The following is a 70,644-nucleotide window of genomic DNA, read 5'->3' as shown; positions in this document are numbered from 1 at the left end:
CCTACCTGGCCAAATTGTATCGGTTCGCCAGGTGGGTGAGGGAGAGGGGTTCTTCCCCCTCCGCGTCTATGCAGCTCATCTTCCATTATCTCCTGTCCCTTAGGACCCAAGGGCTGGCTCCCTCCTCAGTCAGGGTGCACCTGGCGGCCATTTCGGCTTTCCACCCCCCGATGTAGGGCCACTCAGTGTTTTCGCACCACATGACCTCCTGGTTCCTCAAAGGGCTGGATTGGGCATTCCTTTACGCTAGACCCCAGTCCCTCTCTGGGACCTGAACCTGGTGCTCTCTCGCCTCACAGGCCCTCCATTTGAGCCCATGGTCCCACTTATCGTACAAGGTGGCGTTCCTGGTAGCTTTCACCTCAACCTGCCGGGTCTTGGAGCTTAGGGCCCTGACCTCCGAGCCCCCATATACGGTCTTCCATAGGGGTAAGGTCCAGCTCCGCCCGCACCCAGCTTTTCTGCCGAAGGTAGTCTCGTCTTTTCACATGGATCAGGACATCTTCCTCCAAGTTCTCTGTCCTAAGCCCCATGCCTACAATGAGGAATGATGCCTGCACATGTTAGATGTCCGCAGAGTGCTGGCTTTTTACTTAGACCAAACCAGCCCGTTCCGTAAATCCCCTCAGCTTTTCGTTGCTTATGCCGAACACATGAGGGGGTGGCCGGTATCCTCCCAGCGGATCTCCCGCTGGATCACCTCGTGCATACACACTTGTTACAACCTGGCAGGTGTTCCCTCGCCTCCTATAGTGAAGGCCCACTCGACAAGAGCTCAGGCCTTGTCCGCTGCCTACGTGGCTCATGTCCCTATTCAGGACATCTGCAGGGCTGCTACATGGTCCTCTGTCCATACCTCCTCATTGCACTATGCGATCGTCTCCCAAACGCAGGATGACACTGGGTTTGGTAGGGCAGTGCTCTGCCCCGGTAACCCTTAACCTCCTACCCGCCTCCAACCTGTTTAGCTTGGAGTCACCTACTGTGGAATACACATGAGCAAGCACTGGAAGAAGAAAAGACAGTTACCTTTTCCGTAACTGGTGTTCTTCGAGATGTGTTGCTCAGGTGTATTCCACATCCCACCCTCCTTCACCTCTGCCGGAGTTGTCTGACGAGAAGGAACTGAGAGTGAGGGGATCCCGTGGCTCCCCTTATAGCGCAATATACAGGCTCCACTCTAGGGGTCGCCACGGGGCTCCCCCACTACGGGTACTGCTAAAGGAAAAACTTCCGGCACCGGTGCACGTGGCGAGCACGCACACCTACTGTGGAATAGACAGGAGCAACACATCTGGAAGAACACCAGTTATGGAACAGGTAACTGTCCTTTACTTGTCCTTACTCCCTTGCATGGGCACAGTCCAAGTCCTATCTAGTCCAGTGTAGCCCTGAACCATCAGTGGCATGATTTTCTACAGTTACTATCACTATTATATATAAAAAAAAACATTCCTTCTTCCTCAAACACTTTTTAATGGGCTAAATCCTTCTTGCCTCAGTGTTCCCTCAGGTGCAACTCCCACAGAAGTCAATGGGCTAAATCCTGCACTCTTTGATTTTTAACAGGAATTTTAGCTGGATAAGGACAGAAGAAACCCAAGTAGGGACATTTTGTTTAGTTTTTATTTTTTTCTAAATGCAGTTGGGATAAAAAAGACTTTTCACCAAACTGCAGAGCACAGGTCAGCAAAATCACAGCGTTCTAATCCGGGGTATTATGACAGAGATAATTGAGGCTATGAGGAAAATGTAGGGTAGGTCTGCACTGCAGCTGGGAGCTGCGACTCCCAGGATGGGTAGACAGACCTGCACTATGTCAGCTCAAGTGAGCATGCTAAAAACAGCAATGTGGCAGAACGGGTGGTGGCTCCAGCCAGCTGCCCACCCCCTGGGTCTGAACTCGAGCAGTTAGTCCGAGCCACCACCAGCACCACAAGGGCCACACTGCTGTTTTTAGCATCCAAGCTCGAGCTGAGCTAGCACCAATCTGTCGACCTGGGCTGGGAATCACACCTCCCAGCTGCCATGCAGACATACCCTTAGAGGAATTCCAGTTGGATGCACTACTTTAAAAAAGCAGATGCATCATTGCTATTATTGTAAGGGAAATGTCCAAAGACATGCAGCCACAACAGGAAACCACCTAAGGTTAACCTAGACAGTCATGAAACTTGGTTCTTATCACAGTCACCTTCCTTGGGGCCTCTGGTTCCTTTCCATGCTAAAATCGGGAAACATGCCAGTGATCACTTTGCTCGACTGAAAGCAACCTGGGATTTAAGAGTTAAAGTTTCTTTGGCACTTTGAAGGTGTAAAGGGCCCTGTGAGAGTTAAGAATTATCAATAATGGTTATTATTGTGTTTGAGTCTAGCATTTCAGGTCTCAAGTTGGTGAGTTTGTGGATTCACTCAAGTACAAAAAAGGCAGAGATATTTCACAGGAAATACCCTGGAGCAAAACAGAATACATACATAGCTGCTGAAAAATAATCAGTCAAATGATGGCTGACAAAAGCTACCAAGCTTAGTGGTTTGGGATGAAACTTGTCAGCTATTACTCAGAGACATTACTTGACTGACCTTGCTGTTCTTCATTGATTAAGTTATTCAATGACTCAGTTGTTGAGATATTTGACCAGCTCTCTGCTGGCCACTTGCTCTGTTATTTCACTCCTATTCCTGGGCCTTTTCTTTCCTTCCTTGAGATGCAGCAGCTCTAGTCCTCTCATTTGATTGTCTCAATCACATTCTCTTCTCACCTTGTGCCATTTTCCAGCCCATCGCTCTATTTCTTTTTCCTCTAGGTATTCCACTTGTCTTTCATTCCCTCCCTCCCACCCACTCCTCTTCTCTTCTCGCAACTGCCACCTTCTTGTCTAACCCCCATCCCTACCTCCATTCCCAAGGTGCCCAGCTCTCTCTCTTTTTTCTTATGCATCCTCTTTCACCGTCTTGGAACCTTCCTTCTCCCTGCCCCAACCTATCCCTTACCTCATTCCCTCTCTGCCTCCCTCCCCCAATCTCTTCTGCTCTCCCCTTGCAATTCCTCTTGGCCAGCACAGCCTGGACTTTGCAAGGCTCTAAAGCCAGAGCACAGGAGTTTGTGCTGGGCTCATGCCTGCCTTTTCAGCCTGTGCTCTGGTCCAAAATGCAGCAGAAATGCCACAATTAGACTTTGTGGGAGGGGAACGGGCAGTGGAGGGACTGTTGTGGTCCATGGTACAGAGTACCATGGTGTTCCTCACTGAGTGTGGAGGCAGGGTTGCAATCTGGACAGCTAAGGGTTGATAGCTCCAGGGACGGATTCTACAGGGACTGGCTTTCACTTTTGCATAGTAGGGAAGTAGCTGGAAGTATACATCTGCGCATACCCAGGAGTAACAGCTGCCGCCCACCTGAGTAGGTGCCTCAGATCTCATTGGCTGAGGGCAGGCTTCCATCCCCTTTTTTCCAGGTTGTTAAAGCCCCCCTGCTTTGGTTTTGTTTCTCAGAACAGGCTTTGGCTCCTCTTGAGGAGCCAACATCAGGAGAGAGAAGCAAGAAGTAAAAGAAATAGCAAAGTTAATTCTGTGAGACAGGCTCAGAGACTGTTGTGACCTGCATGTAATAAGCAGGCTTAGCCGATTCAGCAAGACGTGTTTGGCTTTTGCACTGTGGTTTGTGCTTAATCAAGCCCTGCATTTTTTTTTTTTTAAGTAAAATTTCTGGACCAGCTTATTTACATTTTAAATACCAAAGTGCATTATATATGGTACGGGATAAAGTGCCAGCAACCTTTAAACACAATTGATCCATACACCAATAAAACTCTTAGATTGTGCATAGGCCAAGTCTCACGCTCTTTACGTAAGGCCCAGTGCTGCTACTACTATAATCCATGACAGTTTTGTCTAAGTAGCCGGCAGGATCAGCCTTATGTTATTATTAACCTGTTCTCTGACACACACTGGCCAAGTGCCAGTCCTGTTAGAGGTCAAACACTGGAAACAAGAGAAAGCAACATCCAACTCGAGATTCAGTTGTTACGTGGAGGGTGCAATCCACCCCAGCACAGAGTGCAAGCATGTAGTCCGTGCATCATTAACGTCTACGTTTAGCTCTCTGCACAGGGATGAATTTTCCCCCAAAAGGATCTAGTGCATTGATCCACCAGAGACACAGCAGCTGTTAAGCTGATGCTGGATTGCACAGGCCAGCCTGAGAAAAGTGCTGGAGGCCCAGGCTGCGTAAGCCACTTAGGCTAAAGTCAGTCTAATTTCAAGTGTGAACTCTTCCCCACTGGCTTAACTCATTCCTAGCCAAAGAGCAGTAAAATCCCCTGTTTATTAGCACTTATAGTGGATTGTTGCTTTCTAGTCACTTTTTCCCTTGGCTGTTTCTCTGCAGACAGACAAATAAAATGAAGTTCCAGCAGCACAGAGGCAACTGCTGTTTCACAGACACCCACCCACACACTTACTATGTTACAATGAGCAGCAAAGTACATCCCAGAATAACTGGCTTCAAATAACTTCAAGATCTCCTAAAACAGACAATAGCTGTGACTTTCCCCATCTCTATTGAACTGGGATCACCTAAAAATGCAAACCTGCACACATCAGAGAGGTCGCTGCGGTAGCCTGGATCTGTAAAAGCGGCAGAGAGTCCTGAGGCACCTTACAGACTAACAAACCTGCATACGGTATTTGCCCAGCACTGACAGCTCACGCTAAGAACATTTGTGAAAACACTTGTCTTCTAAACCTCAAACATTTTAATACGCTTCTAACAGCTCACAATGGACGCCACTAAGCTTTTCACCTTACAAAAACCTCGAGTGACATTCAGAATTAGGTGCATCTACATACAAACAACATTTAGGTGGCAGCAAATTAGTTTCATTTGAAACTTTCCTCTATGTACATTTATTCCTTCAACTCATTCAGCTAGAGCAGTGTTTTATTCACAATCAGCCGAGACAGCCTCATTGGCCATGAGGGCAGTTCCATCACTACTTTTGATGGGTTTGCTCCTGAACTCTTTATAGGAGCAAGACTCTGACTCAGGACTAGGCTCCGCACAATTTCTTATTGTACCGATGCCTGCATCTCAGTGATCCCCAGCGCATGTCAGTGTTTGAACAGTATCATTTGATATTTCTCTGACAACACTCCCACTCCCATGAATGGTTTGCTAAGACTTTCAGAAGCAGAGCATTTGCTTTATATAAGGCTCTCAAAGGCACGGCTGGTCTCTGCAAAAGGTGTTGGAAATCAGCTATAATCAAAGCTGCCTGGTCTGAATGATTTATAAATACCCCCCTGATTTCCTCAGAATATTACCACATCCCCAAGTATTAATGGTATCTAAATATACTGGGGGCGGGGGACACCAGAAACTCCAAGGGAGCTCCTGCAGACTGACTTACCTGTCTTTGCTGGAGGAGTTTCTGGCACTGAGATATAAAACGAAGGGTGAGGAAGGTTCGTTCCAGGGATCTGTCTTACGGAGCAGCTTCTAGACTGGGAGATCAGCCTGTTGAGGGAGCTGGGGAGAAAAGAGACAGTGTCAGCGCTAGCGCAATGAGGCCGCTTTCACTCTGCTATTAAAGCAACTGTGTGTGAATTACCTGCCTTAAGTCAGATCCCTCGAAATACTGCCTGGGTTACGGAAACCCCAGCAGCAACTAACAACATGAGACACTCTGGAGCACAGAAGAAAGGGTTTCCTACAGGAGATGCCTGAGCCAGAAACCCCATTTGTAAGGCGGTAACTGCTCCCTCTGCACTCACCCGCGGTTTCTTTGGATAACAACGATCAGCCTAGCCAATGAGTCCAGTATGAGCTATCTTGCTTCCAACTGTCCACAGAGAATGCAGAGGACGGAATGGCAAATGCTCTGAACTTCTTGTTGTACGTATCCGGGTTTGTTTTTTTTAATTTCTATTTCATATTCCATACGATTTAGCCCTTGATCCAAGGTCATTGTCCTCCTTATTCTATCCATGAGCCATCTTCTGGAAAGCCACTTGGCAGTCTGCTGAAAACCAATCTGATCATCTACAGAGTCTTGCCTCTTGTGCAACTGTGCATCGGTAACTAGTATTTATTTCCTGGGGATTTCCAGCTGGAACTCCTCCACAAACTAGTTCAAATCCAGGGGCTGTATACACCAAGGCCTACTTTAACACACATCCCTTTGAGAGTGAGGGTTCACTTGCTCCCCTTGCAAAAACCACCTCTCATAAGATCACTGATTTCTTATTATCTTGCAACAGGCTCTTGCATATTATTACTGCACTTTATTAACCCCTCGGTGCTGCCTCTCCACTTCTACTTGTTCAGCCTTATGCCAGCCTGAAAAGTTGCTCTGTTAGTTAAGGGCAATCCTTGAAGATGGTGGGAGTTTTGCCTGAGGAAGGAATGCAGGACTTTAAGACCTGAGGTTACAGTCACAAGTTTCCCACACTTTTAACTCCACTGCTGTCAGTGGGATCAGAATCACACCCAAGTCTGTAGATACTTGGATAATAATCCAAGGCAGGACCCAGCAGCTGTTGTCAGAAGATGTGCTCTGGAAATTGCCTGCTGCATCGTCCCTTTACAATTTTTTTATTTTTATAACAACTCAGTGCTGGCGTGTAAACAATGCCAGGAAATAATTTTCTTTATAAATATTTGTAATTGAAAAAAGCTTTCCTAAATCAATGCAAATTGTATGCAGAAGAGTCGCTTCAGGGTCATTAACAAAGGTTTCTTTGGGCCTAAATTAGAAATGTAGAAAGTGTGCTTCTTTGTTCTTTTCCTGATTTCTTCAAATTAAACTGTTAACAGAACACACATTTTTTCTATTAAGCCAAAGACAGTGTTGCCAACTTTCACAATTGTATCAGAAGTGTCATGATATTTGGGTTGGTTTTTTTAAAGTCCTAGCTGCTGGAATCATGTGGTTATACGACAATCTCAGCTATCATTTTAAAAAGTTTGTAGTTCTCAGGGTGATAGAGAGAACCTGGAAAATGTGAACCCTATGGGCTCAAACACCTGAAGGCAAATGAAAAGATCCAAAATCCTTTTTTTTTTTTTAGATCTCATGAGTTTTTGGGTCCTGACTTGCAATTTTTGGGTGCTTGAGTAGGTGCTGTTGACATTAGCCTCTCTAAGGGCTTGTCCAAAAAGCACTTTATGGAACTTGAGGTGCACGGTAGCGGGTAGAGTGCTTTGACCTACTGCTGTTGGACAAAGCCCTCAGTGCACAGCAGGCTAGTGTACTGGACATTCACATCCTAAGTCTCCGTGAGGGCAATCCCTTCCATTGCATCTGTATGTAAAACTAATGAAAGGCAAAAAGCTAGGGCCTAACTGTCTTCCTACTGCAACAAATGGGAGTTTTTCCATCACCGTCAATGCAAATGGGATCACTCCCTACCGGGTTAACACTCTTGGAATCAATGGTTCAATCCTGTTTCACTGAAGTCAATTCCAAAATCTCTCCCAGAACACCCCTGGGAATTGGTAGGGGAAATAGCAGTGGGTGGCAACTTGGGCAGCAGTGACCATGGGATGGTCGAGTTAAGGATCCTGAAAAAAGGAAAAAAGGAGAGCAGCAGAATATGGACCCTGGACTTCAGAAAAGCAGACTTTGACTCCCTCAGGGAACTGATGGGCAGGATCCCCTGGGAGAATAACATGAGGGGCAAAGGAGTCCAGGAGAGCTGGCTGTATTTTAAAGAAGCCTCATTGAGGGTGCAGGAACAAACCATCCCGATGTGCAGAAAGAATAGCAAATATGGCAGGTGACCAGCTTGGCTTAACAGAGAAATCTTCAGTGAGCTTTAACACAAAAAGGAAGCGTACAAGAAGTGGAAACTTGGACAGATGACTAGAGAGGAGTATAAAAATATTGCTCGAGCATGCAGGGGTGTAATCAGGAAGGCCAAAGCCCAATTGGAGTTGCAGCTAGCAAGGGATGTGAAGGGTAACAAGAAGAGTTTCTACAGGTATGTTAGCAACAAGAAGGTTGGGGAAAGTGTGGGCCGCTTACTGAATGGGGGAGGCAACCTAATGACAGATGATGTGGAAAAAGCTGAAGTACTCAATGCTTTTTTTGCCTCTGTCTTCACAGACAAGGTCAGCTCCCAGACTGCTGCATTGGGTAGCACAGTATGCGGAGGAGGTAAGCAGCCCTCAGTAGAGAAAGAACAGGTTAAGGACTATTTAGAAAAACTGGACATGAGGGAGCAGTCAGCATGGATTCACCAAGGGCAAGTCAGGCCTGACCAACCTGATTGCCTTCTGTGAGATAACTGGCTCTATGGTATGGTGGACATGATATACCTTGACGTTAGCAAAGCTTCTGATATGGTCTCCCACAGTATTCTTGCCAGCAAGTTAAGGAAGTATGGATTGGATGAGTGGACTATAAGGTGGACAGAAAGCTAGATCATCAGGCTCAACGGGTAGTGATCAACGGCTCCATGTCTAGTTGGCAGCCGGCAGCAAGCAGAGTGCCCTGGGGGTTGGTCCTGGGGCCAGTTTTGTTCAATATCTTTATTAATGATCTGGATGATGGGATGGCTTGCACCCTCTGCAAGTTTGCAGATAACACTAAGCTGGGGGAAGAGGTAGATACGCTGGAGGGTAGGGACAGAGTCCTGAGCGACCTAGACAAATTAGAGGATTGGGCTAAAAGAAATCTGAGGAGGTTCAACAAAGACAAGTGCAAAGTCCTGCACTTAGCACAGATGAATGCCATGCACTGCTACAAACTGGGGACCGACTGGCTAAGCGACAGCTCTGAAGAGAAGGACCTGGGGATTACAGTGGATGAGAAGCTGGATATGAGTCAGCAGTGTGCCCTTGTTGCCAAGAAGGCTATCAGCATATTGGGTTGCATAGTAGGAGCATTGCCAGCAGATCGAGGGAAGTGATTGTTCCCCTCTATTCGGCCACATATGGAGTATTGCGTCCAGTTTTGGGCCTCCCACTACAGAAAGGATGTGGACAAACTGGAGAGAGTCCAGTGGAGAGCAAGGAAAATGATTAGGGGGCTGGGGCACATGACTTATGAGGAGAGGCTGAAGGAACGGGGCTTATTTAGTATGCAAAAGAGAAGAGTGAGGGGGGATTTGATAGCAGCCTTCAGTTACCTGAAGGGGGGATTCCAAAGAGGATGGAGCTCAGCTGTTCTCAGTGGTAGCAGATGACAGAACAAGGAGCTGTGGTCAGAACAAGGAGCTGTGGGGGAGTTCTACGTTGGATATTAAGAGAAACTATTTCACTAGGAGGGTGGTGAAGCACTGGAATGGGTTACTTAGGGAGGTGGTGGAATCTCCATCATTAGAGGTTTTTAAGGCCCGGCTTGACAAAGTCCTGGCTGGGATGATTTAGTTGGGGATTGATCCTGCTTTGAGCAGGGGATTGGACTAGATGACCTCCTGAGGTCTCTTCCAACCCTAATCTTCTACACTCCCATGGGGGAAGTACACCCACCTAACTGAACCCCCTTTAGATTGGCGTGGTGCCTCTTCAAGCTTCTTATGATCAGATTTGAGGCTACTGCATTGTCCCATCTTCTCTGTGGCCCTCTCTGTCCTGTGTGCACCCCGCTGGAGTACCAGGAGTGCAACTGTGCCTGGACCTTCTGCAGGGAGATTCAAGGGAATGCCATTGCTTACCTATGCAAGGACAAAGTACATTCTAGCTTCCCATAGCAACAATTTTTAAAACACCAAAAATAAGACATGTCTGCACATTTTGTAAAACTATATATTAAAAGTAAACCACTGTAACTTAATAGAAAAGAATCCATGGAATGCAATGAGCTTGATCCACCACTTCTTGATTTCTGAGCATATTCCTGGCTTATGTGAATACAGGTGAGTCTCATCTTACGCAGGGGTTCAATTCTGCGGTTAGTGCGTGAAGTGAAAACTGCGTATAGTCAAAATTACATTGAGTTGAATGGTGGGCGGAATCACCTGCACTACAGGTACACTATTAAAATTGTTGTTTTTCCTCTTTTTTGTTTTTGCCGACTGTGTAAACCTGAAATCACACATGTTAAATGTGCGTAAGATGTGACAGACCTGTAGTCCCCTTTTGAAAGTAACAAAACTGCTCAGATGATTAATAGTATCAGAGGGGTAGCCGTGTTAGTCTGGATCTGTAAAAGCAGCAAAGAGCCCTGTGGCACATCTGTTAGTATATAAGGTGCTACAGTACTCTTTAATGCTTTTACAGATGATTAATGTCCACTAGCAGCATTTGCAGAATGGCAAAAAACATAAGGTCCATTCTCGAATTAAAAGATTGATGCTTCTGACCAACCAGGCAAAATATTCAGGATTAATAAATGTTCATTAAGTTATTTAACATTTTATAATGGTCATAAAGACATTTTGCGTAGCAGGTAAAAAGTGAAAACATTAAAAATGTAAGTAGCACAGACATTTCAAAGGATTTTGAATCCAACAGAATGTATGAAATCATATAAAAGACACTGCCTGTACACATTCATCGCTAAAGTAATTGACATTAACATGACTGATTGTGTACTGAAAGAAAAACAGCTGCTTCCTTCTTGTGTAAGATGAGGCTATTGCAAGCTGTATTGACCAAACCTAGAACTGAACTATTTCATCACTCATTTGTGCTGTTGGTGAGAGCCCATGATGGTGTGATGGACCTTAAAGTACTTTTATCTGCATGATTTGGCTAGGACCGCACTACTTATGAATGGCAATATCTTCTTTACACATTGTGGACTTAAGTTGTAGCCAGAGAGCTCTTGGTCCTTCAGTTCCTAAAGAAGACCAGGATATGTTGTGTGGGACGCTTGTGTGTTACTTTAATTAAAGATGTTTACACCTGCTATACATCTCCCTATTTTTCTGTGCGTCTTATTTTCTGCCTGTACCACCACAGTGCAGACATTATCCTAGTGGAAAAGAAAATGAGATACTTGGTTGCCAAATTAATTGGAGTTGGCCAGATGTGGAAATTTGATTCTCAACTCCAGAGAGCTCAGATGTGACAGGGCTGGAGTTCCAAAAATAATGCACTAGCTGTATTCTTCCAGTAAGGCAGCTACTACAGTACTAATGAATTACGAGAAAATACCTACGACTAGACCGGACTGGAAAAATTTCAACAAAACGCTTTTGTTGGAATTGGCTGGTTTATCGAAAGCAAAATGTTTCACGGGATCATGTCAATTTCAGCAAAATTCCACCAGAAACCAGAGAGGTTTTTGATGGAACCCTGCCTGGTTTCCTGCCAGCTCACCCACCTGGTGGGCAGATTGGGAGCTGGGAGCCCCAGGAGCCCAGATTTGTATGTACTGAACAGCATGTCTGTTGGGTGGATGGTGAGACAGGAAGTCCTGGGCGCTCCAAGCTTCACAGGCTTGCAGCACCTTCACAGAGTGGGCTCCTAGGGTCTCTGGCTCTGGGGAAGTTCATCATGCAGACCACCCTGAACCTGGGGCTCCCAGTAGAGCTGGGGTCGAGAATGGTGATTCAGTTTCACAGAGCATTTAGAAATTTGTGGTTTTCTTTCTGAATTCGAATAAAGCCAGACTTTAAAATCTTAAAGTCCTACATGAAATGGTATTATCGTTCTCCACCCAGCCCTCCCCCCTGCCCAGTATTGCCAAATCTTGCAATTTTCTCATGAATCTTGCAATATTGGGGGGGGGTTGAGGCCTCATGTGATTACATGAGCGTCTCAGAAAGCAAGTTTCTCGCTTTCCTGATTGCAGGGAAGAAACTTGAAAATGTGACATAATAGCACAGAAATCAATGAATAAAAACAGCCCAAAATATGAGGTTAAAAAAAATCTCATGATTTTAGGCCAAACTCATTATTTGTTTTGTGGGGGCAGGGGGGTCTGATTTTTGACAGCTTGGGTTTGGCAATACTGCATACAAACATAATTCAGCTCAAGTGACTGATAAGTCTCCAATTTAGCACTGGATAAAGAAAATGACAGCATGAAGTTAGGAATTGTTTTTTGTTCTATTCTGTGCAATAAAACCTGTCACTGACTTACGCAAAACATATGCCTTTAAAACTGGTTATACAAGTCAGGATTTACACAGCTTACCCAGGTATATAAAAGGTTTTGACCCTAGGGTTGAGGAGAAATGATCTCTTTAGGGGAGAGAGAAAAAGTTAAATCTTAACTCCTTAGCCAGCCTACTTGTCTCAGCCACAGAACACAGGAAGAGACAGGCAGGATCCTTCTACAGCCCTTACCCACGAAAGGCTGACTGGATCTGCACATTTCTTTAATATTCTGTAATGTGTAGAATTGTAGCCTACAGGGAATTTAACGATTTCATCTTATACCTTAGTTACTATTAGTTATCACAAAACAACCACACAATTTATAGTCTCTGCTAGTCCCCTCCACAGCCAGCGGTGGCTCCAGCCACCACCGCAGCAAGCGCGTTACTGGGGCGGCAAGCCATGGGGGGTGGCCCTGCCGGTCCTTGCAAGGGCGGCAGGCAGGCTGCCTTTGGCTGCACCCCTGCGGTAGGTCCACCAGTCCCGCGGATTCGGCGGCAATTCGGCAGCGGGTGCGCCAAAGCCGTGGGACAGACAGACCTCCCGCAGGCAAAGGCGACGAAACACCATGAGAAGATTTGCTGCATCGAAGCTCATCTCTCCCTGGTAGATTGTGTTGTGCTGTGAAGTACATGACCTACTTTGTTTACTTCACTTTACCTGCTCATGTCACACTAGGATAAATGGGCTATTGTCAGAACTCTGATTTACGCTGGCCTGGCTTGCATGGTAAAGATGAAAGCGCTTCTTCAAGGCTCCCAGGCACAGCTGCCTTCAGGGAGGAGACCTGGCAATTCAATATGGGGCACCTGAGCAGCTCTGCAGAGCACTGCTTCAGGCCACTAGCTCAGCCCTGGTTCATAAGGTGACAGAAATAATACTTAGTGACACTGCAAATACATGGCATATAACGATGCTAACTGCTGTTCATGATCTGCCCAGGGATTGATTAAATTAATGGAATGTTTATTTTAGCCTCTCTGTGTCCTGGTTTCAGCCCACGTGGAAGAAGATGATATTCGGGAAAGCTGCAAGAAATTGGCTGTTATCACTCCTTCCCCAAGCATACCGTGACTCTTATAAGGAAGCCTGCTCTCTTGATTTGTCCAGTCTAATTTCCATAGCAAAAGAGATTCATGTAAGTATCCATTCCAAAGTGAGAACATAAGAACAGCCAAAGGTCCATCTAGCCCAGTATCCTGTCTTCCAACAGTGGCCAGTGCCAGGTGCCCCAGAGGGAATGAACAGAGCAGGGAATCATCTGGTGATCCATCCCCTGAGGCATTCCCAGCTTCTGGCAAACAGGCCAGGGACGCCAACCCTGTCCATCCTGGCTAATGGCCCTTGATGGACCTATCATCCATGAACTTATCTAGTTCATTCTTTAACCCAGTTATAGTCTTGGCCTTCACAACATCCTCTGGCAAAGAGTTCCACAGGTTGACTGTGCGTTGTGTGAAGAAATACTTCCTTTTGTTTGTTTTAAACCTGCTGCCGAGTAATTTCATTTGGTGACCCCCTAGCTCTTGTGTTGAGAAGGAGTAAATTCCACACATTTCATCATGTTATAGACGTCTATAATATCCTCCCCCCTTAGTGACCTCTTTTCCAAGTGAAAAGTCTCAATTTGATTAATCTCTCCCCATACAGAAGCTATTCCATACCCCCATGTCAAAACCCTACAGAGATTTATACAATGGAGCAGAAAGAGAAGCTGGGTGGGAGGGAGCAGAATCCAGTGTACTGGCTGGCATAAGGACACCGGGAATCAATGAGGGTGAGGTGAGCCAGGTAAAGGGCCAACATCTCAATGGCTTATTTGAGAACAAAAAGGGCTAATTCCCCCGGGCTGCTCAGAAGGTTGGGGACAAGCAAGAGGCAGCGGCAGTGAAATGGTCTCAGGGAATTTTCTCCCGATTTCGCGCCTACTGCTAGCCATGAACAAGATACGGCAGCCAGTGGCTGGAAATCAATTCCACCCAGGCTCCCCCATTTCTCATTTGTACCTTCTTGCTCAGAGTGATACATATTGGTTCAGAGGTGGTCTCCCCAGCAGTCACGTCAGTGGGATCGTCCAGTTTGAAGGATCCTTCAGAATCTCGTTTGGTCCTCAGGATGGTCCTAGGAGTGAAGACCAGATATGCACATTAGCCTAGTCCTATGCTGCCCCACCAATCAATCTTCTTCAGGAAACAGACTTATGGATCCTAGTATTTTACCTGCCCTTGCTGTGAACAGCAACTCTAGAGAAAGCGGCATGGGCACTAGAAGGCACATGTCACAAGGCAACTGGTTCTTCAAGGTGACAAGGGATCAAAGATCAGCTTAAACAAACCTGCTCTGCTAACTTTAGCTTAAGAGTAACAAGGTGCATGACCAACTTCTGCCAGTGAGAGAAAAGAGCAGCTCTGTGTAGCTCAAAAGCTTGTCTCTCCACCACCAGCAGTTGGTCTAAGACAAGATGTTACCTTAGTTACCCTGAGACCCAATACAGCTACACCCCTGCACACAGCTTAAGAGTAAGCAGTTGCACCGTGTAGCAATGTGGCGCCTCCTGCTGGTCTCTTCTGGGAATTAGCTCTCCAGCCATTGGAGCACCCTCTGCAGGTCTGTATCCCGCTGCCTCTTTGCCCCCTGTGTCCTGCCCGGACCCAGTGCCCTGTTATCTGGGGCGCTTCCCCCGGCAATAACCCCTCAGTCTTAGGGTCTCCCCTGCCCAGGGAACCCCCACCCACTATCCCCTCCTCGCCTCAGTATACGGCTACTGCCAGTCATTGTCTAGCCCCCACGCCATGGGGCAGGCTGCAGTATCAGCCGCTCATCACTGGCAAGGTTGGGTTTGGACCTGCTGCCTTGGCCTACCCCTGGGCTGCCCTCTGCAACCCCCAGGACCTGTTGGCCTTATGCTGGGCCGCAGCCTGGGGCTTTCCAGGCTGGAGCTCCCCAATTCCTCAGCCTTTCCCCAGTCCCGTTCCACTCAGGTACCCTGTCTCTAGCTCCCCGTAGCCAGGCCCTTTTCCCTCGACAGACAGACAGAGACTGCTGAGCTCCTGGCTCACTGCCTCTTATATAGGGCCAGCTGAGGCCTGACTGGGGCATGGCCCAGCTGCGGCTGTTTCCCCAATCAGCCTAGTAGCTGCTTTCCCTGCCACAGCCCTCTCCCAGGGCTGTTTGAAGCCCTTCAGGGCACGAGCGGGGTGACCACCCTGCTACACACAGGAACAGGAAAAAGGGGATCATTTCTCTGAAATACTACCTCCTCTTTGCATGAAATGGTACAATCCAACCGTTTTTCAATGGCTACAGTGAATAGTTTTCAAAGAAAGTTAATACTGACATGACACATAATAAAACTATTTGCTCATCTCTTTTAAAGCAGAGGCTAAATTTGTTAGTCTCACTCTTATCCCTACGTACATCAGGATCCTGTGAACAGCAGCAAAGTAGGTAGTTAAAAATCAAAGCCACTGACATTAGGTACTTCCCTCCTCCCCCTTTTCACCCCCCGCCCATGATGTTCGAAATTCTTTGTATCAACTCAATCTAAAATCAGCTAATTTTGCGTTCTAGGTTACCAGGGTGGGAGGTTTGGAGCAGAGGCCTCCCAGTACCCGACTGCTAGTCAAACTCAGTTGCAAAAAAGGCAGATAAGGCTACTATTTGGAGTCCGAAATGATCAGGATGGTCTGTGAGGCAGTTAAAACCAGCTACGTTCCTCTTCGGATGTTTTTAAAAAGCGATGAATAAATGGAGTGGAGGACGTTCTGTGCACAGTTTGGACCAGAGGCACAAGTTCATGTCAGCTACCAGGCAGAAGGGGCTGCCATTACCTGTCCTCTGAGAAGCATCTGCCAGGTTGCAGCAAGTTAGCCCAAAAGACTGGAGACCAGTAGGAAGACTCCCACATTCATATACTTTAATCCTGCAGGCTGGCAAAGCAGATGGAGCTACTAACCTGGCAAGATGCACCAGGGCGATTATACTCAGTGCCATTTACCATCGTTTCCAACACAGGGATAGACCTTATGTTGCCAAGTTGGGTGCGCAGGCACCACTAGCTTGTGGAGGCCCATGTTCGTCTTTATGAATTAGATTATATGGACGTTATCGGGTAGATGTTGGATGCATCCAGTGCCAAGGTCCGAGCGCCAAATGCAGTAGTACTCACCAGCAGATACATTTTGTTGCATCACAGTGACAGCCTGTGGCACAGCCTCACTTCTGCTTCCTGTAGCCACACTGCCTGTTTCCACATCGGCCATGGCAGGAACGCTTTTAAGAGAAGAGAGCTCAAGGTAATAACAGTCCCGCTGCTGCTGGGCTGTGCCCAGAGAGCCACAGCAGTCAGAGGCTCTTTAGCAGTGCAAGGACTGGATACCAAATTGCATAAATTGCCATGCCCCTCACCTCACTGCCACTCTAGCCCCACAAAGAGATGCAAGTGCTCATGTGACCCACTGAGCCATCTCCCGGGGTAGATATTCATTCCGAATATTGGTGTTTCAGCACCATCACTATCACTTTCACCACCTCGCCAGGTCAAATTCAAGCTTGAGACTTCTCCATGTCCCCATTACACATGCCAGCAACAGCCAGTCTCACTCACAGGTCTCAGTGCATGAAACTAGAATTTCTCCCAGATAAAGCTAATGCACAGCCCAGTTCAGAGGTAAAAGGGTTTTGTGGCACAGTTTGAAATTCTAAGTGTGAAGTACAATCAGCCACTCTCACCCCTGCAATGGAGGTTCTGAAACGGCTCAGTTTTTAAATGAGGTTTGAGCCCAGCAGTTCAGAATTACAAACTCCCTCATGCCAAGCAGCGGATGCCCCCACCCTTCAGATCAGCTGAGGAGCCTGCATGTAGCTTGCAGACATGTCAGAGTATAGATTTTACATGACTGTATCTGTAAACGAGATTTGAGGGAGAAGGCAGTCAGCCCTCATAGGGCTTTGGGGAAATTCAAGCTTAGAATGGCTCATTGGTTCTTACTGACTTAAGTGTTCAGCACATGCAAGCCCCGTCCACACTGACTCTCCCTCAAAAATCTTCCTGGAGAGCAGGAGCCTGAACAAGGTGTCGCTACGGGAATTAGGAAAGAAGGCGAAGTTCCTACAAAGTTTAATGCATCTCTCTACCTCCCAAATGCTATTCCTTAGCTGTGTGCATGTGGTTCATTTGATACTCATCACTGCTCGTAGAGAAAGCTGCATGGGACCAGTGTCATCAATATTTTTGCTTCTTTATCATCTCCCACTCATCTTCCATTCTGTCCCCCTTTCCCATTCTCTGGGTAGTGCTTAGTGTTCCAACCCCATCTTCTCCCCCACGGGGTCGGCAGCCCTGTACACACAGAAGCCGACCTCAGCTTCTTTTGCAACGCACAACAGCTGGGACCGTCTACAGGGGGACTTTGCAATCCTAGCCAGTTTCTCTCTGGAACAGCCACATGCACGAGCAGAGCAGTTCAGAGACTTACAAGCGCCTTTGATGCGCAGGAAGTACAGCTGCCCTGGAGCACTTCCTACTTCTGCCGCTATCTAAAGCGTTCAGGTGGGTGGCAGACAAACCATCCATCCAAAGTACGACTGGCCACAGCTAAATGCCCTCTGGTGCTGCTGGGGTAAGTGGCTTTTGCTTCAGAAAGCCAGTGCAAACCCCCCAGTTCAGATGTGTTTCATTCTGCATGTGCCAGGCAGCATCATGCCACATATAAGTGGTCCCCTCAGTCAGAGCTAGTAACCCAAGCCAGAGGCAGAGAAAGGTACCTGGATCATACCCCTGACAGGCTTTTCTTGGATCCTTCGGCTGCTTTTTTTGGCACCCACTCTGCATGCCCCATCTCCCCTCCAGACTCCCCAGATTCAGACATTTCTGGCATCTGTGCATGGAGTTTTGCAGTTGTCTGACAGCGACTCTTTGGCTACAGATGGAAAGGAAATGGTTTGAGCCCACCTAAGGAGTGTGTCCGACTTGGGACTACTCCCGAGTCCCAGCAGCATATCACACCCAGCTTCCTTGAACAGCCAGAGAACTGCAGGACCAGGGAGGTGCCAAGTCATCAGCTTGGCAGGGATTCTTAACCGTTCAAAGCAGCAGCTGGTTTAGCTTGTTATCTTTAAACAGTTTGCAGAACCTTGCACTTCCCCGTGCAACACAGCTCTGGTGGGAGATATTTGTGGAGGGGGCAGGGGGGTAATTGGGAACATGGAGTAGAAGGGGGCTGGGAGGTATTTGAGGACAGGGGGTAGAAGGGGGGAGGAAGGCATTTGGGGAGTGGGGGTAGAAGGGGGTGGGAGATATTTGAGGGCAAGGGGTAGAAGGGGGAGGGCAGCATTTACAGAGGGGGGGCATGGGTGTTTGGGGGTGGGGTGCAGAAGAGGGGGGTTGGGAGGCAGCGGGGGCTATTGGGGGGGTGGTGTGTAGAGGGGGAGGTATTGGGGGCAGGGGATGTTTGGGGGTGGGGTGCAGAAGAGGGGGGTTGGGAGGCAGCGGGGGCTATTGGGGGGGTGGTGTGTAGAGGGGGAGGTATTGGGGGCAGGGGATGTTTGGGGGTGGGGTGCAGAAGAGGGGGGGTTGGGAGGCAGCAGGGGCTATTGGGGGGGTGGTGTGTAGAGGGGGAGGTATTGGGGGCAGGGGATGTTTGGGGGTGGGGTGCAGAAGAGGGGGGGTTGGGAGGCAGCAGGGGCTATTGGGGGGGTGGTGTGTAGAGGGGGGAGGTATTGGGGGACAGGGGATGTTTGGGGGTGGGGTGCAGAAGAGGGGGGTTGGGAGGCAGCGGGGGCTATTGGGGGTGTGTGTAGAGGGGGGAGGTATTGGGGGGCAGGGGATGTTTGGGGGTGGGGTGCAGAAGAGGGGGGTTGGGAGGCAGCGGGGGCTATTGGGGGTGTGTGTAGAGGGGGGAGGTATTGGGGGGCAGGGGATGTTTGGAGGTGGGGTGTAGAAGAGGGAGGTTGGGAGGCATTTGAGGGGTGGGAGATATTTGAGGGCAGGGGCAGAAGGGGGGAGGGAGGCGTTTGCAGAGGGGGGCGGGGGGGTGTTTGGGGGTGGGGTATGGAGGAGGGGGGGTGGGAGGCATTTGGGGAGGGGGCGGGGGCTATTGGGGGCGGGGTGTAGAGGGGGAGGTATTGGGGGCGGGGGCTAGACGAGGCAGTGGGAGATATTTGGGGAGGGGGCGGGAGCAGAAGAGGGGGAGCTCGGGGGGTATCTGGGGAGCTCAGGGCCCCCCGCCGACTTTACCCGCTCACGCTCCGGGCCGCGCCACGTGCTGCTCAGGAGCCGCCTCGCGATCGCCTCCGCGTGAGGCCTCCCGCAAAGCTCCGCCCCTCCCGACACAGCCAATAGGAAGAGGAGACAGAGCCCTGACCAATCGGAGCGCAAGAAAAAAAAACCCGCCCCCCGTGTTTGAGTGCGAGGGTGGGGGCTGGCTGCAGTGTCCAGCCCCCCACCCCAGGGTGCTGTAGGGACCGGACCAGACCCCCCCCAGGGTGCGGGGGGGCAGCCACACAGGATCTGGTGGCACTTTGCGCAGCCACTGCTGTGATGAGTTGGCGAGTCTCAGCCTTGAGGGCCAGGTGCCCCTGCTGCCACCCCCCTCCCAGCCCCCCAGCTTGTCTAGGGGGCGCCTCCCTTTACCCCCCCCCCGCCTCCCTTAGAACCACGTTGTGCCCCGGAGGCCTGGGGCCGCGGAGCTGGTGGCAGTGGTTCTGTAGGGGGCCCCTCGCACCAGCCTCAGTCCATCCTTCCTGGGGACGGGGACCCTGATTTCCAGCCTTCCCGGGGGGAGCCTCCCCGAATGGGCTTTCTGCTGCCTGGTGCCATTCACAAGGAGAACCGCGACGGCCTGACACCCCAACCCCTGTACGAGCTCCCACCCTGCCTCCCCCCCATGCCTACTGCCTCTTGAGCAGCCCTCCCTGCGGTGTCCCCAGTACCCCCCCCCGGCTGTGTCCCCTCCCCCGCAGCTTCCCAGCCCCCCCCAGCTCCCGCCCCTGTGACATTCCCCTCGCTACACTTTCTCCCTGCAGCCTGCCCCATTCCCTCCCTGAGTCCCAGCTTCACCCCCTAACATCTCTCCAACCCCACCTCCCCCCATCACAGCCCTTGCCCCCCTCTAGTGCCCCGGCCCCTGCTCCCCGTGGTGGGCTTGAGAGGCCCCCACTCCCCAGCCGCTCCACTCACCCAGAATGGGAAGCTGCTGGCATTCAGGAAGGTGGGCCTGGGCTGGGCCAGCTGCTTTGGCAGATCCTGGTGAAAGAGAGAAGAGCAGGCAAGGCTGAGAGGCCCCTCCCTTGTCCCAGGGGGGACAGGGGGTCCCATAATTTGGCCCAGTGTCACCCTCCCACATACAGAGGAGACATCAGCTCCCAGCAGGCCATACTTCATCTCCAGCCCCGCAGGGATGAGACCAAAATCCACCAGTGCCCCCCACCCCGCCACCGCCATCAGCAGTCAAGCCAGGGAATCACCCCCTTCTCCCCTGTGAGGGCTGAAGCCAGGGGATGCACCACAACTGGTCACTCCCTTCCCAGAGCTAGCGGTGGGACCCGGATACCCTGGCTCCCAACCCCCACTCTAACCACTAGACACCACTGCCCTCCCAGAGCTGGGGATAAGAACCAGGAGTCCTGGCTCCCAGCCCGGCTGTGGGTGGAGCAGGACGTACTGGCCCCGGGCTCAGCTGGGCATTGCTTACCATCAGGTTGGAGGGGACGAGTCATGGACGGCGCGTACCTTGGGCTGGGGCAGGCTGTGCCTCCCCAAACAGCCCAGTGTAGCCCTGCCCATGCTTTGCCCAGAAGGCCCCCTCCTGCTCGCCCTTCCCCCTTGGCCCCAGCCCAGGCCAGCTGGCTGCTCCTCCTCAGGGCAGCGTGCTGGGGCTGGGACTAGGGTGGCCATGGCCAGCCTGCGGCCGGGACTTGAGGTGGCTGGGGGGCACCTGGGGATGCCCACCATGTGCTTGCGAAGGAAGGGCTGGGGTGGGGGCTGTGCGCTGCCTGCCCGACACTCAAGAGCTGGGGGGCCGTGCACTGTCCGCCCACCCAGCGTTTGGGGACTGGGGGTCACGGGTGGAGGGGGGGCATGTGTCCCCCACCGAGCATGCTAGGGGAAGCCACAGGGGGGCGCTCTGGGCTCCGGTGGGGGAAGGGGGCCAGGAGGGGCAGGGCCGGCTGGGGGGATTGGATGCTCCATAAAGCAACCAATGGATCAGATCAATGGGCCAATCTAACCTGTATCGCCCCCCCAAACATCAGATTCATTGGGCCATCTAGCCTGGTATCCCGCTCCCCACAACAATATCAATGGGCCCATCTAGCCTGGTATACCCCACCCTACATAAGATCAATCGGCCCATCTAACCTTCTTATCCCCGCCCCATATGAGATCAACGGGCCCATCTAATCTGATATCCCCCACCCCACAATAATATCAATGGGCCCATGTAGCCTGGTATCCCTCTTCCCACAACAATATCAATGGGCCCATCTAACCTGTATCGCCCCCGCCCCACCCCAACATAAAATCAATGGGCCCATCTAGCCTCGTATCCCCCACCCCACATCAAATCAGGCAGGACTCGGTACCTGAAGGGAGAGTAGGGGGGCGGCCCGCGGGGCCAGGCGGCGGCTGTTCTCCCCACCTGGGCAGCAGGACTCGGAAGCAGCCGCTGCTGCAGCTCCCACTGCCGCGGGGGGAGGAAGCGGCCAAGCACGTGGCGCTCAGCGGCTGCGGCTTTGGCGCCCGGGCCAGAACCCCCCGAGCCCGGGCCTGCTGCAGGGACCCAGCAGCGCGCACGCTGCGCCCAGCCCCTGGCCAGTCGTGTCTGGGCTGGCTGCCCGGCTGGTGCAATCCCGCGGCGGAGGCATCGGCAGCCCAGCCCCATTCGTTCTCCTGCGGGACCCAAGCGGGATGGGGGGCTGGGGCCTGCTGCCCCCACTCCGGGGCCGACCGCGGGATTGCACCAGCTGGGCAGCCAGCCCAGACGCGACTGGCCAGGGGCTGGGTGTGCCCTGGGTCCCCGCAGCAGGCCCGGGCTCGGGGGGTTAATGGGTGCTAGAGCCGCAGCCGCCAAGCTTGGCCATCGGCCGCTTCCTCCCCCCGCGGCAGTGGGAGCTGCAGCAGCGGCTGCTCCCAAGTCCCGCTGCCCAGGTGGGGAGAACAACTGCCGCCTGGCCCTGCAGGCCGCCCCCTACTCTCCCTCCAGGTACCGCGCCCGAGTCCTGCCTGCTTGGGGCCAGGCCAGACTCACACTCACCCCAGCCCCACGCTCCCCTGAGTCTCCCGGGCCTCCCTCCAGTGCTTGCGGAGGGAGGAGGAATCGGGGGTGGGGGATTTTTTTTTTTTTGCTCTGCCGCCATTTTTTTCCCCTCTGTCCCTGTCCCCCCCCCCATGTCCCGATATTTGACCTGGGTGATCTGGTCACCCTAGATCCATGGCCCAGTTCCTTTCTAGCACCTTGGGGAGAATGGAGAGGAGATGTGGGCTGGAGAGATGAGGATTTTGGCTCAGGCCCAGTTGATGAGAAAAGCCCCTCCTGTAAGCAATGTCCAGCTTCCCCCACCCTGATTCTTCCTCCATCCTGGCCTAAATGAACTTCCTATCACCAACAGAAAGAGATCCTGTCCTCTAGTAAAGAGGTCCCCACTTCTTGGAGGCACATTTATGGTTCTCTGCCATTTCCAAGCCACCTTCTCCCTGTCATGGCATAAACAGACGAAAGCCAAGAGGCAGGAGATCATCTGGGAGTGGGAAGAGCTGCCTGGGTTCGTGGCGGGATTGGGGCCGGAGAAGTTCCTGCTGGAAGAGCTAGCCGGAACCAGAGCCACTGTGAAGAGAAGGGATGAGGGTGACTCCAAACTCTCCGGGGAGAGTTCCCTGTCCAACGAGAGGGGTGGAGAGAAGGGGCAGTAGCCACTGACCCAATCCCTGAATTTCAGACTGTTTTATTGCCATGATAATATGCAGCATTTCTATGGGAGCTTCTCAGCCCTAGTCCCAAAAGCATTTCACAAGGTGGGCTCAGACGCATTATCCCTATGTTACAAAGGGGGAAAGCAAAGTTACTGTCACTCACTCAGCATGACAGTCCTTGTTGTCCAATCAGGCAGGCAGATTGGACTCCATGGGGAAGGAATGTCCTCGTTTCCTCATGATACTTTGGTGCCAAGTGGTAAAGGACAATTGTTTCCAATCTAATCCTGGCATCCTTTGGGGCTGAAAGCAATGCTACTGAAGCAGGGAGCGGTGTTCTATGAACAATTTGATGTAGGCCATAGCTCTCCATAGCTTTCTTCTCTGGGGTGAAAACCAACAGCTGGGTGCCTGCTATTTCGATTGGAGTTCTTGCCAAATCCTTCACCATGCTAAAAGTACACTTCGCTGGAGTAGAATCATGTAGCAAACCACCCAAAATCTCAGCAGCGCTAGGCAGGAATAGTGTCTGCAAACGTGGCCAGTTTATTCCTTTAAACTGGTGGCACAGGTGCCAGTTAGGAACCAGACCTAAGCCTAGGTCACAGTCTCCGTTAGCTACCTGAGACGGGGGATCTAAGCAAAAATAGTTATTTATTTTCCTGCAGCTCTCTCAGCTTCAATACTGGTTGTATTTCACAGACCTTTGCAGTTCCTGCTGAGGGGTGACCGTGACATCACCATAATTGCACTTTTCTTCCCTCCACGTTGCCATAGTTAGGGACAGCATTTCCCAAACCACCGGATTAGCTCGGAGATGACTTCAGGAGTAACCTCCTGTAGAGCTGAAACATACCAGGGTACAATCCGGACTAATGAGCAGCTCTATTACCCCTGCCCTGAAATCCTGGGTGCCTTACGATGCCTTGCTGAAGTAACTTCCACCTGGGCCACTCCCAAAGAGCCTTCCAGCAGGCAAGCCACACCCTGAGTCTCTGAGTGTAACTGCAGCCCACCAGCCACACTGGGGTTACACTCTGTCTCTCCCCAGCCCTGGTTCTACTACACGGTGACCCCCCAATACACCCCCAGTCCCAGACATGTAGCTCCTGGACAGTACAGAATCTCTGAAGGCCAATAAACCTTTAGGAGAATAATATGTAAGATTATTTCAAATAGTTATTCAGAAACATCAGTTTAAACACACTGGCTTAGAAAGAGTTAGAGAGATTTTATATGCGTACAGGCATAACATAAACAAGGCATAACAATCATAATTGGCTACAAGAAAAATAAAGATAAAATGCTTACTAACACATACTTAAGAAATTATCTTGGTTTCAAAGCAAATTTTTCTAAACACATGCTTCAGTAGTCTTCCTGACCCAACTCCCTAGGGCGGGACCTCTCCATCAAAGTTACACAGTTGTGTAATTTTGTCTTCTCAGGTGTGGAGAATGCAATAGGCAGGAAGAGATGTGTTTTGTGTCTGTCTGTCCCTTCTGTCCCTGAGGGAACCTGATGACTAACAATTGCTTTGCAGTGGGAAGAAAAGCTTAAATGTGATGCCCCAAATTCGTTTGGGCTACAGAACAGTGACTGAGGTCATGTCAGGTCTTGAGGAAATCTACTAAATTAACCTGCCTGCTATATAGGGGCTATTTTCTTTAATTTTAAAAATAATTATAATTTTCCATCAAGACAGCTAATACAAGTTAGCTAACTCCATGGAACAGCCTAGTGGAATCAAGACTCAGATAGATTTAACGTCCCCCCCCCATCACTCCTCAGCTGCAGGGAGAGGGGTCACTGCACACCCAACTTACATGCATATGGACCTCCCATACCCAGACACCCCCACCAAGCCTCACCCTGCACACCCAGAACCCCCCTGGCCCTCCATACCCAAACCCCATCCCACTGAACCTCAACCCCTGCATCTGGAGATCCCCTGCCACCAGACCCCAACCCCTGCATCCAGAACACCCCCACTGAGCTCCCTGCACTCAACCCTCCTGCACCACTGAGTCCCCACATCCACACCCCCATCCCACTGATCCCCAACTAACTGCACCCATAACCCCACCAAGCCCCACTCCCCCAGCACCCAGACCTCCCTGCTGAGACCCCCACACCCAGTCCCCTCCACTGAGCTCCAACCACTTTCATCTGGAAGCACTGGCAGAGTCCCATTACTGGAATCCCCCCAACAAGTCTCTGTGCATCCAGATCCCCCCCACATCTACACCCCCCACTGAGCTGCCTGCATCCAGATTGTCCCACACAGAATCCTCTCACCCCACACCTGGATCCCCCCACACTGAGCCCTCCACATTTGGTTCCTCCTGGTTGAGCCTGCCTGCCCCACACCTGGTGGTCCCCAGGGTGTTTCTGGGGCAGGCCTTGTGCTGTGTCAGGGTTGGGTGCAGCCTCCTCACTGATTCCGTGTCCCAGGGGTGGAGGGTGGGGAGGCTGCAGGCAGGGCCGGCTCTAGCTTTTTTGCCGCCCCAAGCAAAAAAAAAAAAAGGCGGCCAGACTACCGAAGCAAAAAAAAATAAAAAAACAAACCCCAGAAAAAACGGCAGCCACAGGGAGTTTGTGGAGGTCGGTGAAGGGCAGCACCTGCCCACTCCCTCCACCCATGGGCAGCCAGGCGCTGTAGCCCACTCACAGCCGGGCGAGAGGGGCTCCCCCCTCCAGCCTTGGGGTGCCTCCCATGTGTGTAAAGCCAGTGGCTTGTGCTCACCCCTGCCAGGCTAGAGCCTGCCCTGTGTGGATTCTCTGATGGCTAAGAAGCTGTGAGGGCCTACTGAACTTTTCCCCACACTCAACACACATGTAATTTCTCTCTCCCATGGGGATTCTCAGCTGGGTCGTGGTTTCCTTGAAGCCTCTCTGAGTTCCCCTACAAATGGGTCACTCCACTTCCTGCAGGAAGTAGCCAGCCCCCCTGGTCCCACGGTGGCCTGGGACCAGCCCCCCTCTGCTTCCCCCCATGGAGGCCTGGGGCCCCAGCCTGCTCTGCTCCCCTAGCTCCCAAACTTGGGGGAGGGGGGGAACCGCCCCACAGCACTCACCGGCGGCGTGGCCTGGATCCAGGGGAATGGACCAGGCTGGGGCTGGGTCACTCCACTTACCATGCAGTGAGTGCAGGGGCGGGGGCCATGGGGAAGAGCCGGGTAGCCCCCCCTGCAGCAGCTCCCCACCCCAGCTCACCTCCGCTCCGCCTTCTCCCCTGAGCACGCCGGCGCCGCTCCACTTCTCCCGCCTCCCAGGCTTGCTGCACTAAACAGCTGATGGCACCGCAAGCCTGGGAGGGGAGGAGAATCAGAGCAGGCGTGCTCAGGGGAGAAGACGGAGCAGAGGTGACCTGGGACAGGGAGCGGTGCCCCTGCACACCCCCACCCCCGTTACTTGCTGTGGGCAGCCCTCCCCCCGCACCTCCCCCAGCCCCCTGCCCCAGCTCACCTCCATTCCCCGGCTTCCCCTGAGTGCGCTTTTTGGTGCCCCCAACCACTTGGCACCCTGGGCGGCCGACTAGTTCGCCTAGTGGTTGCACCGGCCCTGGCCACTGCCTGCCAGCAGGATTCCCCCTCCTCCTCCTCAGGGAGACTAAATCTCCGCATCTAGACAGCCGGTCCGTCCGCTGCACCCCAATCCCCCATGCCTGAGCCTCCCTGCCAAAACCCTGCACCTGGCTCCAGAGAATTAAGTCTCACATCTCACTGGGAACTCCACTTCTTGTGCCCAGAGAGTCTCAGCCCCCCTCAGTAGCTGACCTGAGAAACACAGTGTCTGCAAAAGCAGCAAAGAGTCGTGTGGCATCTTATAGACTAACAGACGTATTGGAGCATGAGCTTTCGTGGGTGAATCCCCACTTCATCGGATGCGTCAGTGTCAGCCTTTTCCAAAGAAGTGCCTGGAGGGCCTTTTCTCATGTGTCCTAACGGATAAGGCATCGGACTTCAGATCAGGCAATTGAGGGTTCAAGTCCCTTCATGGTTGTGATTGTGCAGTTTTACCTTTGTGCTGAAAGTCCTGCTCCCTTCAGGGCTGGAACCTCTTCTTGGCCGCTCAGGCCAATGCTCTGGCTTCAGCTAGAGCCCCAGGAAGGAGTTGGGGGTGGGTGTCACAAAGGCTGGGGCATAAGCCCCAGGTACTTCCAGTCTTGCCTTTGCCATTCCTGACTTGCCAAAGAAAATGGGCGGCTGCCCGGGCTAGAGTGTGGAGCAGTTTCCCTCTTCCAAGTGTGCACCTGTCCCTGTGCTGGACGGTACTTGCTAAATAGCACCTTGGGAGCCTGGGTGTTTCTCTGCTTCTCGCCAGCTGGGGAAAAGCCTCTTGGGGTAAAATCTCCTGCCCCACTGCCAAAGTGAGCACAGAGAGTGGGAACGGTCACAAGCCCCACCGGGGGGGCTGGCCCTGCTTTCCTACCGTCTTCGATAATGGCCACAGAGCATCAGCAGCCGCCCTGCATGCTGGTCTGTGGGTGGCCTTCAGTGGGTGTTTGGCATGGCAGGGAGCAGCCTGGCTGGGTGTTTTTGTGCCTGTCTGCTGGCCACACATAGGCATGGTTCTCCCCTCCTCTGGTCCTGCCCTCGGTTGTTCTGTGGCTTTTAAGCCTTCCCTTGGAGCTGTCAGCACCAGCCACCCCTGCTCTAGGTGCCCAGAGGAGGAGACGTGCTGGGCTCCAGCCTGGGAAGCCTGGCCCTGGCACTGCTTCCTTTACATGCCACGTGGGCAAGAGGAAGAGCTGCAGCTACAGGGATCAAAGTTGTGGGTATCAGGTGAAGCAGCAAGAAACCCAACCATCAGGTCAACCCACAGGAATCTCTAGCCAGACTGTTAAGTTCTAGGACCCCACCCTCTAGCGGCCCAGCTGGACCAGAGATCCATCTCCAATGGGCACCAGTGACCCAGGAGGAGGAGAAAAAAAGCATCACTCTAGCTCAGCCAGGGAGAGGGTAACCACACACCTTGAGCTCCAAGGCTTTGCAGCAAACCAACATATCTCCAGGAGGTCCCACTGAGATTTGAACTCAGATTCCAGGATTCAAAGCCATGAGTGCTGCCCATTACACCATGGGACCTGCTGCTGTTTTGTTTTCTAGACCCCTGTGACTCTCAGCTGGCTGGTTTGCACTCTGCACTTATTGCTTCCCACCAGCGGCTTCCTCTCACAGGACTCTCTCTCCTCCTCCAGTGACTGTGGTCCTGCACTACCGGATCCGCGGGTCCTGCCCTGAGTCCCTGCATCCCCCTGCTTTGTCTCCATTCCCTGCAGGCTGCAAAAATGTCAGGGGAGGCTGCTCCTCCCTTCACTCGGTGCTCCCACTCATATCAGCCAGCTGCAGCCTCATCTCCTGGAACTCGGGCAGCTGTCGCTTGATCCGATCGTACAGTCACACGCTGACTGGCTCCCCTGCCTGGATGCTCTTGTGGAAATCCCACAGGCGACGCAGCAGGACTTGGCGCTGTTGGTTTCTTTAATGTTGAGGTGTTTCCCCAGCCACCGGAACAAAGCCACCAACTCCTCCCTCACCGACTCCCACCAATCCCCCTGGTTGCCATTGAACCCTCTGATGCTTTCCTGTTCTGCCAACACCGCCAGGCCTCACCCCCTGCTCCTTTATCTTGCAAGCTCTGGCTGTTCAGCTTCAATATCCTCTGCCCTGGGTCAGGGACAGGGGCAGCTCCAGGCACCAGCGCAGCAAGCTGCGGGGAGTGGCCTGCCGATCGCTGTGAGGGTGGCAGTCAGGCTGTCTTCAGCAACCTGCCTGCAGGAGGTCCCCTGGTAATGCGGATTAGGCGGCATGCCTGCGGAAGCGCTGCCAGTCCCGCGGCTTCAGCGGCAATTCAGCGGTGGTTACGCCGAAGGCACGGGAACGGCAGACCTCCCGCAGGCATGCCGCCGAATCCGTGTTACCAGAGGACCTCCGGCAGGTGTTGGGATAGATCTGTATTACATTATACACTAATGTTAGATGTGTAGAAAGTGTGACTAGAAAGGAGCAGTGTGACGGTGCTGCCCGTGGGAGCCAGCTGCGATCACTCAATCAGGGTGAACGGCAAACAAAACGGGGCAGACAAACCCCAAATGCTGGTGGTTATTCCAATATTTAGATTTACCAACCTGCACAAAACAGCTTCTGTAGCACCTCACTGGTTACTCAGAAGTCCAAACAACGCAGTTCCCTTAAAGTGCCCAGCCTCAGGCCTCCATCCAGACACACACGTCAAATATGATGATGATTCCTGAAAATCTTATCTCATCATATAAAAGAAAAGGTTCTTCTAATCCCAAAGGATCAGCCACATACCCAGGTTCAATTATAACTTATATCTTACCCAAAATACACGCCACAGCCAATTGTTATTAACTCAGCTAGAATTTATTAAAAAAGAAAAGAGAGAGAGTGTTGGTTACAAGATCAATATACAGACAGACTTGAATTCAATTCTTGAGGTTCAGATGCATAGCAGAGGTGAGCTTGTAGTTGCCAAAAGTCCTTTTAGAAATGGTCGAGAGGTTATTGTCCAATGTCCATATTCAGGGTGACTCCAGCCAGTGACTCTGGATCTCAATCCTTATGGCTTAAGGTTTCCCCCTCTTGAAACCCAAAGCAGATCTGAGATGAAGCAGGATCATGTCCCAGGCTTCTTATACATTTCCAGCAGCCTTTCAGCCTGAGAAAACAATAGGCTTAACTCCTTCTCCCAAACATCCTGGCAATTAGCACAGGGTAGTTTACCCATTAAACAGTTCACATCCAGGTTAGCACAACCTTCAAAGAGACACAGAGACAATAATACTATTTCACTCAAGTATCATCATAAATGTTAATATTCCTTTTTTGATCTTTGAATTAAAACTACAGAAATAGACAAGACTTGTTTGCTTACATCACAAGACCTGAGCAAACATCTCCCCTTCTACCTCTAACAATGCAGACTTGCATTTCAAAGCTCTGTTCATTTACAGATCTTCCTAACCAACCCTCAAGGTTCACCCATGGGTCAGGTCAGTGGGTGAGGTGAGTTAATTAACTCTTTCTGGCCCTGTCACCTTTCAATGAAATATATTACACTCATAACGTCACAGGAGGTCAGGAATGGGATAGCAGGGGCTGCGGGTCGGGAGTGAGGGGCACTGGTAGAGCTGGGGGAAGCCCAGAGGGCTGTGGGTCAGGAGTGAGGGGCACCGCTAGAGCTGGGGGGAGCTCAGGGGGCTGTGGGTCGGGAGTGAGGGGCACCAGCAGAACTGTGAGTATGGAGGTCAGGACTGGGATAGCAGGGGCTGCGGGTCGGGAGTGAGGGGCACCACTAGAGCTGGGGGGAACCCAGGGGGCTACAGGTCGGGAGTGAGGGGCACCAGCAGAGCTGTGAGTCTGGAGGTCAGGACTGGGATGGCAGGGGCTGTGGGTTGGGAGTGAGGAACACCAGCAGAGCTGGAGGGAGCCCAGGGGGCTGCGGATCAGGAGTGAGGGGCACTGTCAGAACTGGAGGGAGCGCAGGGGGCTGCGGGTCGGGAGTGAGGGGCACCGGCATCGCAGTGACTAGGGAGCTCAGCGGCGAGCCTAGGGGGCTGTGGGTCAGGAGTGAGGGGCACCAGCGGAACTGTGAGTCTGGAGGTCAGGGCTGGGATAGCAGGGGCTGCAGGTCGGGAGTGAGGGGCACCAGCAGAGCTGTGAGTCTGGAGGTCAGGACTGGGATGGCAGGGGCTGCGGGTCGGGAGTAAGGGGCACTGTTAGAACTGGAGGGAGCGCAGGGGGCTGCGGGTCGGGAGTGAGGGGCACCAGCAGAGCTGTGAGTCTGGAGGTCAGGACTGGGATGGCAGGGGCTGTGGGTCGGGAATGAGGGGCACCGGCAGCACAGTGACTGAGGATCTCAGCAGGGAGTCCAGGGGGCTGCGGGTCGGGAGTGAGGGGCACCAGCAGAGCTGGAGGGAGTGCAGGGGGCTGCGGGTCGGGAGTGAGGGGCACCGTCAGAGCTGGAGGGAGCGCAGGGGGCTGCAGGTCAGGAGTGAGGGGCACCAGCAGAGCTGTAAGTCTGGAGGTCAGGACTGGGATGGCAGGGGCTGCAGGTCAGGAGTGAGGGGCACCAGCAGAGCTGTGGGTCTGGAGGTCAGGACTGGGATGGCAGGGGCTGTGGGTTGGGAGTAAGGAGCACCATCAGAGCTGGAGGGAGCGCAGGGGGCTGCGGGTCGTGAGTGAGCAGCACCAGCAGAGCTGTGAGTCTGGAGGTCACATCTGCAGGGAACAGTTCTGAACTTGGAGCACTTACAACTTGGAGAGTCTTTGTAGGGCATCCCAAATGTTTCCTGTATTCACAGACAGTTTTTGAGATGGTTCACCCAATTCCTCACCTGTGCAGACAGCTCTCGGGAGCACTTTTTTTCAGAGCCATAGAGGTCTGAGACCCACGGCTGTTCCCCTCATTCCAGCTGCGAGATCACATCAGGTTTGGAAACTGGAAACCCTGGGAAGGGAAAGAAAACAAGGAAGGTCCATGGAATTTGTGGGATACTTGTCACAAGGAATATTCCATCTTTTTAACCCCAGCTCATTTTTAAGACGTAACACCCCAAGGTCGGCTTCCTTGGCTCAAAGTGGCAGAAGATTTATTATTATAACTCATATTCATGACCTTAGTGCCTAAGAGCCAATGAACCATGGGCCCCTGTTGTGCTAGGCACAGCACAAACCCAGAATAGAAGATGGCCCATGCCCTGAAGAATTTACAGTCTAACTAGACAAGACAGACACAGATGGGGGAAGAGGTGGAACCCGCCAGCAGAGTGAACTATGTGAAGGCAGAGGGATAGATCTGATGAACACAGGTATAGAACTTGAGACTATTGTATTTAATGTTATGACTAGGGCTAGTGTTTTCCGGAAATTGCTGCTATTACTGCATTTCCCCCTGAAATTACTCTTCATTTCTGGAATCACCCTTCGTATCCAAAATAGCTGAACAGAAGGTGGTTGGGGATGCAGGGTCACAAACCCCACATTTCTGCCTGGAGACCCCTGACTCCTCCCCAGGGCACGGGGCAGAGGCTGGGGGCTGGCTGCTTTTGAGACTTGCTGCCAATTTCTTCCCTCCTCATACAAGTCTGGGCTCAGAAAAAACACTGGAGCTTCCCCTTGGGAGATGGGGCACTTGGCAGTGGGACGTCGGGCTCCCTCATCAGGCTGCAGAGCGGATGGCCCTCGCACCTGCTCTCGGCTGCGTCCACAGCAGCTCTCCCCTGCTCATCTCCCCTGCACACAGCTGGTTCATGTCCCGTCTCCCCAGCACACAGCCGGCTCCAGGCTCTCAATGCCCAGTGTCTGGGCCCCACCTTCCCCACACAGCTGGCTCCTGTCCCCTCCCCCCAATGCACTTTCCGGCTGTAAAGGATTATATATTGCTCATGCTTGTCAATTACTCTGTTTTCGCTGCCAGCAAACACTGGCCCTACTTATGACTGTTATCTGTATCTTTGAGCCAGCCCTTGAAAGCACGAATACTTCACAGACTGTGGTGCTGAGATGGGCCAGATGATACCGGGGAGGCTGAGGGATGGGGGGATGGGTTTCCTGTGCAATCTGGTGTCACTAAGGCTGGATCTCAAGGCTGGTTATGCAGAACTCCATCTTCTGAAGCTTTGCCCCGCACAGAAAGGGGCAGTGACTGATTTTACTTCTTTCGGGAGACTGAATATGACAGACTTTTTGGAGAGAAACAGTTGAGTTTGAGCTGACTGAGAAGGGCCTTTTTGGGCTACAAACTGACATGACCTGATAACCCAGACGTAAGCTTTTAAAGAAGGTTTTTAATACACTTTGGAATGATCGGGGATTCCCAAGAGGACTGATGGTAAATATACATTTTGATGCTTTTCTTGCTTTATATCTTTTCCCCATAAGGCACAATGCCACTGTCATGGATGCACAGGATCTGTGCAATGCCCTGGCTTTTAAACTGTCCTTGGGAGGTGTCCCTTGAGTGCACTACACCCCCAAGGACTCCCACTCTTCCACAAGGACAAGCCATGTAGCTTCAGCACCTGAGACTGAGCCTCTGGCTTCAACACTCCTATTTCAACCTGTGAGCTCTGCCAGCAGATCCAGCCGAACTACACTCCTGTTCAGTGACTGTTCCTCATTCAATGCACAGAGCAAGTTTGTGCTGTGACACTGGGCAGACTTTTAAAACATAGCAGGGTTCATTAGTCAACTGAAATACAGCACTGAACATCTTTAGATTAGCACAGAGAAGCAAAAACGACGATATAGTCCATACTGGCCAATGCCCTTGAGCCAGGCTGCTGTAAAGAACAGTTTGGTTTCCTTTCACTGTACCTGTCCATTTGTCTTTGCTCCGGTAGAGCTCCCTGCATCTGCAAACCCAGTTCTTCCTGCTCCCAAGCACATCATGAGTCCATGTATGCTTCACTCAGCCAAGCTGAGATCCTCCCATGGACAGGTGACAATTATTCCCTTGTCTCTGTCGGGTATTCCACTGATGTAGGTTGGTCCCAGCCTGTCCTTAATGACCCATTCATATCACCCCATGACAGCTCCGTGACAAAACACCTCATGTCTCCTCCTCTTTATAATCATGGCAATACCAACCACAGAGGGAAACTGAGGTGTGTATTGGCATCACCAAAATTCCCGCCTCTATCACACACACACACTGCTCACAGCCCTTGGAGAGAAAGCAAAGCACGGGAACTGGATGTTAGTCCAGTGAACACAGTGGAGGACAAGCTGCAATCCTCACACCCTGGTCAAACAGGAGAGGCATGTGGGTCCCCACCCATACAGAGGGGCTGGCTAGAGGCCTGATACCCGAGAGGCCATTGCTTGAGCAGACCATGGAGGCAGGTCAAAGGCTTCGCTACCCCAGAACTGTGGCATCGCAAAAGCACATTTTGGGGAATTAGGAAATCTAGTGACTCAGGTGTAATGGGAGGGAGAATTAAACTCCCCAGTGTGTGGAGAAGGCTGGGGAATTAAACACTAAAATTCAGGAGCAACAGCCCCTAATTCTTCTGAAAAGAAGGAAGTTTGGGGTGGGCTTTAGCAATTAGGTTGCACCACATTCATAGATTGGAATTATTAATTAATAAGTGATGTAAATCATGAGTATTAATGCTTGATGCTTATGGACTTCCCAAAGGCCACGTATGGGTTGGGGCAGCTATTGACATTCTTGTAATCAGAGAAAAGGAGCAGATATGGTATATAGCCATCCTATTACCATAAGGAAGTGGATAAAATAACCTCCTAGTTACCAGGTTTTCATTTTGTCAGGTCCCTGAGACAGTGTAAACTGAAGCAGGGCTCCCTTCTGATGGTCTCCTTTGCCCGTCGATCTTTCTTTCCAATGGTGTCGGTATCTTGTAAGTATGCACAGTGCAAAACCCTCTTTACTGTACTTATCTTAGTTTAATCGTTACGTGTATTGATCCTTGCCTATGATTTCAGTTATAACTGTCTGGATTAAATCATGTTTCTGCGTTTCACCAAATTCCATCTTCTCAATTAACTCTGAGTAGCCCTGTACAAGGGCAAGTCGTACCCCAACCTGTAATCTTATAAGTGTAGAAACTGTACAGGCTACACCACCGCCCTGTGACATCATCAGCCAAGCGCCCATTGGTGCCAGGGAAGTGGCCCTGGTGTGGGAGGGAGGATGCAGCAAGGACTCAGGGTCGGAGGCCGGGGTCACTGTGCATTGAGATGGGGAGGTCATATGGGGAGGGGGGTAATGAGTGGGAGAGGGAGGTCAAGAGTTATAATAATAATAATATTGGGGGGGGTGTATAATGAAGTGAAACTGAACAGAAAGAAAACTGGAGTGGAGGCTCTAAAGCAACAAGGTTTGGGTAGGGATTTGGGGTAAAAGGTCTGGGATCCCCCAGAGCTCTGGATCCCCAAACCTCTCCTCCCTCCCACTGACCCACCCAGCCCTCTTCCCGGGTGCCCTTCTTCCACACTCCCCTCCCCTTCTTCCCACTACTCTCAGCCGGCACCACCTCCGGCCACCTTGGGAACTTCCTGTGTTCCCTCCTCGTCTCTCACAACCTCCTCCCTCCCTGCTGCTTCTTAGCTCTAACCCTGCACACGCCGTCCCCATGTCCTGGCACCCCAGAATTATCTACTCCTCCCTTCTCCTCCTCTCCCATAGCTCTGTTCTCCCTTCACCCGTGGGCTCCAGAATGGCAACTTTATACACTCTCGTATCAAAAGAGGAGCTCACCTGACTGTCACACAAGCCATGCATGAGTCATACACCTATTAACTCAATTTAGAATTCTACAGGAGGCATATTTTCCTCCTAAAATGAGGAAACGGCATGAAAGCTACAGTTATTAATGTAAAAGCAACAAAGAATCCTGTGGCACCTTATAGACTAACAGACGTTTTGCAGCATGAGCTTTCGTGGGTGAATACCCACTTCTTCGGATATTCACCCACGAAAGCTCATGCTGCAAAACGTCTGTTAGTCTATAAGGTGCCACAGGATTCTTTGTTGCTTTTGCAGATCCAGACTAACACGGCTACCCCTCTGATACTTGAGTTATTAATGTAGTTATTAAGGTATCCTATAAGGATACATTAAATGCAATTTTAAAATGACTGACAGCACCAAAAAGGCAAATGTCCAAAAAATTATTCTAGTGGGTGGGAGATAAGGCAAAAAAAGTGGGGCAAGGGAACTTGTCAAAACTTGTATGACAAATAAAGGTATAAAGTTATTACTACTCGGGTTTTTTAGAGCCCCCACAGCTTCTAATAACCCAGGGGACAGGACTCCTTACCCAGCAAGACCACCATCTCATAGTTCTCCTGCATGACATCCCTGTAGAGGGCTCTCTGAGCGGGGTCCAGCAGAGCCCCCTCTTCCCTGGTGAAATACACAGCCACCTCCTCGAAGGTTACCGGCCCCTGAAAGAGTGAGAGTCCCACACTCAGTACCTGCTGCCCCCGTCACAACCCCACCACTCACAGGGGAGAGGAGCCAATCAAAGGGAAACTCTGGGTGGCTCACGGTCAGGAGTCCCACCCCCACCCTGCTCAGAGCAGCCAGGAAACGCCAGGGGGAGGGGATGAAGCGAGAGCCCCTTGTCTCTCCCAGCAGATCCATCACCCGCTACTAGCCACAGACGGATACAGGAGATGGAGCCCCTGGCAGGTGCAGGGAGAGCTCGCTGGCAGGGAGCCCAGCGCTGTTCTCATTGTGAAGAGCAGGACAGGACCAGACTTAGTGGGGGGCAGACGACATGACGGTCCAGGGGGGCCTTGCTGAGGGGTGTCCTGTCTCTCCTCCCCCCACTTCTCTTCAGCTGTCTGCCCCTGCAGCTCTTCCTGCAGCCCTGCCCCCTCCCTCACTGGGAGCTGCCCCTGCCAAGCTGCTCCCAGGAGCCTCCTGTGTGCCGTGCGGCGGGGGGGGGGAGGGGGTTTGCTGATGTCAGGGTGGCCCCACCCTCCTGCCTCTGTGCCCAGTCTCTGCTGAGCAGAGCGGGGGGGGACATGATTCTGTGCTGCTGCCTCTGGGTCAGGAGTGGGAGCTGCTGGCCCCTGCTGCCGTGTGAACGAGCCTTCGGACTAGTGAGTGCCGCTGGGCTGGAAGCGACAGCGGGCTGTGACTCACCCCCCACCCCCACACACTCACCCCACAATAGACACTTCAATTACTGTTATTACTTCTTTTTACTTCCTGTCAAAATGTGCAAAGTGCACATAGTCTCTGTAATTTTATTCTTTCACATTTGGTCAGGATGACAGTGCTGGTATTTTAGCTTTCTAACTGGTCTGTGCATTTCAAAATTTTATTTCTGTCTTATGCTTAAATTCAATTCTTTGAGTAATGAGTTCTAAAATGCCTCACCTGTCCTGGCTGGAGTAATTATCATTATTACTGTTATTACCATATTGTGCTTTGTCATTCATTATTTAAAATGGTACAGTCAAATAACAGACTCTACATTTTGCATGTACTTACCTTAGCAGGGCTCATTTAAAAAAAAATTAGCTAAACTCAAAACTTTAGACACTGTGCAGATGAAGATCACTTATCTTCAGATTGTATTTTTAAATCTGTCTGTAAAGTAACTTACAATGTCTATGAAAATAAATACAGTTCCAAGTATGATACTAATAGCAATGATGGAGTGAAATGTTAGTGAGTCACCTACATGATAGTGACTAGTTAACACAAATGCCGAAATAACTAGAGAAATAAATTCCCATTCATTAAACAGAGAAAAAAAAACTTTAATCCCCTATGTAAACTAAGTAAATATGTTTTCAGTGGAATGAAAAACAATTGACTAAAATAGAGGAGATAATGGCAGTAACATGGAGCGTGTCTGTTAGAGAAAGTAAGCAGATTTTATATATTTTTATTTATCTCTACTAAAGATGGGGTAAAAAGTATCAACCTTGTGTTTCTGATACCTGCATTAAAGCTCCAGAACTGATACCTCAAGGCTTGGGATAGGGAATATCTTGCTGTATTGTCTCCTGATTGTTCTAAATTTACTTTTAAATTTAATATGTGGCTGTATTAAGATTATGGGAAAAGAGGTACCAAGTGGTAACAGGGTGAACAATTAGCAGGAAGATTAATTTTAAATAAAAATTTTTTTGTAAAGGCACCTGTTTCCAAATGTGCCTTAACCACAGGATACAGGTTGTGTGTCAATGCTAATGAGCTATAATCAGAATCACATTATAAAAAGGGGGTGCCCAGAGCAGGAAAATTGAGCTCCCTGTGGGAAATTCCAGCAGGAACCATCCCTCTACTGATGATCAATCCATGAGAGACACCTCAAACCCTAATACTATTGAACAGGATGTGAGTAGAACTAGAGTTGTAACTTTTGCACAGGCCTTTATAGAATGTCTATATGCTGCAGCTTGGGTATTCATAACCTTAACTGTAACTTCAATAAAACTTGTAAACCCGACTAGACCTTGTACCTGTGAATGTCTGTGTGGTCACTACCCTTGGTCTGTGTGTGTTCCTAGAGACTGTACATTTGAAGCAAGTAGCAGAGGCGACTTTCACTCTGTTAAGCTTGAAACTGTCGCCACCAGAGCCGACCCCGCGGCGGTGTAATACCACATTACAAACTGCACTTTAAATAAAAGGCTGCACAATACACCACACACCAGGCCACCCTCACTTCTGCGCTGCTGCTGCTGGCGGTGGCATTGCCTTCAGAGCTGGCGCTCGGCCAGCAGCCGCTGCTATCAGGCCGCCCTGCCAGTGCTGAATTTGTGCCATGGCTGAGCTCTGGCACCTCTTTCAATACAAATTAAGCAATAGAGGGAGGCACCGGGGCCTGGACGTGATGGTGGGGAGCCCGTGAGGGCCAGGGGTGGTGGGGGGCACCAAAATACAAGTTCACCCAGGGTGCCATTTTCTCTAAGGCCAGCCCTGGAGCTGGGTATGGGGGAGGGGCATATCCCCTAAGGCCGTGGTTCTCAAGCAGGGGTCCCTGGACCTCTGGGGGGCTGCGAGCTGGTTTCAGGGGCTCCTCCAAGCAGGGCCAGTGTTAGACTCGCTTGGGCCCAGGGCAGAAAGCCCAAACCTCCCTGCCTGGGGCCATGAGCCCTGCCACCAGGGGCTGAAGCCAAAGCTGGAGCAATTAGCTCTGTGGGGGGCCCTGTCACATGGGGCCCCAGGCAATGCCCCTGTTTGCTACCCCCTAACACCAGCCCTGGCTTTTCTGTGCAGAAAACCAGGCATATGCAGGGCAGTGGGGTTTTTATAACATGTTGAGGGGCCTCAGAAAGAAAACAGTTGAGAACCCCTGACTAGGCCTCACTGGTGGGTGCCCCCTCTACATCTCACAGCAGCCGCTGGTTAGTCGGGTGAGGCTCCAGCCCTGGGATTCTGCTCCCTTTACCTAGCCCCACCTAGCTGTGTTCTTTGCTCTTCCACAAATCAGAGCATTTCCACCTTCTACCCTCATGGGTCTGTTCCTAGAATGGAAGCCACATATTAACCAGATCCCAACAGGTTTGCTACACCCTGGCTTCCTCCCATTCTCCACCCTGTGAATTTCCTGCCCCGCTCCAACCTCTAAACCAGACTGCCCAAGCCTTCCACCTCCTGTGTATCTGCTGTCACTCTCCCTCCAGCAGGAACCCACCAATAACCCCCAATAATCCCTACCTGAACAGGCTCCTCTGCAGCCATTTCCCTTCCCTGTCCCATGGGAGGATGGGATGAACCAGAGCGAGACGTGAGCGTCATTCTGCAGCCTGGCAGGATGAGAAGGGCAGTGGTGGAGGTTTCAGAACTGGCTTTAGTTCATTTCACATCACGATTCCCCCAGGCCCTTTCCCTGCAGACAGACATCCTAGACTCTGCCATGCTGGGAAATGCTTGATCTCTTTATTACAGTGCAGACCTGACCCCTCCTGCCAGGGGTAAATCCACAGACGTTTTTCAGCCTCTGCAGTAATAAAGTCTCTGAACAAAATGCTAGAAAGGAGCAGAACCAAAGGGGCTGGGCAGGCTCCATAGGGGACACTGGTTCCTCCTTCCCCACCGGTGCCCCAGCCATGCCCTGTGGCTGGCAGAGAATGGCCACCCCATCTCCACCCCAGAGGGAGCCGTGTCTCAGGGCTCCCCCACACAGCACCCAGGAACCCCCATCCCCTTTGGGGAATGACTCAGGGCAACAATTTCCCACCCCAACAAGGACGAATTGCTGCAGATGAAATGGGGGGTGGGGGAAGCCCCCCCCTCCAAATATGAGGAGAATTTAAACTGACATTTGAAAATTATAGAAAAAAAATCAGGAAAAATAAGAGCCTAGAGAGTCAATAATTTTAGGAAAAACGAGGGAATCTCCTTGGGTTTGACAGTCCTGTGTGGTGAGGGGAGAGAAAAGGGGGAGAACCAGAGAGACTTGTCACCAGTACTGGGGAGGGAAGTGGCACAGACAGGAGAAGGAGGCAGGTATCTCCCCCCCCCCCCGACTCACACACACTCTCCCCCTGGACTTTCCCGGCTGCACAGAGACCGTTCAACCCCCGCCTGCCCCACTGCCCTTCCCCCGCCTGCAGCTCCGGCTTCTCCCCGCCCGCCCCCGCCAGCCACACAACGGGGAACCCCCGGGCCCCAGGCTCTGTCCCCACCTGGATCCCAGCGGGGCCGGGGGCAGATCCTGCTGCAGCTGAGAACAGCGGCTCCGCTCCGGCCCGGGCGGTCCAGCGCTGTTGGCAGCACGTGGACACCCGGGAGCAGCTGCTGAGCCCGGGCTCCTGCGTCACAATGTGCCAGAGCCCCGCCCCCGGTCTGTGCCAGAGCCCCGCCCCCAGGAGCTGCCCCGCCCCCGGGCTGTGCCAGTGCCCTGCCTCCAGGAGCTGCCCCGCCCACGGGCTGTGCCAGAGCCCCGCCCCCAGGAGCTGTCCCGCCCCCGGGCTGTGCCAGAGTCCCGCCCCCGGGAGCTGCCCCGCCCCCGTGCTGTGCCAGAGCCCCGCCCCCAGGAGCTGCCCCCCCCAGGCTGTGACAGAGCCCCGCCCCCAGGAGCTGCCCCATGTCCCATCTCTGGGCTTAGTTCTCCTGCCTCCTTCTTCCCAGCACCCACCGCTCCCAGCTGCTCCCTTCCTGTGTCTGCAAACACCCCTCCCCCCGCCCCCGCCCGGGGCGGGCTGCAGCGCTCGCTGGGGCTGTCTCCAGTGGCTGAAATTGCCTCCATCTCTGCTTCACCTGGGGGCGGGGAGGGACAAAGCGAGGAGATGGTCCCAGGGTGTGAAAGCAAAATTAGGGGGCTGGGAAAGAAGGACTGTTTGGAAAGGTGGGTTTTTTGTGAGGGGAGGGGAGGTCATTACTCTTAACATCTCTTGCTAGCTGCAACTCCAACCATGAGTTGCCCTTCCTGATTTCACTCCTGCGTGCCTGAGCAATGTTTTTATTCTCCTCCCTGGTCATTTGTCCAATCTTCCACTTCTTCAAACAGCGCCACCTGCCAGTGCACTCAGCCTCACTTGGCAGGTAACAAAAGGGATCGAGTGGCCGTCCAGTTTCTGGAGAGTGGCTGACAACGCCCGACCTTCTGCCCTGAGGAGAAACTGAGGTGAGACAAGGCAGGGGAGGTCATTCTTGTATTGGACCAACTTCTGGTGGGGAGAGAGAGCGAGCGAGCGAGAGAGAGAGCATACGTCTTCACTACCCGCCGTATCGGCGGGTAGCGATCGATTTTTCAGGGATCGATATATCGCGTCTCATCTAGACGCGATATATCGATCCCCGAACGCGCTCCTGTCGACTCCGGAACTCCACCACTGCGAACGGAGGTGGCGGAGTCGACATGGAGAGCCCTGGTCTTTTGCAGCTGATCTGCTCTCTAGTCTGCTTTTGGGGGGCTTGGACCGGTGCCTTCCTTGGCTCTAAGGGGAGCTGCCTGCCTGCCTGCTCTGCTTCTTTCCCTGCTTGTAGCTTCTTGCCCGGCCCTTCTTCTCAGGCTCTTCCTCCTTTGACGGGAGGACGGCCTGTCCAAAACGCCTGTCCCACCTGGTCTCCTCGTCCAACAGGCAGCCTCGCCCCCTGCCCTGTGGCCGCTTTGGCTTTCGCTGTCTGTTCCTGTCTCTTGGTGGCCACCCTGTCTGTGCTACGGAGACTAGGCTGTCACAACCCCATGCTGGAGGAGGGCTTTCCGTCGCTTGAGGCCCACCCACCGCCTCCCCGAATACCCTTAGCTACGCTGCGGGTTAGGGCGGCGTGGCCGCGTCGCCCAGGAGCGGGTTTTCCCTTTTGCACACCTCTGACGGACGGAGCTGTTTTGACTTAACTGTTCAGCACGCACCGACCCTCGGGCCTGGGCTGCACGGGGAACGTAAATCGGCGCGGCTACGTCAGTCCGCGCCTTGGTCGGAAGAATTCTTCCGTCGATCTAGCTCCCGCCTTTCGGGGAGGTGGATGGCCGGCACCAACGAGGAAAACCCTCTCCAGGACCCTTCTCCGGGAACAGTGCCCTTCCGTTTGGGGAGATTAGGCTGCTTTAAAAAAGAGAAATTGTTTAACTGCCTTTCTCTGAGGCAAGGTTGACTTTGTATTGCTTCCCTCGTGGCTCCTTATAGCAGTTGTGTTCTGAAATCTTTAGGGTTTGACTTCATTTATGATGAAATCTTGCTGTAACTTTATTCTAATTTTCAATGAGTAACTAGACCTGAGCTGTTTGGTGTGTTAGTGGAGGATTGTTTAAAAACCTGGGATTCCACTTTCGGCTGCCTTTCCATTACATTTCCTCTGAAAGCCACCGAAAGCCTCCACTTCCCACATAACTCTCTCAAACCTGCAGTCATCAGGCATACAGAAGATGCTTACAGTTTCACTCCATACGAGTCCAGTTCCTTGCTGTTTCCTGTCTAACCACTGCACACATATGGTATCCCCTCCCTACCCGGAGCTGCTTCCTGGCTTTTGCGCTCAGGACAGGAAAACGAGAATGGAGAGGTAAGCTGTGCAGGGAACTCTTCCTCAGCTCGCACTCCACCCCCCAAGGGCCTTTCGAGGTCTTCTACGGACTTCAGGTTTCATTTGATTTCCAAGGTTTATGGGCTCATTAATTAGCCATCTCTCCTAATGCAGGGATCCTACAGGTCAGACCAAAGATCGATGGCCCAAAAGAGCTAAGAAACAGAAATAAAGGTGAGCGCTAGGCGTTACATTCAGATGAGCATCCAGAATCTGAATGTGCCCTGGCATGTTCAACGCTGCCGAAAAGAAGGAGCTCGTCAGGTCCCTCTGCTAGCACCCAAATCTGGTGGCTAGTCGGTCTGCTGGGAAATAAGGAAAAGGAAATGAATTAAAGGAGTCAGGCAATAACAAGGAAATGAAGAGGTTTGTCGAACGGGTTCTGTCTGATTTACCGTCTTCCCAGCTACCCATCCAAGTTAAAGACCTAGCCCAGTATCCTGTCTGCTGACAGCGGCCAATGCCAGGTGCCCCAGAGGGAATGAACAGAACAGGGAATCATCAAGTGCTCCATCCCCTGTCGCCCATGCCCTGCTTCTGGCAAACAGGGATACCTAGCTAGGGATACCGCTGGCAAAGCGCCATAGATGGACCTATCCTCCATGAATTTATCTAGTGCTTTTTTGAACCCTGTTATAGTCTTGGCCTTCATGACATCCTCTGGCAGAGTTCCACAGGTTGACTGTGTGGTGCGTGAAGAAAGACTTCCTTTTGTTTGTTTTAAAGCTGCTGCCTATTAATTTGATTTGGTGACCCCTAGTTCATGTGTTATGAGAAGGAGTAAATAACTCTTCCTTATTTACTTGCTCCACGCCGGTCATAGTTTTATAGACCTCCCTCGTATCCCCCTTTAGTCGTCTCTTTTCCAAGATGAAAAGTCCCAATCTTATGAATCTCTTCTTAGATGGAAGCTGGTCCATATCCCCTCATCATCTTTGTTGTCCGTTTCTGAATCTTTCCCATTCCCATATATCTTTTTTGAGATTGGGGCGACCGCATCAGCATGCAGTATTCAAGAGGTGGGCATACCATGGATTGATATTGAGGCGATATGATAGTTTCTGTCTTATTACCTGTCCCTTTCTTAATGATTCCCAATGCTCTGCTGCACATTGAGTGGATGTTTTCAGAGAACTATCCACAACGACTTCCAGATCTCTTTCTCGCGTGGTAACAGCTAATTTAGACCCCATCGTTTTATAGGGATAGTTGGGATTATGTTTGCCAATGTGCATTACTTTGCACTTATGAGCACCGACGTTCATCTGCCATTCGGTTGTCCCGTCACCCAGTTTTGTGAGATCTCTTTGTGGCTCTTGGCAGTCTGCCTGGGACTTAACTCTCTTGAGCAATTTTGTATCGTCTGCAAATTTTGCCACCTCACTGTTTAGCCCTTTCACCAGATCATTTATGAATAAGTTGAACAGTACTGCTCCGAGTACAGACACCTGGGGATAAGAGAGGGCAGATCCTCTTCTGACACTGGCAGACCAGGTGCCAGCTCATGCCAAGGCCCCTAGGCCTTACTGAAAAGTGACAAACGCATGGCTGGAAACTAGTCTTGCTCACCTGTTTGTTAGTGTTGTTAAAACAGGCATTAGCTTTATAAAAACATGTTTAGAGTTTATGACAAGCTCGTGAGTTGCTGCATGCATTATTCTCACCTATAATAGCCGTAGCCCATGTTGTAAGGTGATATATAAGTGTTGGCACTAAAGCTGTAAACCCCCTTGCCGCCGCCACGCCACCAGTCAGGAGAGAAGTATTACCAAGTGTGAAATGGTAGTTTACCAGAAGAGGCGTCATCTCCTTTCCAACAAGAGAAGGCCCTGACTAAGACATCAGACAAGCCACTGTGGATCATCCGTGGACAAAAGACTTGGTTGATTGCTCCTTCTCACACACCTACGAGGAGGCAGAGCCCTGCACAAACACTCGCCCCCATCAGCTTGAGCTCTGGGGGAATGGAATAAAAATCCCTGTCAGGAGAAACTGTTGTTCTCCCCTCCCCACGATGCTGCTTGGACTTCAGGGAGCCGGCACACCTTCTAAGCATCAGCAAGGGATCCCGGCTGTTTGGCTAGGGTTAGTCCTAAAGGACATACAGAGCTTGCATGTTACAGCAGCTTCTACTACCCCTGGGTGGCAAGATAGAGTCAGGGTACCCAAGGGGTCTGTCTGTGACTCCATGTTAAGGCTGTTCTAGTGCCTGAGGAGTTCACACTTGATACTTGGTGGGTGAAATTAAAGTGAGGAGCTCCGCTGCCTGCCAGCCCCAGGCGCCGGGTCTGCTGCTCTCTGGGGCTCTGGCCACACTAGAAAGGTAAGTTTCTAGCTTGCCTGGTTCAGAAAACCAGAAGGGAAAGAAAGAGAACCCACATTACATTTTTTTAAAAAAGAATCCTCCTGATTTGTAAGCCACTGTCATGATTTGGGGGATTTTCCAATAGCTAGGATGGCAACAATGAGAAGCTAAGGGTTATTATGTAGCATTTAGATTACAGTAGGCTTGGGGGGGGAAATCAGGATTGGGGCCCCTGTGTGCCGGGTGCAGCACGACACCTAGTGCCTTGTCTTGATCTTACGAACCAAGATACATAGAACGTAGGCCGGGTGGGGAGAAGTCTATGTAACTCATGCAGTTGTGGATATACACGTGACCTCAAATATTACCAACCGCCCCACCCCCCGCCCCCAAAAATACAAAAAAAAAAACAAACAAAAAAATCCCATCTCCCCAACAGACCCAGAATCTGGAAAGCATTTGTCCCTCATACTGTTGAAAAGACTCACAGCAGAAAGAAGGAGTCCAGCTTCTTAAATAACTCTCTAGCAAGAAAAAGAAGAACCTCTCACATCTATAGACTCACAAAACACTTCCAAGAAACTGTAAAGAAAGAAAAACACCCAGATTTTTCTGCTACTTCAAAAAACATTTGCTTTAAAGAAAGTATCACAGTTCAACTCTTTTCTGCTTTTTTAACCAGAAGGTTCTTCTCTAAAGGAGATACACCGTTCCTGGAAGGACTGCAATACCAGGTCAATCCATAGGGCAGACAAAGCAAGCTTCTGTTCTAACCCCCCCTGCTTCAAAAATCAAGTTAATATACAGTCCTCACATCAAGGACGTATCAGAGATTAAACTGATAAGAACAGAGACAACACTTTGATCTGAGCTCCAAGGAGCCAAGAAACAATACTCACACTCTGCTACGCACGCACACCCCTGGGCCCACCCATTTTGACCTCACCAGGACGATCTCCCAGAACCGCAACAAACACCACAACTCAGGAACTCTACCTGAGAATCACTTCCCCAAAATGACTCCAGTGGAAGACTTCAAAGCAAGAACCCTTAACACACAATTCTGTTCAAAGACAGACAAGTCTTGCAGACGCCTTCCTCTCCCTGGTTTCCCCTCTATACTCCTAATTTCCATAAACCCACCCACTGACCTGGACTACCAATCTCTCACGGTTAACTCTTACAGCAAAACAGGGCAAAGAAAGCCTATGCAGGCGCTATTCCGCAACCCCGAGGCTCTTTTCTTCTCCTTCCCACAGAACTAGCTCAAACAGACAGTCAATTGCATCAAAGCAATTCCTCGCCATTTGGGGCATTGGTGCCCCTTAGTCGCTCTGAGGTGATCAGCTGGTTCCTTCTGGCCTGAAACACTAGGAATCTGACTCAAAGGGCCACAACCTTCCTCTTCTTCTGCTCCTATGAACCAGCCCTCATCTGGGCAAAACGTTTACCGTTTCCTAAGTTAAAACACTGGTGTTTTCCCAACAGGAAAGGGATGGACAATTTCTCTTCTGTGGGAAGATGAGGGAAACCATGCAATCACCTTCTGGAAGGTATATTAAGGAGGGCGGCAGAAGAACCCTCACGGACTAGACTAAGAAAGCAGCTCTTGAACTGACCTTTCAACAATGACAAACTAAAATCTGCAAGAGCAGCCTTTCAACTCAGGGGCCCAATAATAAGCTGTTACCAATAACTTTTAACCGAAGAGTTACAAATGACTCCAAACCAGACACTCTTAGGACAAACCAAACGTTAACACAAACAACAACACATTTCTTTGCTGCTCTTCCACCGTGATACTCTCCTCCACCGTTCCTGCTAAAAACATACAAAACTAAAGAGCCAGCGGAATACACATCACAAAACAGTCCCTGGCTAGCTAGGAAGCCATCTCACTGGCACAAGAAGTTTAAAGAAAAAAAAACCCAAAAAAAACATTTGCAGAGATCTGAGCTTTTTTCATACTATCAAAAAGCTTCAGCCAGTGACACCAGCTCAGGGAGCACTCTTCTGTTTTTCTCACAGCAGACAACAGCCTTGCTAAAGCAAAGCCTTAAAAAATTGGGTACAAACTCATCAACATTCCTCTCCAAAGGCTAAAGATTTATACGAACTGAAGAGAAAGCAGAGTATGTAGAACTTGTGGCGAGGTGCTGCCGGGGCAACCGCCTACGCTCCCAAAAGTCAGGGTGACTACTCTCCCAGCCCGCTACACCGCTAGCTTTCAGAGGAAATGGAATTGAACCGATTGGCAGCCCGAGTTGGATCATCGAAACCGGGGACACAGGGAGCAAAACCAGCCCCTCGACCAGGGACTCGCTTCGCTGCGCGCAATGCACTGTGGCTATGCAAATAAGATGCTCCGGCCGTCTCCGGCGCTCAAAGGAGTCTTTTCTCTGGGCTGCCTCTGCTCCTTCCCCGGCTGGGCGGAGATTGGGATGCGGCAGCTGCTCTCCTAAGACAGTCCCGCTGATGCCCAGGCGCATGGAGGACGGAGCCCGGACGAGAAGGCAGAGGGCACTTGGCCCACAGCTAAAACCCGGAGCAAACGCACACACGTTGCAAAGTAACGGGAGCCGGGATCTCGCACATGAGATTCTATCTGCCGGCCGGGGTGCGACCCCGCGTTGTACCTGCTGCTTGGTCTGCCTCTGCTGCAAAGTAGCTCGCCTCGCTCAGATCCTTGGGGTTCGCTGAGCTGCAGCTCACCTTGATACACGGGAACAGCTTCAAATCATGGAATATCAGGGTTGGAAGGGACCTCAGGAGGTCATCTAGTCCAACCCAATCCCCAACTAAATCATCCCAGCCAGGGCTTTGTCAAGGCTGACCTTAAAAACCTCTCAGGAAGGAGATTCCACCACCTCCCTAGGGAACCCATTCCAGTGCTTCACCACCCTCCTAGTGAAAAAGGGTTTTCCTAAGATCCAACCTAAACCTTCCCCACCGCAACTTGGGACCATTGCTCCTCGTTCTGTCATCTGGTGCCACTGAGAACAGTCTAGATCCATCCTCTTTGGAACCCCCTTTCAGGTAGTTGAAAGCAGCGATCAACTCCCCCCTCATTCTTCTCTTCTGCAGACTAAACAATCCCAGTTCCCTCAGCCTCTCCTCATAAATCATGTCTTCCAGCCCCCTAATCACTTTTGTTGCCCTATGCTGGACTCTTTTCAGTTTTTCCACATCCTTCTTGCAGTGTGGGGCCCAAAACCGGACACGGTACTCCAGATGAGGCCTCACCAACGTCGAAGAGAAGGGAACGACCACATCCCTCGATCTGCTGGCAATGCCCCTACGTATACAGTCCAAAATGCCGTTAGCCTTCTTGGCAACAAGGGCACGCTGTCGACTCATATCCAGCTTCTCGTCCACTGTAACCCCTAGGTCCTTTTCTGCAGAACTGCTGCCTAGCCATTCGGTCCCTAGTCTGGAGCAGTGCACGGGATTCTTCCGTCCTAAGTGCAGGACTGGGCACTTGTCCTTGTTGAACCTCATCAGGTTTCTTTCGGCCCAATCCTCCAATTTGTCTAGGTCCCTCTGTAGCCTATCCGTACCCTCCAGCGTATCGACCGCTCCTCCCAGTTTAGCGTCATCTGCAAACTTGCTGAGAGTGCAGTCCACGCCATCCTCCAGATCCTTAACGAAGATATTGTACACAACCGGCCCCAGGACCGAGCCTTGGGGCACGCCGCTTGAGACCGGCTGCCAATTAGACGTGGAGCCATTGATCACTACCCGTTGAGCCCGAGGACCTAGCCAGCTTATAGTCCACCTTATAGTCCATTCATCCAGCCCAAACTTCTTGAACTTGCCGACAAGAATACTGTGGGAGACCGTATCAAAAACTTTGCTAAAGTCAAGGAAGAACACATCCATTGCTTTTCCCTCATCCACAGACCCAGTTCTCTCCTCACAGAAGGCAATTAGGTTAGTCAGGCGTGACTTGCCCTTGCTGAATCCATGCTGACCGCTCCTGATCACTTGCCTCTCCTCTAAGTGCTTCAGAATTGATTCCTTGAGGACCTGCTCCATGATTTTTCCAGGGACTGAGGTGAGGCTGACTGGCCTGTAGTTCCCCGGATCCTCCTTCTTTCTTCCCTCTTTTAAAGATGGGCACTACATTAGCCTTTTCCCAGTCATTTGGGACCTCCCCCAATGGCCATGAATTTTCAAAGATAATGACCAGTGGCTCTGCAATCACACCCGCCAACTCCTTTAGCACCCTCGGATGCAGCGCATCCGGCCCCATGGATTTGTGCTCATCCAGCTTTTCTAAATAGTCCCGAAGCACTTCTTTCTCCACAGAGGGCTGGTCACCTCCTCTCCATGCTGTGCTGCCCAGAGCAGCAGTCTGGGAGCTGATTTTGTTCGTGAAGACAAAATCACGAAGGGGGAGGGTGGGGAAGCATTGAGTACATTAGCTTTTTCCACATCCTCTGTCACTAGGTCGCCTCCCTCATTCTGTAAGGGGCCCACACTTTCCTTGACTTTCTTCTTGTTGCTAACATCCCTGAAGAAACCCTTCTTGTTGTTACTCTTAACATCTCTTGCTAGCTGCAACTCCAAGCGTGAGTTGCCCTTCCTGATTTCACTCCTGCGTGCCTGAGCAATATTTTTATACTCCTCCCTGGTCATTTGTCCAATCTTCCACTTCTTCAAACGGCGCTGCCTGCCAGTGCACTCAGCCTCACTTGGCAGGTAACAAAAGGGATCGAGTGGCCGTCCAGTTTCTGGAGAGTGGCTGACAACACCCGACCTTCTGCCCTGAGGAGAAACTGACGTGAGACAAGGCAGGGGAGGTCATTCTTGTATTGGACCAACTTCCGGTGGGGAGAGAGCGAGAGAGAGCGAGAGAGAAGCGAAATGCAAGCTGCACTCTTTCCCCAGCAGCAGGTGGGCCACGTCGTCTCTCTGATGGCCTGGCTTCCCGGGACGGGACCCGCTACAACTTAGATAATTTTTTACCTCAAGGTTCCCAAGACACAGACAAGGTTTTCATCTCGAGGCCAAAGGACCAAAAACATCAAGACACTTGATCACGGCCTTGGATAGGCCAAGATTTAAAAGTTTATTAGAAAATATTTGAAAATGAACGATACAGAGAGTTGAAACGTCAGATATTGGTCATCGGGGGTGACATACAGAGTATAGGGCGATTTTAGTTTTAAATGTTTATTAGAAAATGTTTAAGAATAGATAATACAGAGAGTTTAGTTTGTAACATCAGTTACTGGTCATCAGGGGTGACATACAGAGTATAGGGGGATGCTAGTACTTTAGGGTATTGGACAGCACATAACTTTTATACAGTGTGCAATGTCCCCAATGTGGGGTATACTGTGGGTGAGTTCAAGATACAGTCAGCAAGCAGTGAGGGTACATCACCCATACAACAGTTAAAGACAGTCATAGGTATAAATAAGCAAGCCAGGTAATGGGGATAGAATGACCCTCACATGGCAAAGTTAAGGTCTGTCGCACTCGATCTGAGCACTACACCCCATCTGAGCTCAAAGAGCTGAGCACGCAAGAGCGAGGCCCGGGCGGGCAGGGGGAGGGGCCCGAGCGGAGGGGCGGAGCCGCGTGAGCAGGTATGCAGATCTGTGTGCGAGCAGAGCATCGTGGGAGCGGACGCAGGCTGCCAGGCAGGGCCCGACTTTGGCACCGGGAGCTCGGCGTGGGGAAGGGAAGGTCTCCGGGGCCCACGTCGGGGCAGCTGTCGGCAGTGTGGGCCGGTGGGGGCGAGGCCGGCGGTGGGGGCGCGGCGGTCCGCCCCGTGTGTTATAAGTGCGGGGCGAGCGAGGGCGGGCGGCGGCCGGGCAGCAGGAACTCATACTTACCTGGCAGGGGAGATACCATGATCACGAAGGTGGTTTTCCCAGGGTGAGGCTTATCCATTGCACTGCCAGGTGTGCTGACCCCTGCGATTTCCCCAAATGTGGGAAAACTCGACTGCATAATTTGTGGTAGTGGGGGACTGCGTTCGCGCTCTCCCCTGGTGATTGGTTTCAAAAACAGACAACTGACAGTGGCCTGTTTAGGCTTAGTGCACTGCAAAGCAGATTCTCAGGAAAGCAGTTGTTATTCTGGCCCTTTGGGAGTGCTCTTTTCCACAGGCCCTGTACTTCTAGGTATCTTTGTCACAAGTTCCTCCTTGTAAGCAAAGCTCAGCTCTGAAACTTTACTTGGGTCTCTCTGTGTTCTTCGCTTTCCCTGGTCTTTTGCAGCTGATCTGCTCTCTAGTCTGCTTTTGGGGGGCTTGGACGGGTGCCTTCCTTGGCTCTAAGGGAGGCCTGCCTGCCTGCTCTGCTTCTTTCCCTGCTTGTAGCTTCTTGCCCGGCCCTTCTTCTCGGGCTCTTCCTCCTTTGACGGGAGGACGGCCTGTCCAAAATGCCTGTCCCACCTGGTCTCCTCGTCCAACAGGCATTCTCGCCCCCTGCCCTGGGGCCGCTTTGGCTTTCGCTGTCTGTTCCTGTCTCTTGGTGGCCACCCTGTCTGTGCTACGGAGACTAGGCTGTCACAACCCCATGCTGGAGGAGGGCTTTCCGTCGCTTGAGGCCCACCCACCGCCTCCCCGAATGCCCTTTAGCTACGCTGCGGGTTAGGGCGGCGTGGCCGTGTCGCCCAGGAGCGGGTTTTCCCTTTTGCACACCTCTGACGGACGGAGCTGTTTTGACTTAACTGTTCAGCACGCACCGACCCTCGGGCCTGGGCTGCACGGGGAACGTAAATCGGCGCGGCTACATCAGTCCGCGCCTTGGTCGGAAGAATTCTTCCGTCGACCTAGCTCCCGCCTTTCGGGGAGGTGGATGGCCGGCACCAACGAGGAAAACCCTCTCCAGGACCCTTCTCCGGGAACAGTGCCCTTCCGTTTGGGGAGATTATGCTTTAAAAAAGAGAAATTGTTTAACTGCCTTTCTCTGAGGCAAGGTTGACTTTGTATTGCTTCCCTCGTGGCTCCTTATAGCAGTTGTGTTCTGAAATCTTTAGGGTTTGACTTCATTTATGATGAAATCTTGCTGTAACTTTATTCTAATTTTCAATGAGTAACTAGACCTGAGCTGTTTGGTGTGTTAGTGGAGGATTGTTTAAAAACCTGGGATTCCACTTTCGGCTGCCTTTCCATTACATTTCCTCTGAAAGCCCACCGAAAGCCTCCACTTCCCACATAACTCTCTCAAACCTGCAGTCATCAGGCATACAGAAGATGCTTACAGTTTCACTCCATACGAGTCCAGTTCCTTGCTGTTTCCTGTCTAACCACTGCACACATATGGTATCCCCTCCCTACCCGGAGCTGCTTCCTGGCTTTTGCGCTCAGGACAGGAAAACGAGAATGGAGAGGTAAGCTGTGCAGGGAACTCTTCCTCAGCTCGCACTCCACCCCCCAAGGGCCTTTCGAGGTCTTCTACGGACTTCAGGTTTCATTTGATTTCCAAGGTTTATGGGCTCATTAATTAGCCATCTCTCCTAATGCAGGGATCCTACGGGTCAGACCAAAGATCGATGGCCCAAAAGAGCTAAGAAACAGAAATAAAGGTGAGCGCTAGGCGTTACATTCAGATGAGCATCCAGAATCTGACTGTGCCCTGGCATGTTCAACGCTGCCGAAAAGAAGGAGCTCGTCAGGTCCCTCTGCTAGCACCCAAATCTGGTGGCTAGTCGGTCTGCTGGGAAATAAGGAAAAAGAAAAGAATTAAAGGAGTCAGGCAATAACAAGGAAATGAAAAGGTTTGTTGAACGGGTTCTGTCTGATTGACTGTCTTCCCAGCTACCCGTCCAAGTTAAAGACCTAGCCCAGTATCCTGTCTGCTGACAGCGGCCAATGCCAGGTGCCCCAGAGGGAATGAACAGAACAGGGAATCATCAAGTGCTCCATCCCCTGTCACCCATGCCCCGCTTCTGGCAAACAGGGATACCTAGCTAGGGATACCGCTGGCAAAGCGCCATAGATGGACCTATCCTCCATGAATTTATCTAGTGCTTTTTTTAACCCTGTTATAGTCTTGGCCTTCACGACATCCTCTGGCAAAGATTTCCACAGGTTGACTGTGTGGTGCGTGAAGAAAGACTTCCTTTTGTTTGTTTTAAAGCTGCTGTCTATTAATTTGATTTGGTGACCCCTAGTTCGTGTGTTATGAGAAGGAGTAAATAACTCTTCCTTATTTACTTGCTCCACGCCGGTCATAGTTTTATAGACCTCCCTCGTATCCCCCTTTAGTTGTCTTTATAAAGCCACGCACAAGCAACCAGGGAGCTTTGAGAACAGGGGCTGCTAACAGGGAGTTTCGCAAGGGAGTTTAGAAGGGGAGTGGGAAGGGAGTGGGAGTCCCTCACCAGCCCTAACCCCTTCCCCGTGGCCCCCCCCTAAAACCTATAAACTGAACCACAGTCCAAAACTACTTTCCGTAAACCACCCTTTCACTAACTAGGAGACAATGCAGGCAGAAGCCCAACAGCAGAGTGGGGGCTATCCAGTTTATTGCACTGACTGTTGCATGTATGATTACCTGCCCTGTGGGCGGGTGGCGTATGTGTGCAGTCGGTTCAAGGAGCTCCTGGCCCTCAGAGACCATGTACAGACTTTGGAGGCCAGGGTGGTGGAACTGGAGGAGCTGAGAGAGGCAGAGAGGTATGTTGATGAGGCTTTCCGGGACACTGTAGAATTGTCCCACCTCCGCTTAGACAGCTCCTGTGCTGTTGAGGAGGAAGAAGGGCCCAGGGAAGTAGAGCAGTCAATGGGAGCAGAGGGAAACCTTCCCGTAGTTGGGACCCTCCTTCCAGATGGTGCTGGGGTTGCCTCTCGCACTGAGGTTGCCTCTCCGGGGGAGGGAACTCCAGTTTCTAGGAAAAGGCAGGTGTTAGTAATGGGAGATTCGATTATTAGAAATGTAGATAGCTGGGTCTGTGATGACCGGGAGAACCGTATGGTGACTTGCCTGCCTGGTGCGAAGGTTGCGGATCTCTCGAGGCATCTAGATAGACTTATGTGTAGTGCTGGGGAGGAGCCGGTGGTCGTGGTACATGTAGGTACCAATGACATAGGGAAGGGTAGGAGAGATGTCCTGGAAGCCAAATTTAGGCTGCTAGGGAAGAGACTGAAATCCAGGACCTCTATGGTGGCATTTTCAGAAATGCTCCCAGTTCCACGCGCAGGGCCAGGTAGGCAGGCAGAGCTTCAGAGTCTCAATGCGTGGATGAGACGATGGTGTAGAGAGGAGGGGTTCACATTCATTAGGAACTGGGGAAACTTCTGGGATGGGAGGAGCCTATACAGGAGAGATGGGCTCCACCTAAACCAAAGTGGAACCAGACTGCTGGCACTAAACATTAAAAAGGTTGTAGAGCAGTTTTTAAACTAGGAGATGGGGGAAAGCCGACTGCTGCAGAGGAGCGTGTGGATCGGACACAGACTTCTCTTAGGGGAGAGTCTGATGATAGAGAATCTCCAGGTTATAGTCAGGAGCAGAGGAATGAGAAGTATAATGTAAGGGCCGGATCAGATGATAAACAGTCACATAAAAAAGAATCTGGCACATCAGAAAAAGGCAGGCTAATAAACAGGGACAAGTTTTTAAAGTGCTTGTACACAAATGCCAGAATTCTAAATAATAAGATGGGTGAACTAGAGTGCCTTGTGATAAAGGAGGATATAGATATAATAGGCATCACAGAAACCTGGTGGACTGAGAGCAATCAATGGGACACAATCATTCCGGGGTACAAAATATATCGGAAGGACAGAACAGGCCGTGCAGGGGGAGGAGTGGCACTATATGTTAAAGAAAGTGTAGATTCAAATGAAGTAAAAATCTTAAGCGAATCCACAGGTTCCATAGAGTCTCTATGGATAGAAATTTCATGCTCTAGTAAAAATATAACAGTAGGGATCTATTATCAACCACCTGACCAGGACAGTAATAGTGATGATGAAATGCTAAGGGAAATTAGACAGGCTATCAAAATTAAGAACCCAATAATAGTGGGGGATTTCAATTATCCCCATATTGACTGGGAACATTTCACTTCAGGACGAAATGCAGAGTTAAAATTTCTCGATACTTTAAATGACTGCTTCATGGAGCAGCTGGTACGGGAACCCACAAGGGGAGAGGCGACTCTAGATTTAATCCTGAGTGGAGCGCAGGAGCTGGTCCAAGAGGTAACTATAGCGGGACCGCTTGGAAATAGTGACCATAATACAATAGCATTCAACATCCCTGTGGTGGGAAGAACATCTCAACTGCCCAACACTGTGGCCTTTAATTTCAAAAGGGGGAACTATACAAAAATGAGGGGGTTAGTTAGACAAAAGTTAAAAGGTACAGTGACTAAAGTGGTGTTCCCCAAGGGTCAGTCCTAGGACCAAAAGGGACTAAAGTGAACGCCCTTTTTAAAGACACCATAATAGAGGCCCAACTTCAATGTATACCCCAAATTAAGAAAAACAGTAAAAGAACTAAAAAAGAGCCACCGTGGCTTAACAACCATGTAAAAGAAGCAGTGAGAGTTAAAAAGACTTCCTTTAAAAAGTGGAAGTCAAATCCCAGTGAAGCAAATAGAAAGGAGCACAAACACTGCCAACTTAAGTGCAAGAGTGTAATAAGAAAAGCCAAAGAGGAGTTTGAAGAATGGCTAGCCAAAAACTCCAAAGGTAATAACAAAATGTTTTGTAAGTACATCAGAAGCAGGAAGCCTGCTAAACAACCAGTGGGGCCCCTTGACGATGAAAATACAAAAGGAGCGCTTAAAGATGATAAAGTCATTGCGGAGAAACTAAATGGATTCTTTGCTTCAGTCTTCACGGCTGAGGATGTTAGGGAGATTCCCAAACCTGAGCTGGCTTTTGTAGGTGACAAATCTGAGGAACTGTCACAGATTGAAGTGTCACTAGAGGAGGTTTTGGAATTAATTGATAAACTCAACATTAACATGTCACCGGGACCAGATGGCATTCACCCAAGAGTTCTGAAAGAACTCAAATGTGAAGTTGCGGAACTATTAACCAAGGTTTGTAACCTGTCCTTTAAATCGGCTTCGGTACCCAATGACTGGAAGTTAGCTAATGTAACGCCAATATTTAAAAAGGGCTCTAGGGGTGATCCTGGCAATTACAGACCGGTAAGTCTAACGTCGGTACCGGGCAAATTAGTTGAAACAATAGTAAAGAATAAAATTGTCAGACACATAGAAAAACATAAACTCTTGAGCAATAGTCAACATGGTTTCTGTAAAGGGAAATCGTGTCTTACTAATCTAGTAGAGTTCTTTGAAGGGGTCAACAAACATGTGGACAAGGGGGATCCGGTGGACATAGTGTACTTAGATTTCCAGAAAGCCTTTGACAAGGTCCCTCACCAAAGGCTCTTATGTAAATTAAGCTGTCATGGGATAAAAGGGAAGGTCCTTTCATGGATTGAGAACTGGTTAAAGGACAGGGAACAAAGGGTAGGAATTAATGGTAAATTCTCAGAATGGAGAGGGGTAACTAGTGGTGTTCCCCAAGGGTCAGTCCTAGGACCAATCCTATTCAATTTATTCATAAATGATCTGGAGAAAGGGGTAAACAGTGAGGTGGCAAAGTTTGCAGATGATACTAAGCTACTCAAGATAGTTAAGACCAAAGCAGATTGTGAAGAACTTCAAAAAGATCTCACAAAACTAAGTGATTGGGCAACAAAATGGCAAATGAAATTTAATGTGGATAAATGTAAAGTAATGCACATTGGAAAAAATAACCCCAACTATACATACAACATGATGGGGGCTAATTTTGCTAAAACGAGTCAGGAAAAAGATCTTGGAGTTATCGTGGATAGTTTTCTGAAGATGTCCACGCAGTGTGCAGAGGCGGTCAAAAAAGCAAACAGGATGTTAGGAATCATTAAAAAGGGGATAGAGAATAAGACTGAGAATATATTATTGCCCTTATATAAATCCATGGTACGCCCACATCTCGAATACTGTGTACAGATGTGGTCTCCTCACCTCAAAAAAGATATTCTAGCACTAGAAAAGGTTCAGAAAAGAGCAACTAAAATGATTAGGGGTTTAGAGAGGGTCCCATATGAGGAAAGATTAAAGAGGCTAGGACTCTTCAGTTTGGAAAAGAGGAGACTAAGGGGGGACATGATAGAGGTATATAAAATCATGAGTGATGTTGAGAAAGTGGATAAGGAAAAGTTATTTACTTATTCCCATAATACAAGAACTAGGGGTCACCAAATGAAATTAATAGGCAGCAGGTTTAAAACAAATAAAAGGAAGTTCTTCTTCACGCAGCGCATAGTCAACTTGTGGAACTCCTTACCTGAGGAGGTTGTGAAGGCTAGGACTATAACAATGTTTAAAAGGGGACTGGATAAATTCATGGTGGCTAAGTCCATAAACGGCTATTAGCCAGGATGGGTAAGAATGGTGTCCCTAGCCTCTGTTCGTCAGAGGATGGAGATGGATGGCAGGAGAGAGATCACTTGATCATTGTCTGTTAGGTTCACTCCCTCAGGGGCACCTGGCATTGGCCACTGTCGGCAGACAGATACTGGGCTAGATGGACCTTTGGTCTGACCCGGTATGGCCTTTCTTAGGGTACGTCTACACTACGGGACTATTCCGAATTTGCATAAACTGGTTTTGTAAAACAGATTTTATAAAATCGAGTGTGCGCGGCCACACTAAACACATTAAATCGGTGGTGTGCGTCCACGGTCCGAGGCTAACGTCGATTTCTGGAGCATTGCACTGTGGGTAGCTACTCCGTAGCTATCCCATAGTTCCCGCAGCCTCCCCCGCCCCTTTGAATTTCCGGGTTGAGATCCCAGTGCCTGATGCGGCAAAAATCATTGTCGCGGGTGGTTCTGGGTAAATGTCGTCAGTCACTCCTTCCGCTGGGAAAGCAACGGCAGACAAGCATTTCATGCCTTTTTTCCCTGGATTGCCCTGGAAGATGCCATAGCATGGCAATCATGGAGCCTGTTTAGCCTTTTGTGACTGTCACCGTATGTGTACTAGATGCCGCTCACAGAGGCGATTCAGCAGCGCTACACAGCAGCATGCTTTTGCTTTTGCATGATAGCAGAAATGGTTATCAGCCATATTGTACCATCTGCCATACCATAAATTGGTAATAAGATGATCGTGGCTACCAGTCCTTTTGCACTGTTCTATTTGCTGCTGTCATAAATGCCCCTGACTGCTCTTAGCCAAGGGCGCAAAAGAAAAAAATTGGGAATGACTCCCTGAGTCAATCTCTCCTTTTTGATATCTAAAAATAGAATCAGTCTTGCCTAGAATATGGGCAAGTGTACTAGAGAACCACTGTATCATAGAACCAAAGAGCACAGCTGCTCTGTGTCAGATCCTGCAGAAATTATGAGCTGTATTCTATTCACAGGGGGTGCTCCTGCAACAACCCCACCTGTTGATTCTGTTCTTCCCTCAGCCTTCCTGGGCTACCGTAGCATTGTCCCCCCACTTGTGTGATGAAGTAATAAAAAATGCAGGAATAAGACACAGTGATTTGTTAGTGAGATATGAGTGGAAGGCAGCCTCCAGCTGCTATGATAGTCCAGACAGGACAGTAAGGAGTGTGTAGGAGAAGAGCCCAGCATCCCTCTGTTAGTTGAGGGGCACTTGAATCTTTTCTTTACGCATGAAGGGTGGGGGCTGATGGAGCTCAGCCCCCTGTTTCTATGATGATGATGGTTATCAGCCATATTGCACCATCTATAAGGAAAAATTAGGACGAGGCGCCCTTGATCAACCTAACAAATGCTGGTCATCATGGTTACCAGTCCTTTTGCACTGCCCCATGTGCCAATAGGCTGATGATGAGGACGGATACTAATCATATTGTACCATCAGTCAGCCATAGCGTGGGGGGAGCAAGGATGTTGGTGTTCAGTGCTGCACCATCGCGTCTATCTGCAGCATTCAGTAAAGATAGGGTGACATGTAAAAGAGTCAAGAGAGGATTGTTTTCCCTTTCACTTCTGGGGATGGGTGGGGGGGTGAGTAAATTGCCGAGCTATGCCCTGACCCACCGCGGACACTGTTTTTGACCCTAGAAGCATTTGAGGCTCAGCCAAGAATGCAAATGCTTTTCAGAGACTGCAGGAACTGTGGGATAGCTTGAGTCCTCCAGTCCATGAGCGTCCATTTGATTCTTTGGCTTTCCGTTACGCTTGTCACGCAGCAGTGCGCTGAGTCCCTGCTATGGCATGTGTCTGGAGATATTTAAAAAATGATTTTGAATGTCGTCTTCTGTAACGGAGCACTGATAGAACAGATTTGCCTGCCCTTACAGCGATCACTGATTAACTGCATCACCACCCGTGCTGATCAGAGCTCCACGCTGGGTAAACAGGAAATATTCAAAAGTTCGCGGGGCTTTTCCTGTCTACCTGGCCACTGCATCCGAGTTCAGAATGCTGTCCAGAGCGGTCACTGGTGCACTGTGGAATACCGCCCGGAGGCCAATACCGTTGATCAGCGGCCACACTAACCCTAATCCGATATGGTAATACCGATACTAGCGTTACTCCTCTCGTTAGGGAGGAGTACAGAAACCGGTTTAAAGAGCCATTAAAATCGATATAAGGTGCCTCCTAGTGTGGACGGTTGTGGCGTTAAATCGGTTTTACGCTCCTAAAACCGGTTTAAACGCGTAGTGTAGACCAGGCTTTATGTTCTTATGTTCTTATGTCTCTTTTCCAAGATGAAAAGTCCCAATCTTATGAATCTCTTCTTAGATGGAAACTGGTCCATATCCCCTCATCATCTTTGTTGTCCGTTTCTGAATCTTTCCCATTCCCTTATACCTTTTTTGAGATTGGGGCGACCGCATCAGCATGCAGTATTCAAGATGTGGGCGTACCATGGATTGATATTGAGGCGATATGATAGTTTCTGTCTTATTACCTGTCCCTTTCTTAATGATTCCCAATGCTCCGCTGCACATTGAGTGGATGTTTTCAGAGAACTATCCACAACGACTTCCAGATCTCTTTCTCGAGTGGTAACAGCTAATTTAGACCCTATCGTTTTATAGGGATACTTGGGATTATGTTTGCCAATGTGCATTACTTTGCACTTATGAGCACCGACGTTCATCTGCCATTCGGTTGTCCCGTCACCCAGTTTTGTGAGATCTCTTTGTGGCTCTTGGCAGTCTGCCTAGGACTTAACTCTCTTGAGCAATTTGTATCATCTGCAAATTTTGCCACCTCACTGTTTAGCCCTTTCCCCAGATCATTTATGAATAAGTTGAACAGTACTGCTCCCAGTACAGACACCTGGGATAAGAGAGGGCAGATCCTCTTCTGACACTGGCAGACCAGGTGCCAGCTCATGCCAGGGTCCCTAGGCCTTACTGAAAAGTGACAAACGCATGGCTGGAAACTAGTGTTGCTCACCTGTTTGTTAGTGTTGTTAAAACAGGCATTAGCTTTATAAAAACGTGTTTAGAGTTTATGACAAGCTCGTGAGTTGCTGCATGCATTATTCTCACCTATAATAGCCGTAGCCCATGTTGTAAGGTGATATATAAGCATTGGCACTAAAGCTGTAAGCCCCTTGCCGCCGCCACGCCACCAGTCAGGAGAGAAGTATTACCATATGTGAAATGGTAGTTTACCAGAAGAGGCATCATCTCCTTTCCAACAAGAGAAGGCCCTGACTGAGACATCAGACAAGCCACTGTGGATCATCTGTGGACAAAAGACTTGGTTGATTGCTCCTCCTCACACACCTACGAGGAGGCAGAGCCCTGCACAAACACTTGCCCCCATCAGCTTGAGCTCTGGGGGAATGGAATAAAAATCCCTGTCAGGAAGAAACTGTTGTTCCCCCCTCCCCACGATGCTGCTTGGATTTCAGGGAGACGGCACACCTTCTAAGCAGCAGCAAGGGATCCCGGCTGTTTGGCTAGGGTTAGCCCTAAAGGACATACAGAGCTTGCGTGTTACAGCAGCTTCTACTACCCCTGGGTGGCAAGATAGAGTCAGGGTGCCCAAGGGGTCTGTCTGTGACTCCATGTTAAGGCTGTTCTAGTGCCTGAGGAGTTCACACTTGATACTTGGTGGGTGAAATTAAAGTGAGGAGCCCCGCTGCCTGCCAGCCCCAGGCACCGGGGGCTGCTGCTCTCTGGGACTCTGGCCACACTAGAAAGGTAAGTTTCTAGCTTGCCTGGTTCAGAAAACCAGAAGGGAAAGAAAGAGAACCCACATTACATTTTTTTAAAAAAGAATCCTCCTGATTTGTAAGCCACTGTCATGATTTGGGGGATTTTCCAATACCTAGGATGGCAACAATGAGAAGCTAAGGGTTATTATGTAGCATTTAGATTACAGTAGGCTTGGGGGGGGGGAAATCAGGATTGGGGCCCCTGTGTGCCGGGTGCAGCACGACTCCTAGTGCCTTGTCTTGATCTTACGAACCAAGATACATAGAACGTAGGTCGGGTGGCGAGAAGTCTATGTAACTCATGCAGTTGTGGATATACACGTGACCTCAAATATTACCAACCGCCCCACCCCACCCGAAAAATACAAAAAAAAAAAAAATCCCATCGCCCCAACAGACCCAGAATCTGGAAAGCATTTGTCCCTCATACTGTTGAAAAGACTCACAGCAGAAAGAAGGAGTCCAGCTTCTTAAATAACTCTCTAGCAAGACAAAGAAGAACCTCTCATATCTATAGACTCACAAAACACTTCCAAGAAACTGTAAAGAAAGAAAAACACCCAGATTTTTCTGCTACTTCAAAAAACATTTGCTTTAAAGAAAGTATCACAGTTCAACTCTTTTCTGCTTTTCTAACCAGAAGGTTCTCCTCTAAAGGAGATACACCGTTCCTGGAAGCACTGCAATACCAGGTCAATGCATAGGGCAGACAAAGCAAGCTTCTGTTCTAACTCCTCCTGCTTCAAAAATCAAGTTAATATACAGTCCTCACATCAAGGACATATCAGAGATTAAACTGATAAGAACAGAAACGACACTTTGATCTGAGCTCCAAGGAGCCAAGAAGCAATACTCACACTCTGCTATGCACACACACCCCTGCGCCCACCCATTTCGACCTCACCAGGACGAGCTCCCAGAACTGCAACAAACACCACCACTCGGGAACTCTACCTGAGAATCACTTCCCCAAAATGACTCCAGTGGAAGACTTCAAAGCAAGAACCCTTAACACACAATTCTGTTCAAAACAGACAAGTCTTGCAGACGCCTTCCTCTCCCTGGTTTACCCTCTATACTCCTAATTTCCATAAAGCCACCCACTGACCTGGACTACCAATCTCTCACTGTTAACTCTTACAGCAAAACAGGGCAAAGAAAGCCTATGCAGGCGCTATTCCACAGCCCCGAGGCTCTTTTCTGCTCCTTCCCACACAACTAGCTCAAACAGACAGTCAATTGCATCAAAGCAATTCCTCGCCATTTGGGGCACTGGTGCCCCTTAGTCGCTCTGAGGTGATCGGCTGGTTCCTTCTGGCCTGAAACGCTAGGAATCTGACTCAAAGGGCCACAACCTTCCTCTTCTTCTGCTCCTATGAACCAGCCCTCATCTGGGCAAAATGTTTACCGTTTCCTAAGTTAAAACACTGGTGTCTTCCCAACAGGAAAGGGATGGACAATTTCTCTTCTGTGGGAAGACGAGGGAAACCATGCAATCACCTTCTGGAAGGTATATTAAGGAGGGCGGCGGAAGAACCGTCACGGACTAGACTAAGAAAGCAGCTCTTGAACTGACCTTCCAACAATGACAAACTAAAATCTGCAAGAGCAGTCTTTCAACTCAGGGGCCCAATAAAAAGCTGTTACGAATAACTAACCGAAGAGTTACAAATGACTCCAAACCAGACACTCTTAGGACAAACCAAACGTTAACACAAACAACAACACATTTCTTTGCTGCTCTTCCACCGTGATACTCTCCTCCACCGTTCCTGCTAAAACATAAAAAACTAAAGAGCCAGCGGAATACACATCACAAAACAGTCCCTGGCTAGCTAGGAAGCCATCTCACTGGCACAAGAACCTTAAAGAAAAAAAAACCCCAAAAATCATTTTCAGAGCTCTGAGCTTTTTTCATACTATAGAAAAGCTTCAGCCAGTGACACCAGTTCAGGGAGCACTCTTCTGTTTTTCTCACAGCAGGCAACAGCCTTGCCAAAGCAAAGCCTTAAAAAATTGGGTACAAACTCATAAATATTCCTCTCCATGGAAATCTTTAGTAAAAGGCGAAAGATTTATACGAACTGAAGAGAAAGCAGAGTATTTATTAGGAGAATAAAAGATGGACACCGGAACTGAGGCAGACTACGGACACCGCATTCTGAGAAAACAATGGTGAACCTCCAACTCCAGCAGTGTGGGCCACATAGACAAGTAACCAGCACCCACAATCTTTACAAGCTTTTTTTCCAAAATAACTCATCTTTTGGAAAAATAGGTTGAGCCTTTTTGACAATCTGGCTAAAGATTTTAGTGCCTAACTGGGAGCCTAGTTCTTCTGCAAATCTGGCCCTAGCGGTGGGTGTGAGACCTTCTGAAAATTCTGGCCAATGTGTCTGGAAGCTCCAAGAAGCATCGCAACTTTGAGCATTTACTAGAACAGGATGAACAAAACCTTCCTTCCTTGACCTACAATCACCTTGATTCCAGGTTGAGGTTTCAAGAGAATTGATTTGATTCTTAGATGCAATGCGAAACAAACACCCTCCTGTAGACATTGGAAGAGGGAGGCTGAAATGGATCTGCCACTAAACCACGTTGCCTTTCATCAGTAGCCACCTGAGCAAGAGGGTAACCACTGGCCTAGAGGTGAAAGGCCCATAGCCCATGCTCAGAAGCCTTCAGCGGATAGATCTTAGGAATGGAAAAGCTTAATGATCTTTCTCCGGGGTGTTACTTCCAAAGACTTGTATATAGCGCTGGGTGAAAGGTTTTTGGATGAATATTATATTTAGTGAAATATTTTGGTGGACCCAAAATGATTGTTTGGTTTGGTTTGGTTTCACCAAGAAAAGTGAAAAGAAAAGAAAAAGATCTTGGGTCAAAGTGCAATGTTGTTCTAATTTAGGTTAGGCTCGGTAAGAAGGAAGAACTAAATTGTTTGCACAAGTAAGTGTATTTGTGTAAAAGGGTGCAGAGGCTGGGCTTTAAGGGGCAGATAGCCATATTGTAGTAGGTGGAAGCTTTGCTTTCCCCATGGCCTCCAAAGAGTTTCCAAGCATTCTGAAGGAGGCCAGGAAGTTGCATTCTTCCGCTTGAACTCCAAAGTGAGGAAGGCAAGGTAGATTTTTGTTGAAGAGGATAACTCCCTGACCAGGAATCGAACCCGGGCCGTGGCGGTGAAAGCGCCAAATCCTAACCACTAGACCACCAGGGAGATGAGATTTGGGGGGTTGGGCATAACTTTCTAGGCCTACTTTCTGTCCAACTGAGGCCATTCGTTCGTCTTCAAAGGAGGTTAACACAAGCTCTGAGTTCTTCGTTTCCTTACGGTTCCCTTCCTATTTTTAGCACTGATATGAAAAAGACACAGAAAACATATTAAAACAATTTCCAGTATTGTTATACATTGAGGCCACGTCTTTTTAAAAAAAAAAAACAGAGGGGGCAGAGAAGACAGTTCCCCGCCGGCCGCCAGACACATCTTTTCGCAGGGAATCAGAACCCCCTGGGGTAAAACTCCTCCAAGGATGTGCGGCTCCAGGAATGTCAGAGAAGGGAAGGACTGTTTGCTTTAGGAGGTGGGTGCGGGAACCTGCAGGTCCTTAGGTCCCTGCAGCGTCCGATGAAAGCATTTGGGGGGAAGGGGCCAGGATAGACAAAGACAGGAAAGACGGGCTTGCGGCTCCTGTGCAAACACCATGTTGCCAGCGGTCCAAGAGAAGCGGGTGGGGGTTTCGAGCATTTTGGCTGCTTCCTGAGGGCACGGAACTCACAACCTGGCAATGCTCAGAGCCCCGTTCCTCGGGAGCTTTCTTTGTGTTGGTCTTGTGATGCTGAGGGAGGAAGCTGAAGCATCATTTGAGTTTGTTTCAGTGCCTTCGGTTGGGCTAAGGTTGTGACCCTGAGCACAGGGGTTCCAGCTCTTAACCCCTGAGGGGAATGGACAATGGACCAACTTAATCTGTTGGACAGAAAGTAGCCAGAAAAAAATCAAATGATGCTTCCGGTTCCTCCGTCAGGATCACAAGAGAAACACAAAAAATCCCAAGAGGAACAATTCTTCTCTGCTTTAGTTACCTCCATCGCAACCCTCTCCACCTCTTCTTCTGCCTACCTAGCGGCTCTTTGATGGAGAAAGATCCTGGAGCGGATAGAATTTCTGAGATACAAACGGAGAGAGAGGCTTTGAGACCTCCTGATAGGATGTTGACACAATCTAACAGGGCTCTTGGTTGTAGCTGCCTCCTGTCTCTGCTCCCTATGTTGTCAATTCTGTGCCCTCATGAAGCAGCCAAACCAGAGTACGTAGAGCACCCAGTTTAGGGCTCAAGCCCAAACCCTGAGACTAAGAGTCTTACCTTCCCTTTATCAGTGTCTACTGTACTGCTCCCTTCTTCCTCCACCTGTATATGTTTGACATCCATACCTGCCCAAGATCAAGCAATGCCAACTTTCTGGTGGGGAATAAACTGGAATTTACCCAACTAGGTGCCTTGAGCGCATGGATTCCGAAGGTATTTACGATTCCCTCTAACTTCTCTTGCCGCTACTCTAAGAAAGCTCCTAAACGAGGGCTCTTCCAATATGTTACAAGGGCAATTGAAACCAGGCCACCTCTTGAGGTGGAATCAAGAGGTTGTGTCAGGAGTGGGATTTGAACCCACGCCTCCTGCAGGAGACCAGAAGCCCCAGTTGTGGGAAAGACAGAGCCTTGAGTCTGGCGCCTTAGACCACTCGGCCATCCTGACGCTGGGACAAAAGCAGCTCTCTCAACCCTCCTTTTCTTCAATATTGTATGAGCCGCTCAAGGAGACCAAGACAGCATCTCTCGTTCAACACCTACATCACATCTGGTTTTTAGACACCATCACCCTCATCTAAAGTTTCAGGTTTCCTACAACCCTGTGCCTTCTGAGGTGTTCTAATCTCCCCCCTCACTTATTAGATGGACACTAGGACAGAGGCAGAATAGAGACACTTAGCTTAATGAGAACCTCAAACTCCCGCACGGTGGGCCACAGAGTCAAGCAGCCAGCACTCACAATTGGTACCGGCCTTGTTTGGGTTTTTTTCCCAAACTAGCTCAGCACTCAGGGTGTTGAGCCCTTCTGGAAATCTTGCAAAAGAGTTTGGAGCCTGAATGGGTGTTGAGTTCTTAAGAAAACCATGTTTTTGTTTTGTTTCCCCAAGAAAATTGGGGACAAAAGATTAATCTAGGGTGAACCTGGATGTTTATTGCTGTTTTCGTTCAGCTCCACTAGGCTCTTTCGAAAGCTGGTCCGTTCCCCATTACAGAGGGTCCAAGCAGAGAGAGTGAAGGAACCCCTGTGCTCAGCATCACAACCTGAGCCCGAGGAAAAGCACTGAAACACGCTCAAATGACGCTTTAGGTTCATCCATCAGAATCACAAGAGCAAGACAAAGACATCTCAAGAGGAAGAGTCCTCGGCTTTCATTTACCCCATCGCAACCCTCTTCACTTCTTCTTCTGCCTACCTAGAGGCTCGTCCAGGAAAATCACTCAACTGATTATAATTTGGGCAGAGAAACCCAGGGAGGGCTTGTGCTCCCCCTCCATGTGAGCGGATAGCACTCTGACTTCGTCTACGGGGTCTCTCAGCTTTGGCTTCCCCAGTTTGTCAACTCGGTGCAGGCAGGAAGCAGGCTCTCCTCGGCTTTGGCAAGCCACTTTCTGTCCAAATTGGGAAACCGGTCCAGTCTCCATTCCCCTGTGAGAACAAGAGCAGAGAGTTCACCAGCTGAACCCAAACCGAGGCATTGAAAAAAATGGAATTATGCTTCCCGTTCCTCCGTCAGGATCACCAGGGAAACACACCAAAATCCCAAGAGGAACAACTCGTCTCTGTTTTATTTACCCCCAACGCAATCCTCTCCGCTTCTTCTGCCTCCCTCGAGGCTCTTCCAGGGACAAAACTCATTGAGCTGATAGGATTTGGGGGATGGAAACGGAGAGAGGGGGTTTGTCACCTCCTGAGAGGATGTGGACGCGATAGAACAGCTCTCTCGGTTTTAGAAGCCTCCTAGCCTGGCTCTTTTGTTGTCAATTCTGTGCCATCAGGAAGCAGCGAAAGCAGGGTAGGTAGGGCACCCGGTGACGTTGCACTCCATACGTTTTATGAAAAGATGCTTATAAGTGTGAGTATGATGTAAGTGGAATATGCTTGATGCAAAAGGTCTCTTGTAAGGTATCATAACAAAGGTTCTAACCTACTGAATATATGCCTCCTATTTGTATGCATGTCTCATTCTTGTCTCTGAAGCTGGAAATATGAAGTCTAACTCTGAGGTCCTATTGTAATTGTGCAAAGCGTGGGCCACTAATGGCGGTTTAAAACCTTGACGGCTCCCATTGACAATTGGTTGTAAATGGTTTATTGACCTGCAAACCTTCCTGTGTACGTGTGGGCCAACCCAGGAAGAATGGAAAGTAGGGGTCTTACAGAGACCACGATAGTGGAATCCATCTTAAATCTGGTATTTTTCCGTTTAGAAGGAAGGGTGAGGACCCGGAGAGACAAAAGATTCCCGCCTTATGCCAAAGCTATAAAAGGGGGTGAAGCAGGACAAAGGGGCTGCCAGTCATGAGAAAACCCCTGCCAGTCATGAGAAAACCTAAGATGTCTGCTGGAAGTAACAAAGACCGAAGCAGGGGAAAGGATTGGGCCCAGACTAGGCAGGAGTCTAGTCTTTGAAAGAAGCTGATTGGAACACCTCTGAGGGTGAGCTATTCCCTGGAATCAGTTTCTTAATGTATTAGGCTTAGGCTTGCGTGTTTTGTTTTAGTTTGCTTGGTGACTTCCTTTGTTCTGTCTGTTATTACTTGAAATCACTTAACTCCTACTTTTTAACCTTAATAAAAATGACTTTTGTTTATTAATAAACCCAGAGGAAGTGATTAATCCCTGGGGGAGCAAACAGCTGTGCATCTCTCTCTATCAGTGATCTAGAGGGTGAAGAATTTAGGAATTTACCCTGTATAAGCTTTATAGAGAGTACAAGGGATTTATTTGGGGTTTTGGATCCCACTGGGAGCTGGGTGCTGGAGACAGGTGCTGAGCTGTTTTGAGTTAAAGTCTGCGGCTTTGGGGGTGTGGCCCAGAGCCTGGGTCTGTGTTGCAGCAGGCTAGGGTGTCTGGCTCAACAAGGCAGGGTTCTGGAGTCCCAAGCTGGCAGGGAAAACGGGCTCAGAAGTAATTTCAGTCCCAAGGGGATCTCTGGGACCAAACCCATCACAGTGGCGTAGTCGAGCAGGATATGTGCACAGCTGATTGCTTTGAGACACTGGTAGTGATTTTTAAGCATGTTGCCCGGAGGACAGACAAAGTGCTTATTCGGGAAAGGGAAGATGACAACTTTGGTTGCCAAATTGGCTGGGAAAGCTCTGGATATATTCAGTAAGATGCCTATTGCTGATGCTTCAAACTATGGTCTATTTAAGGAATTGGTTTTGAAACAGTTTCAGATTAGGCCCGAAACCTAGAGGGTTAAATTCACAACTCTTTCAACTCCCAGAGCCCTTCTACAGCACAGATGATTTGTATACACCTTCACCGTGAGCCAAATCGGCAGGTTTCCGGGATCCCTGTGAGTCCGATGTTGTTTTAGTCTCCCTGCTAATTTATTAGGAGAATAAAAGATGGACACCGGAACTGAGGCAGACTACGGACACCGCATTCTGAGAAAACAATGGTGAACCTCCAACTCCAGCAGTGTGGGCCACATAGACAAGTAACCAGCACCCACAATCTTTACAAGCTTTTTTTCCAAAATAACTCATCTTTTGGAAAAATAGGTTGAGCCTTTTTGACAATCTGGCTAAAGATTTTAGTGCCTAACTGGGAGCCTAGTTCTTCTGCAAATCTGGCGCTAGCGGTGGGTGTGAGACCTTCTGAAAATTCTGGCCAATGTGTCTGGAAGCTCCAAGAAGCATCGCAACTTTGAGCATTTACTAGAACAGGATGAACAAAACCTTCCTTCCTTGACCTACAATCACCTTGATTCCAGGTTGAGGTTTCAAGAGAATTGATTTGATTCTTAGATGCAATGCGAAACAAACACCCTCCTGTAGACATTGGAAGAGGGAGGCTGAAATGGATCTGCCACTAAACCACGTTGCCTTTCATCAGTAGCCACCTGAGCAAGAGGGTAACCACTGGCCTAGAGGTGAAAGGCCCATAGCCCATGCTCAGAAGCCTTCAGCGGATAGATCTTAGGAATGGAAAAGCTTAATGATCTTTCTCCGGGGTGTTACTTCCAAAGACTTGTATATAGCGCTGGGTGAAAGGTTTTTGGATGAATATTATATTTAGTGAAATATTTTGGTGGACCCAAAATGATTGTTTGGTTTGGTTTGGTTTCACCAAGAAAAGTGAAAAGAAAAGAAAAAGATCTTGGGTCAAAGTGCAATGTTGTTCTAATTTAGGTTAGGCTCGGTAAGAAGGAAGAACTAAATTGTTTGCACAAGTAAGTGTATTTGTGTAAAAGGGTGCAGAGGCTGGGCTTTAAGGGGCAGATAGCCATATTGTAGTAGGTGGAAGCTTTGCTTTCCCCATGGCCTCCAAAGAGTTTCCAAGCATTCTGAAGGAGGCCAGGAAGTTGCATTCTTCCGCTTGAACTCCAAAGTGAGGAAGGCAAGGTAGACTTTTGTTGAAGAGGGTAACTCCCTGACCGGGAATCGAACCCGGGCCGTGGCGGTGAAAGCGCCAAATCCTAACCACTAGACCACCAGGGAGATGAGATTTGGGGGGTTGGGCATAACTTTCTAGGCCTACTTTCTGTCCAACTGAGGCCATTCGTTCGTCTTCAAAGGAGGTTAACACAAGCTCTGAGTTCTTCGTTTCCTTACGGTTCCCTTCCTATTTTTAGCACTGATATGAAAAAGACACAGAAAACATATTAAAACAATTTCCAGTATTGTTATACATTGAGGCCACGTCTTTTTTTTAAAAAAAAAAACAGTTTTATTGCTATCTTGTTTTACTCTCCATGGGCTTACAGAAATGTACGAGGGATGAATAAGATGTGGTGGAATCGTCAGCCTTAAGCAATCTCCATCCCAATGAAGAGGGCTGGTGGAGGATTTGAGAAAGAAGCAGTTATCTCAACTACTGAGCGCTGGCGAAGATATAGAAATAAGTAGAGAAGCTCTACATGGCTGCTCAGGGGGTGGGGGGGCAATCAGCTTCTGAAAGGTTAATTTTTTCCCTCTCTTGCCTGGGCTAGAAGAGACTCAACTCTCTTAGGACCATGGAATTGTCAATGTGTCTTGTCTTCATGATGTACTAAAGGTCCGAGACCGCCTCAGCTGTTTGAGAGGACAAAGAGTGGATTCCGTTATGCTCTGAGACTCAAAGGGAGAGAGTGATGTCGAAGAGTGCAAGATCAAACGCCCAACGTGGGGCTCGAACCCACGACCCTGAGATTAAGAGTCTCATGCTCTACCGACTGAGCTAGTCGGGCTAGGCATCAAGGGCTCACAAAGGCACAGACAGTGCAAAAGAAGAGCGAAGGAAGTTTCTTTGCGTGCTGAGATTCGTTTCCTGACATTTGCCTTCTTTCCTGGTTCCTTCGCTCTCCAGCTAGCAAACAGGGCCCGTTCCAAGGCTAGTTAGATGCTGGTGTCTAGACCAGAGAAGTGGGGTTCATCTAGCAGCTGCTCAGAGAAACCTGGGTGGGAGGG

The 70,644-nt window shown here is 50.0% G+C and overlaps 8 non-coding genes and 1 pseudogene across 8 annotated transcripts; 1 reads left to right on the top strand and 8 right to left on the bottom strand.

Annotated features, from left to right (window-relative positions):
- Positions 1-45,453: 45,453 nt before the first annotated feature.
- On the bottom strand, positions 45,454-45,649 carry LOC123357579. Its single transcript, XR_006575579.1, has one exon. It is a non-coding gene; the product is annotated as a U2 spliceosomal RNA (small nuclear RNA).
- A 1,143-nt stretch (positions 45,650-46,792) lies between these two features.
- LOC123357575 lies at positions 46,793-46,892 on the bottom strand (annotated as a pseudogene).
- Positions 46,893-50,591: 3,699 nt separating this feature from the next.
- On the top strand, positions 50,592-50,757 carry LOC123357569. The gene has a single exon (XR_006575572.1). It is a non-coding gene; the product is annotated as a U1 spliceosomal RNA (small nuclear RNA).
- A 10,839-nt stretch (positions 50,758-61,596) lies between these two features.
- LOC123357577 lies at positions 61,597-61,792 on the bottom strand. The gene has a single exon (XR_006575578.1). It is a non-coding gene; the product is annotated as a U2 spliceosomal RNA (small nuclear RNA).
- Positions 61,793-62,929: 1,137 nt separating this feature from the next.
- On the bottom strand, positions 62,930-63,045 carry LOC123357574. Its single transcript, XR_006575576.1, has one exon. It is a non-coding gene; the product is annotated as a U5 spliceosomal RNA (small nuclear RNA).
- A 1,041-nt stretch (positions 63,046-64,086) lies between these two features.
- TRNAE-UUC lies at positions 64,087-64,158 on the bottom strand. Its single transcript has one exon. It is a non-coding gene; the product is annotated as a tRNA-Glu (tRNA).
- Positions 64,159-65,583: 1,425 nt separating this feature from the next.
- Positions 65,584-65,692, bottom strand: TRNAL-CAA. The gene is made up of 2 exons: positions 65,655-65,692; positions 65,584-65,629 (listed from the first exon to the last, which is right to left on the bottom strand). It is a non-coding gene; the product is annotated as a tRNA-Leu (tRNA).
- Positions 65,693-69,624: 3,932 nt separating this feature from the next.
- On the bottom strand, positions 69,625-69,696 carry TRNAE-UUC. The gene has a single exon. It is a non-coding gene; the product is annotated as a tRNA-Glu (tRNA).
- Positions 69,697-70,351: 655 nt separating this feature from the next.
- TRNAK-CUU lies at positions 70,352-70,424 on the bottom strand. The gene has a single exon. It is a non-coding gene; the product is annotated as a tRNA-Lys (tRNA).
- Positions 70,425-70,644: the final 220 nt, after the last annotated feature.

This window comes from Mauremys mutica, unplaced genomic scaffold (assembly GCF_020497125.1).
Source record: "Mauremys mutica isolate MM-2020 ecotype Southern unplaced genomic scaffold, ASM2049712v1 000807F_np12_obj, whole genome shotgun sequence".
NCBI classification, from domain to species: domain Eukaryota; kingdom Metazoa; phylum Chordata; order Testudines; family Geoemydidae; genus Mauremys; species Mauremys mutica.
Note: the sequence above shows the minus strand (reverse complement) of the source record. Positions and strands in the feature narration are given on the sequence as shown.